The sequence below is a fragment of the Chenopodium album genome, chromosome 2 (assembly GCF_948465745.1).
Source record: "Chenopodium album chromosome 2, dcCheAlbu1.1, whole genome shotgun sequence".
In the NCBI taxonomy this organism is placed as follows: domain Eukaryota; kingdom Viridiplantae; phylum Streptophyta; class Magnoliopsida; order Caryophyllales; family Amaranthaceae; genus Chenopodium; species Chenopodium album.
Window position 1 is genome coordinate 34,085,288 of NC_137835.1, and position 72,089 is coordinate 34,157,376.

A 72,089-nucleotide genomic window follows, 5' to 3' on the forward strand; every position below is an offset into this window, starting at 1 on the left:
CTGCAAAGAACGTTTATCGGACAAGAATTTATCGAAGGTATCACAAAATGTTCAATAATGTAAAGAACCATACCAAGATGATCCAATCTCGGGCGTAAGCAGTGGACATCCCCACACGGCGGCTGCCCCAGGAAGCACTTACTGGAAACCTGCGCGCCAATGGTCTCGCCGGCGCAGCTGAGGAAAAGTACTCGTAGAATCAGACCTACAAGAAGCAAAAATTATCAGCGAGTGCTAACTAAAATTTAGAGCTAAACTTTACAGGAAATAAAGTATACCTCTACGACCCTCTAAAAACCGGATAGAGCAACGTTCCCCGTGAAGGACCGATGTCGACACGAGTCCCGCAACGCTTGGATGAAGTCAGCGTCGGCTAAGCTGGCCCAGTCGTAAGTCCCGATCCGGTGAAGATCACAGACAGCAGGAAGGTAGTGAAGCAGCGCCCTACTACCCTTTTCAGGAGAAAACGTCCCTGACAGCAACATAAGTGCAAAGAAGCGCACCCGCTGCTCTCGGGTAGTCGCACCATCATCAAAAGCCGCTGCTAGAGTCGAGCGGCGAATCCCCTTTGTGCTGAACTGAGTGGACTCCACCTCAGCTCGAGCTCGAATAGCAATCGGACCCAACAACTCCTCGACCTCAGGAGAAAAGACGCTGATCTTGCTGTCGAACGGCAGCGCCACAAAGCTAAACTCTAGTCCCGTAATGAGACTGAAGTTGGTCGGGGTGACCATCATCTCACCCCAAGGGAAGTGGAAAGTGTTAGTGGTGTCCCAAAAGAACTCCACCAGAGCACGGACTACATGGTGACCCCCGCTAGAGGCAATCATGGCCTCCGAGGTCTCAAGCAGTGCAGTCAGTCCGCAAGACTCCCATAGAAGTCTCGTCTCGTCGTCTTTGGCGATGTACATCTTGTACAGGTCGCCCAAACCGTCGCAACCGGAACCGTGACAACGTGTCCTCTGAACTGTGATGCCCCGTCTCACCCTCTCAGAGATGTGGTCAACGGGAAAGAAGTACAAAGTCCGCTCATCCCACTCAGGGAGTCGGCCGAGCGAAGTGGACGGATCAGCGTCATCCTCTACAGGCTCATGCTCCCGTCGAACGTCTCGGGACCGTGAACCAGAGCCTCGTTGTCTAGCCGTGCTACATTGTGCAGAATCATCATAAATTAAGGTCCTATGGTATCTAAGGTTCGCCTAGCCGCATGATACTATGTTCGCAATAAACAGAGTACGTAGTATTAAAATTGAGCACAAATTCAAATTGAGCATACACGGCATTTTTCAAGCATTCAAACAATTTCTTGCAATACTATAGTAATTATTGTGACAAATTGGACAAGAATTGCTAGCAAAAACATCAAGAACAAGCCACATTGTCTTCCCGACCTTAAGAGGTTCAACAATGGTGATTTGTTCGTTTCTTCACCAAGTTGAGTCAAACAAGTCTCAAATTACTCCCAAGGAAATATATAAACATAATCAAGCAATTTCGTGGCATAAAATTTGATAAACAAAGAGAATTTAGCAATCTAAATTTCGAATTTTCAAGGAATTCGTGGATAAATGCATGAAAAATTCATTAAAACCGGTGTGAGTTTGGAGGAAACTTACATAGATTGGGAAAATGGATGGAATAAGCTTTGATTTGCAACAAATTTGAGCGAATTTGGTTGAGAAACGAGCAAGAACGAATCAAATGAAGTTCTGAGAATTTCTCGAGCAAGAACGCGAGCAGCAGCAGCGGAAATGAAGAAGAGAAAGGTATTTAAGGAAAACTCGACTCTAGCGCCAAGCGTCAGACCTTGGCATCAGTCAATAAGGCTTAGAGCCTAGCGCTAGTACCAGCGTCTGGCGCTACACCCAAATAAGCGGCGCCAACGTTATTTCAGCGGCGTCAGACTTCTCAGCCACTTCATTCGGTTGTTCCAACCTTGTGCAATATATTTTGGGATCCTTGGTATTCCAGTTAGCCCCTCTAAGCAATTTTATATGATTTTAGTAATCGGCTTGATTACAATTACATAAAGTGATCGACCTGATGAAAGATCGTCTCACTTAGCTTAAAGCACCTAAGCATTGGCTCATCGCAAAAGGCACCGACATACTGGTTCATTTAGCAAAAGGTACCAACATACTGGTTTATTTAGCAAAAGGCACCGACATACAGGTTCAAAAGCAGCAGAAGCGCCGACGTACAGGAATAGCAGAAACAAAGTTCAAGCGAGTTTTTAAAGATCGACAAGCGTAGGTCTTCTGTAGTTTTTTTTGGAAAATTATCGCAACAAATGAGGATATCTTCAAGCGAGGATATCTTTGGCAGTGTTTCCTATCTTGCGGAGAGTTGTCACAAACAACTAGAGGTCATTTCAAGCGAAGCAATCTTCGATGGGGTTCTAGCTTGCAGAAGTCTATCATGGCGGAATTGGAGGCACTTACAAGCGTAGCAGTCTTCAGGCGACATTCTCTAGCTTGTAGGAGGTCGTTCAAAAAAATTACAGAAATACAGAATACAGTAGCAAATCTGTTACCCTTCAAAGACGTGTGCTCGACGATGCAAGATACACGTTTCTTAACTTTTTTATCTGTTTAACTAATGCAAGTTTGCAGGTATCGGCGTTACAAGAATGATTTAGGATTGCAGAACGTTCTGAATCATTCTCCGTCACTATCGATACTTTGACTTTTGTTTTTGAAACTTTTTTTCTCCAAACTCAGCCAAAGTGGGGGCTTCTGTAGACACCCACTTGTGTCTCCCCAAAACCAAACCCGGTGATGAGTACCTTTCACGTGGAATCATAATCGAATGAAGTGAAAGTGTAGAAAGTCTAGAGTTGCGGATAGTTTTAATTTCTTTTCTCTTCTCTCTGTTTTTGAAAACCTATTTTAAGAAAATAGCCAATCCAGTTTGGTTGGTCAATGATATGGGTCCAATAGTAGTGTATTTTGATAGGGATTGAAAAGAGCTTTCCAACGATATATTATAAGCCCAATTCCGATGAATATTGAGGAAGTTATGGCCAAATTACTAAACTAGGCCCGGTTTGAGCCTTATATGCGGCCCAGTGATCTAGGGGAGGGCCTAATATGGATTTATCATTCCTAATGTAATTTGGAATAGTTTTATTCTTCTAGATTCTTCTAGAAGGTTCTTTTTCATTCCTAATTCAATTAGCATTGATAAATTAACTTTTGTTGACTTTTTAGAGTTTTAATCAGAATACAAGAATATTTTTGAGGAAAATACGATTTTATCCTCCTGTACGGTTAATTGCTATCTGATTTTATCCTCCTGGAGCTAAGCCTGGCGTTAGCGTTAGCGCCTGGCGCTAATGTCAGCGTATGGCGCTAACCTTGTTTTTGCGCATCAGAACTCTGTTTCGATTTTCTATCTTTTTGGCTTATTTTCTCTGTGAATAGCCTTCTAAAAACTCCGTTTTCATTCATCTACAACCTCTAATATACAATTATCAACTTTCTAAGCTAAAGCTTTTCTCTCTCACTTTTCTAAACCAACCCTTTTGAATACAAAATTCCGCATTCACAAGACCTAGATACACCTAGCCAAATTCGAAGTTTCCTTCGCCCTAGACGTGAAAGGTTTTAATTTCTGAGGGTTTGGTCCCGAATCTCTTTTTCAATTATTTAATTTGATTGTTTGTTTATTATTTTCCTTGAAGTTACTAACGCGTTTATTTTGTTATTAGAAAGAGGTACGAGGCATCCAAGTAAGTGCTTTAATGGTTTTTATTGATGTTATCATGTAGAAATCATGCTTAGGTTGTTGTTATGATTCCTAATGTTATGTTAGGGTGTTTTGATCTTCCTAGTATCATGTCTAGGGTAACTTTAATATCAAGTGTGATTAAAAGTATGATGCCTTTTATGTTCTTCCTAATATTTATGATTGTTAGTTTCATGTTAGGGTTGAAGATTTGATTTTTATTGCTTAGTGACATGCTAGGGTTTGTTATTAATCTTGTTAGTATCATGCCTAGGATCTTACTATTATTATGCTTTAGCGTTGATATGATTATTTTAATTATATTTTTTATAATGATGATTAACATCATGTTGCTTGATTATATTTATTGTTATTGCTTGATCACACCTTTTATGCATGATTAAAGGGAATTTGTACTTGTAATCACGCTTAATAAGATATTTAATAATCTTGTTTAGGGTTAATTTGATTATAATTCAAGTGATCTCCAATAATAGATTTATTTGTGCGTTAATATTCAACCAACATAGATAAACAGGTTTAGGGTAAACCTAAAGATTGTATATTAGTCAGAAAGCGCACATGAATACGATCAGAATAAAGTAGAGGCCTATTATTAGGGTAGGTTCAATCTCTTTTAGGTTGGATTTGTACCTTTATCCCCGAACTACCAGTCATTGTTCAAGACCTATTGGAGTTAACGATCTCCTGATCGTTTAGGGGTGTAACCTTCACCCTGTGACCGGTTTACAAGTTCCTAAAACTTGTTGGCGACTCTTTTGCTCTATCTTCTTTCCCTTTGGACGCCACCGTACTTTAGTGTATGATCACAGTGGGGTTCAAGCTAGGGGTAATGCTTGAAATATTCCCTACAAATATGGTTTTATTTAATATGAGATGCTAATTAATTTACTAATTTATTGCATGCATTTTATATTGATGACATATATGTGTATGTTATTATTTGTTTGCATTTATTTTGTGTGATTTGGTTAGAATTTATTTGTGACAATAAATTTATTCTTAATTTGTGCATGCATTTAGATTGGTTGATCAGTTATTAAGATAGAGGAACAGAAGAACAATATGCAGGTAATTTTGCAAGAATCCATTAATTTAGAAGTTGATTAGTGCATGATTCTTGCATTTTGTATGGTAATGAATCGGTGAAATTTAGTGTGATTAATAATTCTATATGATTTTAGTGTGTAAGTTCACTTGCACGTATTATTTTCTTGTTTGATTTTGATTTTGATGATAGTGTTTAATTGATTTTTTGCATGCAAGGAAATTTTTGAGCTTAAAATTTAAGAATTATGTTATGTGTTCAATTTTGATGTGTGAGTTTAGTTGCATATATTGTTTGTCTATCTGATTTTGATGTTTTAATATGGTTTAATTTAATTTGAGTTGCTAATTTTCTGATTTATTACATGCATTTAAGATTGATGACATATGTGTATGTTATTATTTGTTTGCATTTATTTTGTGTGATTTGGTTAGAATCTATTTGTGACACTAAGTTTGTTCTTAATTTGTGCATGCATTTAGATTGGTTGATCAATTATTATGATTGAGGAACAAAAGAACATTGTGCATGCATTTTTGGTTGTTTTTGTTTTTGAATGACTTGAGCCTATCTCTATTCTGAATATAATTTCTGAGGTTTAAAAGTTTGCATGCATGTATGTGGTTAAAAGTTTTAGTTTAATTTCTTTTTAAGATTGTAGTGTGATAGTGTTTTGAGTATAAGTTCTGTGTTCAGAGAGAAATATTTGTGAGAGTGACACGAGTTTTTGGTTTTTTTTTTTGTACTGGTTTATATTGACAAAGGCTTGAAATGGTTTACAAGTATATAATTGTTGCATGCAGTTTGTGTGAAGATCGTGGGATATTATTGGGATTAACATTGTGTATTAGAAAGTTAAGGTTAACATTGTTTATTGGTCTATTGGTAGTAGGTTTATATGGTTTGAGTGTCAAGTGTTTGATTTTTGGTGTCTGTAGTTGTATTTGTTTTGGGCGGAATTTAGTCTGAAGTGGTTTATTGTACGTGAATTACAAGTTATGGATGCTCCGCTCACACAAGTAGTGATATCATTTCATCCTTTGTTGAAGCAAATTACCGAATGCTTGGATTTCCCTGATCCGGAATACCAATATCTCAATTTCCGAATAAGCATTGCTTGTGTGGCAGTTAGGAGCGAGAGTAGTGCTGTTCCTACTGTTTATCTTGGTGGAGATACGGACAATGTAGATGAATCTTGTGAAATTGCGGCTAAAAAGGTTGTGTATGATCTTATAAAACGATATGACATAGTTGTTGAAGATGCAACTGCTTTACATAAGCAAATGTATGAACGTTGTGGTCGATTGTATGGATACAAGAAAGAGGAGTTGGAGGCAATTGAGAAAGGCAAATCAAAGGTTTATTTTCATGGAGATATTTCTACTGGAGTTGGACACAATCAGAGGCAAGTTGTTATTGATTTCCTTGAGGTGTTGAGGTCTATTTTGAGTTGTGTTGATGTAAAGTGCACTCCAATTGAAATTATTGAACAATTTCCGAATCAATATGTTTCTTGGTTTACCATCATTCACCATAGGAACATTTTAGGATTTAGGTGTTTGTTTAGTGATTACTGTTTGATTCAAGCTGCAGCTAAGCAAGATCTAGCTAGGAAAGCTATTGATTATCTCATTGATGTGTGTAATCTTGAAATAGTGGATGCTAATTATTGGGCAACGACGTGTAGGTTTGATGCTTTGCTATGTGTTTTGGAGAGGGAAAGTTATTTAAGTGTGAAGGAACGTGTGTTGGGAGTTAAAGAACAATTGGAACCTTCTTCAGGTCTTGTAGAACAAGACTGTGTAGTTCCTGTTGGTGGGGAATTTCAGGTTCCAATATCTAATCCACCTGTTATAGCTTTCAGTAAGATTGAACTAAAATCTTAAGTTCCAGAATCATTTGCTAATTCTGATTCTAGCATTGAAGAAATCCCAAAGGGGGAAGACTCAGAACATTTACATGGACGTTTTAAGCGTGTAAGGCTTTTAAAGGATTAGATGACTTGGGTTTAAGTTGGTATTGAAGAAGTTTTAACTGCTTGCTGTATGGTCTTTTGTTGCTTGTTGCATCAACTGGGTTAGTTTTTTGTTGGATCATGTATTTGAAGTTGCTTGGCTTATGTATGTTGCACAAGATAGTTTTTTGTGATGCTTGTGCATTGTACTCTTTTAAGTAAATACATAGATTAGAGTTCGAAGTAGATATTTTGGTTATGTAATGGTTGTAATGGATTATATGTAATTAATGATAATGAACACTTTTTGGTTGTTGCTATACTTTTCTTTTTTGAACTTTCTTGCAGTTTGTTATCTAATTTTGTGCATTTTTAAAGCTTATGGTATGTCTTGTTATGAAAATTCAGATTACTTAGAACACAAGTTACGTGTAGAAAAAAAAAGTTGCTTAATACAACGACACTTGCAAGGGAGACGTATTGTAGATTTGCAAAGAACAATAGAAAGTGGGTGAGTTTTTTCATGTATCTAACAATGAAGATCTAGGGAAGTTTTTTTTACAGTGAAGTGATTTTAGGACAATAGTTTGTAAAATTAATGTTAATCACTGATTATGTAGATCGATTATTACGAGCACCAATGACATCATATAAATACAGGACTAAACATCAAAGAGGGTTGGAAAGTGAAAGTAATGAAATAGAGGCTGTCAATGGGTCTAAAAAGAAAACAAGAAAAGGAATTCAAATGCCGAGTAATTTGAAAACTCTCATTTGTAGTAAACATATTTTATATTGAATTGAATTGAGATGGAGATAATTGCTTATGAATTTGTTATTTATGTTTAATAAGCACCTTCATCAACAAGGATAAACACTAATAGCCACCTTGTAGATTTGGAGAGAAGATGTACTGAACAAATGCAAGGTACTCAAAGGTTGAATACTTCGGTATTAGAGAAAAATTTATTATACTTTGTTGTGTTACTGTTATTAATTTTTGTTTAAAATTTAAACTCAACTTGTGATTTTGTAATTTTGTAAAAAGGTTACAGGAGCAGCTTAATGAAAATTTAGGAAAAGAAAAAGGCAGCGCAATTGAAGTTTTAATTAATTTTAGTGTCTTCTTAGAGAATTCCTACATATGTTTAAGAATAATAAAAGTATTAATGTCAACAAATCAGAATTAAAAATTTCATGGATCACATTTTTCATAGGGGTTCTTGATGTAGTAACTGGTGAAAGAGTTATTGTTCAGGTTTGTGCTCTACCTGCAATTCAAGTGACAAGTAATTTCAGTGACTTATTCTTGGTGTTGCATCTTTTATATACAGCTGATTTGAAGATTCTATTTTTTTATTTTGATGTTTACAATTATAAGCAGCTTCGACAGCAAAAGGTTACAAAAATAAACGTCGTACAAACGTGGAGGGTGAATGTAGTGATCAAATTCAAAGGTTATTTGAGACTTAATGGTATATTGTTGATATTTGATTTTAATAGGAAAAAATTACTGAATTTGTGTTTGAATCCTATTTAAAAGGTTACAGGATTAACCCAATGGAAATTTTCAGGAAAAGGAAAGCAGCAAAGTTCTAGCGACAAGTAATTTTAGAGTTTTCTTTTTTGGTATTATATTTTTTCAATAAATATTTGTATTATAAATACTTTGTAATGATCATTGTTCATATTTTTCACAGAGGGATATGATTCTCTAATTGGAAAAAAAATTCCTACTAAGTCTTATCTGCTTCCTGCACCTACCTACTGTCATAAGTGTATGGCCAAGAAATTTGCTTTTGAATCACTTCACTTCTGCTCTGGTGATGGAGAAATCAGGATTGCTGCTAATGATTACCCTCCACAGCTTGTGCGGTTATTAACTTCTAAAGATGAAGAAGCAAAACATTTCAGGAAGTATGTGCGATTGTATAATAATTTGTTCGCTTTCACTTCATTGGGTGGTGATCATAAAGCTGAAACAAAGAATGGAATCTATGTTTTTAAGTTACATGGACAGATTTATCATAATATTCCCAGTTTAGTTCCTGGAGAAAAAGGGCCACAATATATGCAATTGTACTTTTATGATGGACAACAAGAATTAGCTAATCTTTTAAAGTGTTTTTCTACGTTAAGAAAAAATATTTTGGCTATGTTGATGGAGATTACAAATCTAAATCCGTATGCCAGATTTTTTCAAAGTTTGAGGGAAGTTTCGATTAGTGATTCAACACAGATTTTACTGAATAAGACTACAGTTCCAGATCAGCGTATTTATAATGCTCCAACTACAGATGAGGTTGCTGTTATTTGGCCAGAGAATACTTCTTCCAGTGAGTCTGAAAGTCCACACATATTGGTTACTGGTGTAGATGATTCTTCTCATATGATCCAACACTATTATGGTTGTTATGATCCTTTATAGTATCCTTTGCTATTTCCATATGGTGATTGTGGGTGGACTCAAGGACTAAAGAGGATGTCTATGGGTGGAATACAACAGTTACAGTCTCATACAGATCTAGTTTCTTCATGTAGTACACATACTACTGAAGAGTTGTTAGATGAAGAAGCTAGGCGTATGAGTTCATATCTTTTATTTCTAATTAATAAAGTATATTTGATTTTATATATGTCATATACATGCTTTTATTGCTAATTTTATCCTTCTTTTTCCAAATATTGATTTGTAGGTGCAAATGGAGGTTCATCTAAGGCAGATAAACACATTTCAGCTCGAGAATATTATGCATATAGGCTTCAGTGTCGTCCGGGAAATTACTTGCTCAGAGCTGGAAGATATTTTCAACAATATATCGTAGACATGTATGTCAAGGTAGAGAATACAAGCTTGGATTTCTTTCGAAGGAACCAACAGCCAATAAGGGCTAATCTTTATCAGGGACTTCTTGATACTATAGATTGTGGAGAAGAATGTGCAGCAAATGTTGGAAGACGAGTTATATTTCCTGCAACGTTTATAGGTGGCCCTCGAGATTTGAAGAAGAGATATCTGAATGCGATGTCATTAGTTTAAAGGTTTGGCAAGCCTGATTTAATTATAACATTGACATGCAATCCTAATTAGCCTGAAATAAAATAAGAACTTGCTGCTGGAGAAGAAGCACAAAATAGGCCATATATCGTTTCAAGAGTTTTTAGAACAAAGGTATTTGCTTTAAAACATTTAATTAGGAAGAAGCAAATATTTGGAGAAGTGGCTGCAATGATTTATGTTATTGTATTCCAAATAAGAGGTTTACCTCATGCTCATTTTCTCATTATTTTGAAATCAGAATTCAAAATAAAGACTCCTGATGACTTTGATAAGTTTGTTAGTGCTGAAATTCCATCTTCTGAAAATGGATATTTAAGAGAGATTGTGATCAAGCATATGATGCATGGTCCATGTGGTTATCTTAATCCAGAATGCCCTTGTATGAAACATAAAGAACAACGTGGACATTGTAAGTATGGTTATCCAAAGAAAAATTGTGAAGAGACAAAAAGTAACAGTGATGGATATCCTTTGTATCGAAGGAGAGCTACGTGTGATACTGTCAAAGTTTAGGGTGTTGAAATGGATAATTCATGGGTGATTCCGTATAATCCATATCTTTTAGCTTATTTCAATTGTCACTTAAATGTTGAAGTTTGTTCAACTATTGAAGCAGTGAAGTATCTGTATAAGTATGTTTATAAAGGCCATGACAAGATATCTTTCAATATTGTCCAAACAAAAGATGGAGTTCCCATGCAAGATGAAATTAAACAGTATCAATCAGGTCGATGGGTTTCACCCTGTGAGGCTGCGTGGCGTCTTTTTGGTTTTGATTTATATGAAATGTATCCTTCAGTTTTACCTCTTCCTGTTCACTTGCCTAATTCCCAGCTGATACAGATGAGACCTCATGAACAATTGACATCAATTGTTTCAGATGCTAAGCGTACTAGAACCTGTTTAACAGAGTTTTTCGAAATAAATTGTAAATCATCTTTGGAAACAATATGGTTATATAGTGAATTTTCATAACACTATTGGTGGAATGCATCAGATAAACTGTGGAAGAAAAGAAAGAATAAAAAAATCCAGATTGGAAGGTTAGCATTTGTTGGACCTTTTGAAGGTGAAAGATACTATTTGCGGTTGCTGCTTCACAATGTCAGAAGTCCGAAGTCGTTTGAAGATCTACGTATAGTCAATGGACACATTTATGCCACCTTTTCAGCAGGCAGCACTGAAGTTAGGATTAATGGAAAAAGATGATGCAATTGAATTGTGCTTGAATGAAGGATGTGCCATCCAAATGCCTCATGTTATTCGAAGATTGTTTGCCACGGTACTTATATTCTGTCAGCCTAGCGATCCTCTGTCTTTGTGGACAAAATATTATGATTCTTTTTTAGAGGATTACCGATATAAATATCCTACAGATGCTGCAAGAGTGAAACATTTAACCGTAAGATCGATTGAGCAATTAGTTGAGTCAATGGGAAGTTCGTTGAAGGCTTTTGGGTTACATAATTTAGTAAAAGATGATGGTGATGCTATACATGTTACGAAAGATATAGAAGATGCATTGAATGCTCCAATACCAGAAGAGTGTTTAGAATGTAAAGAAAAGTTAAATCAGGCTCAACGAGTTGCATTCAATGTCATAATGGAGCATGTTACAAAGGGGAAGCCTGGTGCCTTTTTCATAGATGGTCCTGGTGGAACGGGGAAAACTTTTTTATATAATGCTCTTTATGCAGAAATCAGATCAATGAATAAGATTGTTTTACCAACAGCAACTTCGGGTATTGCTGCAGCCAATATTCCTTCTGGTAGAACTGCGCATTCACGGTTTAAAATCCCTTTAGACCCTTCGGGCTCACTTGCTTGTAATGTTCCTAAGCAGGGAAGTTTAGCTGCGATTTTAAGGGAAACAACGTTGATTATTTGGGATGAAGCTTCTATGGCTAAGAAGGAAAATATTGAATCCCTCGATTCACTACTCAGAGATATTTGCAATTCAAGTGTATTATTTGGAGGCAAATTAGTAGTTTTTGGTGGGGATTTTAGACAAGTTCTTCCAATTGTTTCACGTAAATCACAGAGAGAAGCAGTTGCTGCAAGTTTAGTTAGTTCTGCTCTGTGGCCACAATTGCTGAAGTTCAGGCTTACTGAAAACTTAAGGGCTAAAGATGATGCTGCATATGCAGCTTTTCTGTTGGCACTAGGAAATGGTGAATTGCAAAAAACGGAGGATGTGTTTGTTGAGCTTCCATCAGTTATTGTTAAGCCTTGTTGTACTGGAATAGCTGACGATGTACATCTAACAGCTGTAGCATTTCAAGAAATGGATATATTTCCGTTTAATTCAGACATTTTTACTACAAGAGCTATATTGACACCGATGAATGAGGATGTTGATCACTACTACAAAATTAGTGCCTTTTCAACGCTGGACCCTCGACGCTGGGCAAGGAGCGTCAACGAGTAAATATACCATGCGTGTTTTATCGACGCTTTTCAGGGTCAAAATTAATTTTCGACTCCAAAAAGCGTCGAGATCATCTAGCGCGTGCCCACACAACACGTGAATAAAAACCCCACGATTGTAGAATTTAGGGAAATATTAAACAGTTGAACATAACCCTAACTATTCTTTTCTCTTTCATTCAGAATACAAATCTACTCATAGAACCATGGATTTTTATCTCAGATATTCCTCCTCTCTGATTCAATTTCGAATGAGATACTACTCAATATCAGTTTCAAATTCAGATTTTCGACTTTAATTTCTTGAATCAATTTCGAATTGAGGTACATAAATTTTAAGTTTAGACCTTCATCCTCTCTAATTCAATTTCGAATTAAAATACATTCATTTACAATTCAGATCCTCGTCTCTCTCTGAATCAATTTCACATTGAGGTATACAATTTCAAATCCATATCTTCATCTACATATGAAATCAGTTTCGTCCCTCTACCGAAAATATTGAGGTACACCCTTTCTTTTTTGGATTCAATTTTTTTTTTACAGTTTTGTAGATTTGTTTATCAATTTGTTTTTTATTTTAAAAATGTTCCAAAATTAAGGTCATTTAATAGTTTGATTCATGAACAATAAAGAAAATACGATTTCCTTATATATTATTATGTTTTTTTTTTTTTGTGTTACTATTTTAATTTAATTTTTGAAAAATTAGCCTTTTGTTATTCTGCAGTTGACGCACAATTTTGATGAGTTTATTGCTATTTGAAGCACAATTTTGACAACCTTAGTGATTTTTGAAGTACAATTTTGTCAAGGTGTCTTCTTTTCTTCGATTTTTATATGTTTATTTGTTATCTTATATTTAATACTTCGTATTAATAGAATTCTATGATTTTGTTTCTGTGAGCTTACATTGCTAGAAATTAATGGTCTAATTTGAAATATTAGTTGTATAGAGATAAGTTGTGAGAAAAGGTGTATTAATTAGCTTATTTGATCTTGGTGGCAAAAGTTCATTGTAGATGATTTATATGTTCGATTAATTTGTGCTTATTAATTGAATCAATATTAATTTTGATTTAATCAGTCAAATATTTTGAAAATGTTGTAACTGACCTTAAAGAAGGGACTTTGATGGGTAATGTAGGATTCTAGAGTGTTGGGCTGCTTATATCAGCATTCAATGTGGCTATATATCATATGGTTGGTGATTTAGTGTGGATTGGTATAATAAAGGGTTGATGTAGTGTGGCTCTGTTTCATATGGTTGATGATTTAGTGTGTGAAACCGTCATTACTTCAATTGGTTATGGCTAGTATTGCTACTAGTGCCCATTCGATAGCTAGGCGTATTCCTTTTAATGGGGTAGAGCATGTATACTTTGACTTGTTTCCGTGATACGGATTAATTTAGCTAAATATTTGATTGTATATGATTGATATTCTAAATTCAATATGCTCACTGACCCTTCTTATATTCTTTATATATAGAGCTTTATCTGTAAGTTAATTAAATAAATGTAATGGTTTTACTTTTGCTACGTACGTAGCTTGTTGAACTTAATAGGTTATTAGGGAGTAGTAATATCTAGACAAAGAGTTCAATGGATGTCTACTAATCCATTATATGTATGTACGACATGTTTAAGTAAGAAGATTAGACAAATATTACTTTAGTATATGCCTTGAATTGGTTTTCCATGTAAGAGGGGTTTAAGTGCAACGTGTGCCCTCTATGGTTGCTCCAAAGCCATGATATCATGTTTTAATTACTGTTTTCTACTGATCAATTGTGTGGTTTTGGTGCAGTATTGGTGTAAAACAAGCTACACATTCTTTAGCTGTAAAAACATCTGTTACACTTTTGTTTTTAGTTAAATGACTTTTAGTTTTTAAAATTTTGTAGTACTCTAGTTCATTTGTATGCATAATCAACATGGTGCAGCCTCTTAATATTGGATCAGAGCAGGTATGAATTTGTCTTTGCCTACAATTTTTCCACCAATTGCCTTACTAATATTAAAGATTTCCGCCAAGTTTTATGTTTAAAGTCTATTTCATGCTCTGAATATAATATATATCTCAAGCCTAACCTTGTCTGTCTCATAATTTTATAGATCTTCGGGGGTCATAAGTTTATTCATTAGGTTTATTATAGATCAGGCTGACCTCTCCATTTGTAAAATCAGAGTTTTATGTCACTTTAGGTTTTTATTCTTTTAGCTTTCAATTTGCATGAATTTTTCCCCTTCTTGTTGCAGTTTTGATTTTATTTATTAGTTATGAATTAAATAGTATTAATTTTTAGTAATACTCCAACGAAAATGAGAGAGGGATCCTTCAAATCAAACTCCCTTTTAAGTTCTGTTTAGTTTGGATTTCGAACCAAAAAGAGATTAAGCATGAATTATACTATACTATTGGCTTGAGGTTGATCCTCTCTGTACCTCTTTTTTTTTTTAACATCTTAATTCCATCATTTTGATAGTTTTTTTTGACAAACTAACTCCAATTTTCCCCAAAAAAACTAAGCTAAACAGAGTGAAGCAAATACTGTAATTCTAATAAAGGGTTTGGTCTAGTTTCAACTACTAATGCTTCTGATGGTTAGTTTTATGTATCTTCCATAGTTTAACCCGATTTTTATCTGGGCAATTATATATTTCTTGATTAAAATGTGACAGCTTGATGATTAGTTTTGGTTTATATGATATGATATGATTTCTTCCTTTAATTTATATTGTTCTTAATTTTCTTGGAAATAGGTCATCAGGAGTTTTGTTGGTTTTGCCACTTGATTTTTACACTAACCTATGAGAGTTTTGCATGACCCTTTACTGGGTCCTCCATGTATTACCTTAGTTTCACCTCTTTGACATTATAATTGAGGAGCTACATTGAAGAAGAAGAGTTTACTAGCTCTTTGGCATGTTTATTCTAGAATTTCAGAGTCGCTATTGTGGTTTTAAATTCATTCATTAGTGGTTGAGTTTGGGTACTATTGGTAATTAATATGACATTTTCTTGTTTATAATTAATTCCTCTTCTAGCTCTATTCATCTAATATAGTGGTAAAATTGTTAGCAATTCTTTTGGTTTCTTGCTTTCTTCCATTCATTGATCATTAGTATCATACTGATATATATTGGCTTTCTTAGTGGGATGATCTTAATCTTATTGTTGATACTCTAGTAAAATGCTCTTGCAATTCTGATTGTTGATAGTTTTTGTCATTAATCATTAGTATCATTCTGATTGTTGATACTTTAATAAAATACTCTAATATAGTTTGCTTAATTTTTGTCATGCTTCAAGGAGGACTAGCGGCAAGCTAAAATAACCTAACGGTTTTATTAAGGGCTTAATCTTTATCTGACTGTTGATACTCTAATAAAATGCTCTTGCAATTCTTCCATTTTATTTTTAGCAAACTGAAATAGGATTATAAATAGCAGGGCCGGGATGATCTCTTACTCAGGAGTCAGGAGAGGACTTGAATATTTTCCTAACTTCTAAACCAGGTATCACTGCACATGTTTACTTGGTTTCATTAGTAGTAGTAGTAGTACTAGTACTCTCTCTCTCTCTCTCTCTCTCTCTCTCTCTATGTATATATAAATATATATATATATATATATATATATATATATATATATATATATATATATATATATATAAAAGTGAATTAAAAGTAAAAGTTGGTTAGATGATAACAAAAGAAGGGGGTGTGTGAAGGGATGGGTGAAGCAAATACTAAGAGTGCCACAAACTTGTCCTCCTTAATGTGCTCTTCACACTTTTGCCGTTCAGTTTTTAGTTTTTGAAATCAGAGCTGAAATCGAGATCTGAATCCAGAACTGAATTTCAGATCTGAATTCAGATATGAAGTTCAGAACTGAAAATCAGATTTGAAATCAGAGCTAAAATTCAAAATGCTTGTGTGTGTGTGTGTGAAATTCAGAGCTTGTGTGTGTGTGTATAAGCGTCGATTATCCTTTTTATTATTTTTGTCGTTGTTTATCTTTACTTATATACTTGTTGAACCTCATTTAAATTGTTTTATCTTATGTTTTGATATTTATCATGGTATAATTATGGTGCTTTATTATACTTGGTTGATACAAAGACTTTTATTAGTTTCTATTGTGGACTAGTTCTTAATAATTAAGCTCTGAAAGTTGTAGTTTTCGTTTAAATACATTGGTATTTTCATTGTTGTATAAATACAGCATGTTGAATCTTGAGCCTATATTGTGTAATGTACTAATTTATACTTTGTATTTTTTATTTTTTATTTTTATTATTTTTTTATTTTTTATTTTTTTTTGTTTTGAAGATTGGAAAAGGAAATGTAGGTGCAACAAGAGAATAGGCTGGGACACTTGAGCATCAAAACAAGCGACTATATCGTCTATAAGGCCATCATCTATCTATTTTGGTTTTAAGTCTTATATTAGTGATGTATTTATTTAGGGACAAGCTACTATAATATGCAACTTTTTTTTATTTATTTATTTTTTATTAATTGTGTTGATGTTTTCTTTTATGAATTTGGTAATTAACTACGTACTCTTAGTATTGTTGATTAATTATTTTTTAAATTTTTTTATCTAGTTATATAAAATATTTGTATATTTTAATTTTAATGTTATTAATTTAATATATTATGATAAATTTAAATAACTATAATGTATGTATGATGGTAATAATTAATTTAATAAAAGGAAAAAAAAAGCTTAAAAAAAATTCTAGACGCTTTTTAATGTCTACATATTTTGCACATTTTCATATTTTAAGAGTTTCCCGCCATACCATAGGCGGACATGAAAAAACACAAGACAAAAAAAAGCGTCGCTAAATTTGAGTATGTGGACATGTAAAAGCGTCGCTAAAAAAATACACCAATTTGGGATAATGCGGGACATAAGTATTTTCCGACACCTCGTATATTAGTTAGGACACATAAAAGCGTCGATATTCTCGACGCTTTTTTGTGTCTCTAAAAATTCTCGACTCACGTATTCTCGACGCTTTTTAGCAGCGTCGAGAAATATTTTTGTGACGCTTTTTAGCGTCGAAAAAAGGTCTAAAAAACGTCCAAAAAACACGCTTTTTGTAGTAGTGATTTGAGAGTGTGTATATTTTCTTAAAACCAATAATTTCTACACCATTACGATGAGTAAGCTTATTTTTATTTTTTAATAAATTTTATCTGTTTTCCTATGTGTTTGCAGTGATGGAACAACTAGGAATTTAATCTAAATAATTCATTTGTAAGTTATTTTTCATTTTAGTCATTTACATGAACATATTTGTAGTTCAAAATATAGATTTTAAAATCAGGAGAAATGCCACAAAAATGTAAATGTAAATAGTTGAAAATTAGATATATTAATCTTATTTTCATTATCAGAGGAAAAAAAAAGGAGAAAAAGGAGGAGACAAGAACAATATTACATGCTGAGATAGTTCGTGCATGCAATCTCTTTTGGAAGGGGGGTGGAAATTTCTGTCATCAACTTTTGCATGCATTCTTTTCCCATCTATTTTTTCACTATATAAGCAATGTTTAGCATCATTTGTATTCTCTAAAAAACCAACTAATTCTAAACTTATGCTATACATAAAAAAAAAATTCAAATACATAAACGATTGATTAAGCTGTACTAGGTTCAACACACAACAATCAGTCATCAACTACTTCATAGGTATGATCAATTCAAATTTTGTGTTAACATAAATTTTTTATCACTTCATAGATTTAGATAGATATTCATGTGTTGTTATTTCTTAGTTTATTCTTTTAAATTGTCTCTGTTATATAAATTGTGCATGCTAAAAATTACTAATTTAAGTCTGAGAATCATCTGTTTCAAGCATGCAGTATGAAACTTTCAACTTTAAAATCATAACAAGCTTAGATAATTTTAGGGAATTTGCATAATAAAAAGTGTATTTTGAGTATCTACAAATGCATGCACAATTGTCTTTCATTTATGTGTTTTGAACATCAATTTAAGGCATGAAAACTGATTTATAAATCATACACATTAGATGTTGTACAGTAGGAGCAGAAGACTGATGTTATTTTTCATTTCTAATATTCTGCATAGTCTGAGAATAATCTGTTTTAAGTATGCAGTATGAAACTTTTTACTTTAAAATCATAACAAGCTTAAATAATTTTAGGGAATTTGCATAATAAAAAGTGTATTTTAAGTATTTACAAATGCATGCACAATCATCTTTCATTTATGTATTTTGAACATCGGTTTAAGGCATGCAAACTGATTTATGAATCATACATATTAGATGTTGTACAGTAGGAGCATACGACTGATGTTATTTTTCATTTCTAACATTCTGCATGCATAGCAATTGCTAATTAAAATTTGCAGAACATCCATTTCATACATGCAATGTGTTACTTATACATTTAAAACAAAAAAAAAAAAAAACTTACAGGATTAGAAGTGTATTCTGAATTTGTACATGATGCATGCATAATTATCTCTGATTTTTTTTTAAAAAAAAATTCAGGTAAAAGCATGCAAAATGATTTTAAAATCATATAGATTAGATATTTTGTACAATTAAAACAACAAACTGGTACTATTTATATATCAAACATTTTGCATGCATAAACTTGAACAAAAACTCTTTTACTTAAGGCATGCAGTATGAGACAGGTTTGTAGCATTTAAACAGGTTTTCTTTGATCATAATATTTAGTTATTTCAAAATTATCAAACAGAGAACATCTTCATGACGCCACAACGGAAATTCCTAGATGAAATCGATACAACTACAAAAAATTTCAAGGTCAAAGTAAGGGTTGCAGAGAAGGGTCGTCCACAAACATCAGAAAAAAAAATACACAATATTAGTGTATGTTTTTCGAAGATGACAAGGTATATCGATTTAATTCTATATACATTTTGAAACTTGTAGGGAATAATTTCAAGCCTTTAAAATCCCACTAGCTTGAACCCCACTGTGATCATACACTAAAGTATGGTGGCGTCCAAAAGGGAAGAAGATAGAGCAAAAGAGTCGCCAACAAGTTTTTAAGGAACTTGTAAATCGTTCACGAGGTGAAGGTTACACCCCTTAACGATCCAAGAGATCGTCAACTCCATAAGGTCATGAACCAAATAAGGGTTCGGGGATGAAGGTACAAATCCAACCTACACTAGGTGAAAAAAGGCATTTGGCAGCGGTTCAAACCCGGTCTAAAAACCGGTGCCATAGGGTGGAATAGGCACCGGTTAACCGGTGCCAAAAAGGCCCACTAAATTTTTTTTAAAAGTTTTTGGCACCGGTTAACCGGTCCCAAAAAGCCCCCAAAAATCAATTTTTTTTTTGTTTTTTTTGCTTAAAAATTAAATAAACTAAATTAAATAAAAACACAAAATATAAATCAAACATCACAATCAATATAAACGATTCTATTTAATATACAATCAATAAAATTTTACAACATAGATCAATAAAAAAAATTACTTATAAGTAAAAAAAAATTACAACATATAAATAAAAAAAAAACTACAATATAAATCAAAAAAAAAAAAAAATATTACAACATCACAATCTAAAAATCCCCATATTCTTTATTCTTGATTCTTGGATTATGTATACCTGCGCCAATTAAAACATCAAAAATAAATTGATTAAAATGGACAAGCTGCCAAAAAAATAAAAAAAACCCAGAAAAAAAAATCGAATTAAAATCGATTAAATTAAAAACAAAATCGAAAAAAACCCAGAAATCAAAAAATCAAAACAAAATCGAAAAAATAAAAACAAAATCCCAGAAAAAAAATGAAAAAAACCCAGAAATCATAAAAATAAAAACAAAATCTAACAATTAAAAAACCCAGAAATTAATTAAAATAAAAACAAAAACAAAAAAAATTGAAATCGAAGATTACCCAGAAATCGAGAAAATCCAGAAAATTGAAAAAAAAATTAAAACCCAGAAAATCGAGAAAATCCAGACAATGAAGAAAAAATTAAATTAAAACCCAGAAAATCGAAGAAAATTAAAACCCAGAAAATTAAAAAAAAATAAAAAAAATTAAAATCGAAAATTACCTAGAAAAAAAAAATAAACGAAAAAATACCCAGAAAAAATTGAAATCGAAAACCAAATAATAATCCCAAAAATTGAAAAAAAATTCAAACCCAGAAAAACTTGAAATCGAAAAAACACAGAAAAAAAAATTGAAGTCGAAAAAAAAAATCAAAATCTAAAAACAAAACCCAGAAAACAACCCCAAAACGCATGCATGAAAATTAACCCAGAACTCGATTAATTAGCCCAAAAAACGATTATTTTAATCGAAAATTAGCCCAAGAAAAATCGAAATAAAATCTGAAAAAAGATTTAAATCGATTAATGAAACCCAGATCAATAGAATTAAAATCCAAAAATCGATTTAAATCGATTAATTAAACCCATAAAAATCCAATTAAACCCAAAACTCAAATAGCTAAACCCAGAAATCTCAAAATAAAGAAAAAAAAAACCCCCAAAAACCACATGCATGTACCTAGAATCGGTGTTCTTGGTGGTCTTGGGTGTTGGTCTTGGTGGTGGAAACGAGTGAGAAGGAGATGAGAGAAGGAGATGAAATCTCGAACAGAGAAGAGAGATAGAAGGAGGAGAGAGAAGGAGAAGGAGGAGGAGAGAGAAAGAGAAGGAGGAGCGGCTGAGGGAGTGAGGGAGAGTTAGGGTTATATATGGGGCGGATTTTTTTTTTAATTATGTAGGTGAACCGGTTTAGTGGCACCGGTTCAAACCGGTGCCCTTTGTATTTTTGGCACCGGTTTGAGTTGAACCGGTGCCATTTCTCTTGCTCTGAAATTCCGCCCATTTTTAGGCAGGTATTTGGCACCGGTTTGGCCTGAACCGCCAAACCGGTGCCTTTTGGGGGTTGCCTTTTTGTATTTCTCTACTAGTACTAAAAGAGATTGAATCTGCCCTAATAATAGGCCTCTACTTTATTCTGCTCGTATTCATGTGTGCTTTCCGATTAACATGCAATCAATAGGTTTAACCCTAAACCTGTTTAATCTATGTTGGTTGAATATTAATGCACAAATAAACCCATTATTGGCGATTACTTGAATTATCTTATTAAGCGTGATTACAAGTACAAATTCCCTTTAACATGCAATAAAGGTGATCAAGCAATAAAGAATAAGCATCAAGCAACATAATCAATAATAATGAATAATAAAATTATAATCATGTTCATGTTAATATTAAAGCATAATAAAAGTAAGATCCTAGGCATGATACTAACAAGATTAATAACAAACCCTAGCATGTCACTAAGCATTAAAAATCAAATCTTTAACCCTAACATGATACTAACAATCATAAATATTAGGAAGAGAATAAAAGGCATCATAGCAATCATATTTAATATTAAAATTACCCTAGAAATGATACTAGGAACATCATAACAACAATATAAACATGATATCTACATCATTAATCAATTAAAGTACTTACTTGGATGCCTCGTACCTCTTTCTAATTACAAAATACACACGTTAGTAACTTCAAGGAAAATAATAATCAAAACAATTAAATTAAATAATTGAAATAGAGATTTGGGACCAAACCCTCAGAAATTAAAACCTTTCACGTCTAGGACGAAGGCAACTTCGAATATGGCTAGGTGTTTCTAGATCTTGTGAATGCGGAATTTTGTATGAAAAAGCAAGAAAGAATTGAAAAGAATTCTAAAAGAAAGAATGTTTTTAATTAAGAATCAATGAAAGAAAACTTGTGAATGAAGAGAGTTGATGAAAGCTAATTTAAACTAATTGTTGATGAGAATTCGTTAATGAAAACGGAGTTTTTAATACGATATTTATAGAGAAAATCAACCAAAAAAGATAATTTAACAAAATAGAGTCTGAAGATCGCAAAACAACATTGGCGCCAGCCCTGACTAATTGGCGCCAGCACCAGTGGCTAGCGCCAGGCGCCAATGGCTAGCGCCTGGCGCCAATCCTGGTTCCAGGCGCCAAGGCCTGGGGTTGGACGCCAAACTTTTTTTCAACGCGTTTTCGAAAATCTGATAAATTTACCGTACTGGAAGATAAAATAATATAATTCCTTCGAAAATGCTATTTGATCTTGATTAAAACTCTGAAAAGTCCTAATTGAATTAGGAATGATAAGAACCTTCTAGAATGTTCTAGAAGACTAAAATCATTCCTAATTGCATTAGGAATTATAAATTATATTAGGCCCTCCCCTAGATCATTGGGCCGTACATAAAGCTCAAACTGGACCCAGTTTAGTAAATTGGCCATAATTTCCTCAATATTCACCGGAATTGGGCTTATAATATATCATTGGAAAGGTCTTTGCAAGCCCTATCCAACTACACCACTATTGGACCCATATCATGGACCAAACAAACTGGATTGGCTGTTTTCTTAAAATAAAGTTTTCAAAAACAGGGAGAAGAGAAAAGAAATAAAACCTTCCGCAACACTAGACCTTTCCACACTTTCGTTTCATTCGATTATGATTCGACGTGAAAGGCACTCATCACTGGGTTTGGTTTTGGGGAGACACAAATGGGTGTCTACAGAAGCCCCCACTTTGACTGAGTTTGGAGAAACGCAAGTTTCGAAAACGAAAGTCAAAGTATCGATAGGGACGGAGAATGATTCAGAACGTTCTGCGATCCTAAATCAATCTTGTAACGCCGATACCTGCAAAACTAGCATTAGTTAAACAGATAGAAGAGTTAAGAAACGCGTATCTTGCACCGTCGAGCACACGTCTCTGAAAGTAACCGATTGTTTCTTTACTGTTTTGATGACCTCCTGCAAGCTAGAGAATGCCATCCCGCTTGAAAACCGCTACGCCTTGTAACTGCTTCCAAATTAGAAGATTGCTTCGCCTGAAACTATCCTCCCCGCTGTGATAATATTCCACGTCCAAGGGAATACTATCAAAGATTATTTCTCTCGAAATAATTCTCATCCGCATTGATAATATTCCACGTCCAAGGGAATATCATCGAAAATTATTTCTCTCGAAATAATTCTCATTCGCATTATGATCATCTGCCATGCCTAAGGGACTATGATCGAAGACAACTTCGCCCGAAATTACCTTCAATTGTTCATGACAACTTTCCGCAAGCCAGGGAATGATGTCGAAGACATCTTCTCTTGAAGTCATCCTCATTTGATGCGATAATCTCCCAAGGAAATTACCGAAGATCCATGCCTGTCGATCTTTAAAAGTTCGCCTGAACTTTGCCCTTGCTATGCCTGTTCGTCGGCGCTCTTTTGCTTTGAACCTGTATGTCGGTGCCCCTTTGCTCTTGAACTTATATGTCGGTGCCTTTTGCTCTTGAACCTATATGTCGGTGCCTTTCGCTAATGAGCCAATGCTTAGGCGCTTTAAGCTAAGTGAGACGATCTTTTCATCAGGTCGATCACTTTATGTAATCAAGCCGATTACTTAATCATGCCAAATTGCTTAGAGGGGCTAACTGGCGTACCAAGGAACCCAAAAATATGTTGCAGAAAGCTAGCTCAACCTCACCAGGTGGCTGGCTGCTTTGGCGTCGCTGAAAATCCATCAGCACCAGAATAATGGCATTAGCGCCAGGCGCTGGCGTTGGCGTCAGACGCCAAGCCCAGAAAGTGACGCCAATTCCTAGGGACTGGCGCCAACACGGGAATCTCTTTAAATTCCCGTTTTCGTTCATTTCTTGCTCTGTTCGTCGCAAAACTGCTCGAGAGAAGTCCGAAAACTTCAATTGATCGTTGCTCACTTGTTTCTCAACCGAATTCGCTCAAATTTGTTGCAAATCAAAGCTCTTTTCATCTATATTCCCGATCTATGTAAGTTTTCCTCTAACCTACACCGATTTTTATGAATTCATGGCATATTTATTCACAAATTTCATGAAAATTCAAAATTTATGATGCTCAATTTGCTTCGTTTATCAAGTTTTATGCCATGAAATTGCTTGATTATGTTTGTATATTGCCTTGAGAGTAATTTGAGACTTGTTTGACTCAATTTGGTGAAGAAATGAACAATCTGCCATTGTTGGACCTCTCAAGGTCGTGAAGAACAATGTGGTTTGTTCTTGACATTTTTGCTAGCAATTCTTGTTCAATTTGTCACAATAATCACTATAGTGTTGCAAGAAATTGTTTGATTGCTTGAAAAAATGTTGTCACGCTCAATTTGATTTTGTGCTCTGTTTTAGTACTACGTACTTTGTTTTTGCGAACATAGTATCATGTGGCTAGGCGAACCTTAGATACTATAGAACCTTAATTTATGATGATTCTACACAATGTAGCATGGCTAGACAACGAGGCTCAGGTTCACGGTCCCGAAACACTAGACGGGAGCATGAGCCCGTGGAGGACGACACCACACCGTCCACTTCGCTTGGTCGGCTCCCAGAGTGGGATGAGAAGACTTTGTTCTTTGCCCCTGTCCACCACATTTCTGAGAGGGTGAGACGGGGAACCGAGCCCGGGAGGACACGGCATCACAGCTCTGGCTGCGATGGTCTAGGCGATTTGTATAGGATGCACATCGCTATAGATCGTGAAACGAGACTCCTATGGGAGTCCTGCGGACTAGTTGCTCTGTTCGAGACCTCCGAGGCTATGATCGCCTCCAGCGGGGGTCACCACGTAGTGCGCGCTTTGGTGGAGTTCTTCTGGGACACCACCAACACCTTTCATTTTCCCTGGGGCGAGATGATGGTCACCCCTACAGACTTCAGTCTCATCACAGGACTGGAGTTCACTTCTGTGCCGCTGCCGTTCGACGGCGGGATCGACATCTTTTCTCCAGAGGTCGAGGAGTTGTTGGGACCGATTGCTGTTCGGGCCCGAGCTGAGGTCGAGACGACTCAGTTCAGTGCTAGGGGGATTCGCCGCTCGACGCTGGCAGCGGCTCTCGATGATGATGCGACCACCTGAGAGCAGCGGGTGCGCATCTTCGTGCTGATGTTGTTGTCAGGGACATTCTCCCCTGACAGGGGTAGTAGGGCATTGCTTTACTACCTCTCTGCTGTCCGTGATCTTCAGCGGATCGGGACTTATGACTGGGCCAGCTTGGCCTACACTGATTTCGTTCGCGCGCTGAGGGACTCGTGTTGCCACCGGTCCTTTAGGACGAACGTCGCTTTGTCCGCTTTCTGGAAGGTCGTAGAGGTAAACATTATTCCCTATAAAGTTTAGCCCTACATGTTAGTTAGCATTTATTCACGCGTTTAACTTTTTTGTAGATCTGGTTCTACGAGTACTTTCCTTCCGTTGCGCCGGCGAGACCATCGCCGAGGGGATATCCGGTGAGCGCCTCTTGGGGCGGCCACCATGTGGACATGTCTACTGCACTTGTCCGGAGTCAGATCATCTCAGTACGCTTTAGTGCTTGTCTTGCTCTTCTGTGGTATTTTAGACATGTTCTTGCCTGATTGGTGCTTTTTATAGGGACCCGAGGTAGTATACCGACCGTGGGGCGGTTGGACAGTCCCTGGATTAGCCGCACAGTATTCTGCTGAGCGTCGCTATTTTCTGGGGACCTACGGAGCGGTTGCGTATTTAGGGGAGAGAGTTGCTAGACAGCACTCTTCCGATGTTTTCGTCGTTCCTGCCCCTCCGCCGCGTCATATGTTCGACGAGAGACAGTTGTCGAGCATGGCTGAGGGATCTGGCTCCCTCTGGCGGTCCCATGTGATCCTTGGGCGGTGTTACGCTGAGGAGCTACTTCCTTTGTTAGCTTCAGCCCCTGTACCGGCTGAGGATGTGAGGGTAAGATTCTTCGCTTTTTATTTTTCGCTAAGTAGCCCCCAAGTGATACCTTACTAATTTCTTTCTGTTTTATCAGGATGGCCCCACTGAGTTTGTGCCGCCCCATATGTCCATTCACTACCAGGGGATCTATGGGCCAATCGAGGAGATGATTTCTCCGGCTCCCGAGGGCGAGCGCTTCGTGGAGCGGTCGATTCCTCGCCACCAGACCAGGGTAAGCCTAGTTTCAATTAAGAATTTTATATTCAGTTATCATGTATTTCTACTGACTTATTTTTCTAACAGTTCTCACGCGAGGTGGTTTCAGCTATGGCACGATGCATAGATGCCTTTCGGAGCCAGATCGTCCGGATGAGGAACGCGGCTACCTGTCGTCGGGACGACGTTGTCCGAGAGGTAACTTTTCTTCACTTATTATTTTTGCATTATGGCCTCAGTTTTTCTTGTTTCTGATTTAATTCTTTTTGCAGGGTCAACCGATCGCTTCTCACACCCGTACGAGGCCTGAGGGGTGGAGAGATCCGGCGAGGTCTAGCTCTAGACGTCGTCGTACTTCGTCAGGAGGTAGAGGTGGTCGTTCCGAGGCTGCTCGAGCCGACGTTGCTGAGGGATCGGGATCTTCTTCTGAGGGTGTTCCTGCTGCACCGGTAGGAGAGGCTACCTCAGCTTTCAGAGGTGGTGGGATGTACGAGGTTGGCTCGTCATCGTAGCAGCCTCCGCGGTCTCAGCCTCAGGTTGACCTTGGCTGGAGCGGTCTTGTCTTGAGTTTTCCTCCTCCTACGGAGACCGGAGCTGGCGCTAAGGCCGGAGCTGGTGGAGAGGTGACTCCTCGTACGGCGCAGTTTTATGGCATGATGGGCCTACGTCCTCCGGCGCCGTAGTCTTTTCCTGTATATGTATTTTATTTTAACTTTTTATAGAACTTTTGCCTTTGACTCATTATTTAGACACTTTGTATTTATCTATGTTATTGTAAATTTATTATTATGTTAGTGCATGTTAGTGTGTGCAAAAGAAATGTGATAACAATTTTGCGCAAAAATTCCGTCATTTTATTATTGATGGAGGGTATTATCCGACTCTCTCCCCCAAAAAAAAAAAAAAATAAAACGGAGAAAAAGCTGGTTTCTTTTTTAAAATTAATATAAAATCCCAAAAAAAGAAATATAATTAATTAAAAATAATGGCTATATTTAATTAATTAATGAAAAAGGATAGGAAAGATATTTAGAAAAAATTGAAACGGGGCCATAAAGTCATTCACCGACTCAAGTTTAATATCAAAACGCAAACTAAGCACGCGCGGCTTCGCTGCTGACTTGGCGCCAGCTGGCGCCAGCCTGTGGCGCGTGGCGCCAGGCGCTACACCTAGCGTGTGGCGCCAAGCACTGATGGGTGGCGCCAATGTCGGGGCTGTGACGCCAATTGACGCTGACTCCGTATTTCAGTCAGATTGAAATTCCTCGCAATTTGTACATAAATAGCCCCCTGTTCAGCCGATTCTTCTCATAATTCCAGCGAAAAAATTATTCTCCTCCTTAGAGAGAAATAATAACCATGTCTTTAGTCACTAAAACCTTCACCCAATACTCTCATGAATGGTGTCGATCTCTGAATGCTAGAGAAAGAAAAGAATTGGATTTATTTCACTTGGGGGGAATTTATGGCATCAAAGGGGTAGATGTAGACATAGACTTCATACATACCGCTTTAGAATTTTGGAATACCGATACACATTGTTTCAGAATAGGGTATGATGAAGTTAGCCCTTTGCCAGAGGAATTTTGTGCTATCTTAGGCTTCCCTGCGATAGACCTGGTAGTAATCCTTAGAGTAGATGCATATTACTATAAGGATTTTGAGCGCTTCTTTAATTTGAAGGAAAGGGATTTATCAAAAATAGTAGATGGCAATGTAGTTAACTTGAAAGAATTCGCACGCTATTATTTTGATAAACCGCTTTCTGAATCTTTTCACATATATAGAAGAAGGGCGTTCTTATTCTGCATGCTTAATCAATATTGTCTTAGTAGTGGTACAAGTAACGAGGGTCAATCAATTATAACCACTGTGCTAGAACAAATTGAATCAGGGAGAAATCCAATGCCATTGATAGTTGGAGAGACTATGATTAGTCTAGATGAATTGAAAAGGGACCCAAAAGCACCTCTTCGCGGCTCTCCAATTTTATTACAGGTAGAAAAATAATATTTTTAATTAGAGAAATCAAAAAATATATTTTTGTATTGTAATAATAATTTATTTGCATTGCAATGTTTTTACAGATGTGGCTAATGGAGAGGCTAGGATTAATTAGTCCTCCGGACAACATTGAAAATTATACTCCCATGTGCTTCGTGAGGAGGAAGAAGCGCATCCCTAAAATTGGGCGCCATGGGTGGAGAAAAGTCTTTGAATCACGTGATTTTACTATCAAGTGGGTCATCCCATGGTGGAAAATAAAAAGGATGGCTGGTGTTAACAAGCAACCTTTCTGCCGTCTCCCAAGCTTGTCTCGTGTAACATATTATTATCCCTGCAGGGTAAAAAGACAATATGGCTTGCTTCAAAATATTCCTTCTGGAGATCTTCGTCCTCCCTATGAGTACCCCGTTTCTCAAGAAGTAGATAGATTTGACACTTACTGGAGCGCTAGACCTTTATGGGAAGTGATTACCCAAAAGGTTCCCCCTTCTTTACCTAATGATGTAAAGAAGTGGTTGTTGAGAAAGTCTTCAATTGATCAGGGTAGAACCGATGTGAAGAATCGTCTAGGTGACAGGGTGACACCGGCCAAAGAACGCTTAGGTGGAAGGATTGAATTCAAAACACCTACAATGCCTAAGAAGAAGAATTCTACTAAAGACAAGGGGAAAAGGAAAGCTACCACCACAGACAAAAAGGTTTGGGTGGAAAACAAGCATGGGGTGCTAGCTGAAGGGGAAACAATCTATTCTAAAATTGAATGTAGGTCCTCTAAAGGATGCCTACTAGCTAAAGTAATGGATGAAGAGGAGGAAACAGAAAAGAATTGGAAAAGAGTAAAGAAGGAAAAGAAAGATTAAAACATTGCTTAGCTTTAGATTTATTAGATTGTTTATTTAAAGTTAATTTATTTCAGCCTTATTTAAATTCCATTAACAATGTAATTTTATTTTATTAATGAAATTTCAGCTTTCAATTAAATTGTTACTTTAAATTTATTTTATTAAAGCAATGAAAATCGAAAAAAATTGATTTTCTAGAAATTTTTCGAGTACGGAAGTCGAAAATTTTCCGAAAAACACCGAAATTCGCCCAGATTTTATTACTGAATTGGCGCCAGTGATTGCAGTTTGGCGCCAGCTATTGAGGTCTGGCGCCAGGTGCCATTACCATCGTCTGGCGCTAATGGCTTGTGACTGGCGCCAGACTCTGTTCTGCGACGCCAATAGTTTTCTGACTTTTTGTTGACTTCTAGTTGATTCTGGAACGCGGAGATGTCGAAAAATAAAGTGGCCGCACCCGTAAAGTGTTGCCTACGTATCCTTTCCTAAGGAATCAGGCCGAACGTAGCTCTCTTGAGTGTCCTACTCGAGTAATTATGGGTAGTATTTTTTAAGTTGGTCAAGATTGGTCATGTTTGAGAATTCATTGCCATCCATATCAGTTAATTTTGCTGCACCACCTGACATGATTGTTTTGACAATGTAGGGGCCAGACCAATTAGGTCTAAACTTTCCCCTTGGATCTAAAACATTTTTCCTTAATGCTTTTAATACCAAATCTCCTACTTTGATATTTCTTGTCTTGACCTTCTTATTAAAATGTCTAGCCATACGAGTTTGATAGCACTGAGTGTGATGTAGAGCTTCTAGTCATTTTTCGTCGAGTAGGATCAATTCTTCGTATCGTGCCCTAGTCCATTCGACTTCATCAAGTTTATTCTCTAGCGCAATGCGTAGAGATGGTATTTCTAGCTCGACAGGTTGTACGACATCCATTCCATATACCAAAGAAAATGGTGTATTTCCTGTTGACGTACGGATTGACGTGCGATAACCCCACAGTGCAAAGTGGAGCTTGTCAGGCCAATCCTTATAATTTTCTGTCATTTTCTCGATGATAGTCTTTAAATTCTTATTGGCTGCCTCAACTGCTCCGTTTGCTTGAGGTCTATAAGGGGACGAATGATGATGTTGGATACCAATTCTTCACATTCGGCTTGAAAGTGAGTTCCATTGTCACTTATCATTTCATGTGGGACTCCATATCGACAAATGGTATTTCTCTCGATAAAGAGTGCTACATGTTTTGCAGTGAGTTTAGCGTATGATCGCGCTTCAACCCACTTTGTAAAGTAATCAATTGCTACTAGAATAAATTCGTGGCCTCCTGTCCCTGGAGGAGTGATCTTGCCGATTATGTGAATTCCCCATGTAGAGAATGGCCATGGTGATGTGCAGGTGTAGAGCAAAGATGGAGGAACATGTTGTAAATTGGCGTAAATTTGACACTTAGGGCATCTTTTCACATATTGATGGCAGTCCCTATTCATGGTAGTCCAATAATACCCTTCTCGCATTATTTTCTAGACTAACATTTTGCCATTTATATGAGTTCCACAGATTCCTTCGTGGACCATTCTCATTATTCTTTGTGCATCCACCTTTCCTACACATAGGAGAGCTCGACCTTTAGGTACCCTTTTATGTAGCTCGTTGTCTATGAGTACATATTGAGAAGCCAAAAGTCTCAATGCTCGTTTTGCTCTCTTGTCAGCATGAGGAGGGTATTCTCCATTGGTGACATAGTTGAGAATGTCTGTGTACCATGGTTCTTCTTCTTGTTCTTCTCCTTCGTCTTGGACTGAGTCGTCGTCTTCTATAGCCTGTATATACGCTGGTTTGTGCCTTTTTTCGATAGTTAGAGGCATTTGCTCGATTTCCGTGGGAATCCTAACCATTGAGGCTAATCTTGCCAAGGCATCAGCAAATTGGTTTTCTTCTCTAGGTAGATATGTATATTCTACCTTCTCTAACTGATCGGTAAGAGTTTCCAGATAGGTTTGGTAAGGGGCTAGGCTTTCGCTCCTTACTTTCCACCTTTTAGATATTTGATTGATAATCAGAGATGAATCTCCGAATATCCTTAACTTCTTTACTCCCAATGCCAGGGCTGTTTCAAGGCCTACCACACATGCTTCATATTCAGCAGCGTTGTTGGTAACGTCGAAATCAAGCTTTATTGAGATTGGGACATGTTCTTCTTTAGGTGACACTAGTAGCACTCCGACGCCACATCCCTTTTGGTTTGAGGCTTCGTCGAAATACAAGGTCCAAGTATCATCTTCGGTGACCATCAAATCTTCGTCTGGAAATTCATTGTCCTGTATTGGTGTCGAGTCTTCTATTGGAAAGTCTGCCAGAAATTCTGACACCACAGATCCTTTAATAGCTTTTTGTGGCATAAACCGCACATCAAACTGAGCTAGGTTGACTATCCACCTTGAAATACGTCCATTGAGTGTCGATTTCTCGAACAGATATTTGAGTGGATCCAAACGAGATACTACGAAAACGGTATGCACCAACATGTAATGTCTCAACTTCGTTGTGGCCCACACCAAAGCGAGGCACAATTTCTCGAGTGGTGTATAGCGTGTTTCGTATTCGAGCATCTTCTTGCTTAAGTAATAGATTGCATTCTCTTTGTCTTCTACCTCTTGTGCTAGCATGGCTCCCATTGTCTCTTTTGTAACCGTCAAATTTAACCTTAGAGGTATTCCGGGAAGTGCTGGTGCTAATACGGGAGGATTTGCGAGATAGGCTTTGATCCTGTTAAAGGCTTTTTGACACTCATCATCCCATATTACTGGTATATTCTTCTTGAGCTTCTTGAAGATTGGTTCACATATCGTTGTCAGTTTTGATATGAACCTACTTATGTCATGTAACCGGCCAATAAATCCTCGAATCTGTTTCTCGGTCTTGGGCGGTGGCATTGACATGATTGCTTTAATCTTGGTTGGATCTATCTCTATTCCTTTAGAGCTTATGACGTATCCCAAGAGCTTGCCTGAGGTGACTCCAAAAGCACATTTTGATGGATTCAACCTCATATTATATTTTCTTAGCCTTTCGAAAAATTTCCTTAAGGCTACTTGATGGCCTGGATGGTCCTTTGATTTCACAATCATGTCATCAACATATACTTCAACTTCTTTGTGCATCATGTCATGGAGTAAGGCAGTTGCTGCACGTTGGTAAGTAGCACCTGCGTTTTTCTACCCCAATGGCATTACCGTGTAACAGTAAGTGCCCCACGGTGTGATAAAGGTCGTTTTCTCCATGTCTTCTTCTACCATGAGAATCTGATTGTACCCTGCATATCCGTCCATGAACGAGAGAAGCGCGTGATTTGCCGTGTTGTCTACCAGAATATCGATGTGTGGCAAAGGGAAGTCGTCCTTTGGACTTGCCTTATTTAGATCTCGATAGTCGACACACATCCTTACCCTTCCTTCTTTCTTTGGAACTGGGACGACGTTGGCGACCCATTCGGGGTATTTGGATACCTTGATGAAACCTGCAGTTATTTGTTTTTGAACTTCTTCTTTTATTTTAAGTGCTACGTCAAGTTTCATTCGACGCAGCTTCTGTTTTACAGGTTTCATTCCTGGGATTAATGGTATAGTGTGTTGAGCTATCTCTCTGTTAATGCCTGGCATATCTTCATATGACCAAGCAAATACATCGATAAATTCTTTAAGTAAGTTAATTAAATCGGTTCTTTCTTGTTTATTCAACGTTAGTCCGATTTTAACTTCTCTTTTATGAGTTGAATCATTTGAGATGTCAACTGTTTTAGTCTCTTCAATTACTGGTGTTTTCTTTTCAAGTGTTTCCATTGCCTTAATAATTTCTTTATCTTTTTCATCGTTAGCTAAGCAATATTCGTCATCTTGGGTTAGGGAAGAACACGAGAAATAAGGAGAATAAGAAATATTATTATACTCTGAGATCATTACATCAAAGAGTGATATGTCCTCAGGGACTGGATCACTAACTACCCTAGGAGAAGAAATAGGAAGGGGAGGCATTATTGCTAGAGACTTAGAGGATTCTAAAGGGAAAGACTCTGACTCCGACGACTCTTCGAACATCGGCCCTTGCCCTGTCGTGATCGATATCTTCCTTCCACTCGGAGTAGTCACCTTGATAGTCTTACGCCACCCTTGCAGTGATCCTTCAGCTGGAGTAATTAGCTTCGAGGGGTCGAAGTTTTCGCTTTGTAGGACCGTTTGAATGAGTGAGGAGTTATCTTCCTCATAAGCTGGCTCATTATTTTCTCGCCCAAATAGTAATCCCATGACGTTAAAGTCAAAGCATGGGGGTGCTTTCTCCTTATGGACGGGAGTTGGGATTTCGTCAGCGAAGTAGCAATCCAAGAAAATCTCGAATCCTGGTTGTCGTATGCCATTTACAACAAATGGCTCGGGAAATTCATGGCATGGATAGTTCTCTCCTTCTTTTATAAACTGACCATTAAGCGTAAGAGGGTACTGATCCATCGGAATTGCTTTCTTTTGAATGCGAGCGTCCCTACGTGCTTTCAACTTGTCTTGGGCTCGCTTGAGATCTTCCTGAGTCGGTTCGAAACAAAGTCTGAAAGTATCTAGTTTAGGGAGGCCAGGTGACTCCATTGATTTTTCTATCCCCTTCTTCTTTCCTAAGGTCATCCCAGGGAAGTGTCCTTGTTTCTTCAGTATGGTGTTGATAATCATGTTGGAATGAGGGTCGTGGCAAAGAGATGTCCTTTCATCCTCTTGGATTAAGGAGACTTCTTCGTTAAAGCCCCATAGGTCTTCATCATCTTCGTCGTGTTCCACATTGATGATTGGGTTTTCTATTGATTTGATCCTCATCGGCGAAGCGTCAATAGTGATTGGAATTCCTCCAACCATGGCTTTCACTTGTTGGTGGAGAGATGAAGGGACGACCTTTAGATCATGGAGCCAAGGGCGTCCTAACAACAGATTGAACGAGGCTTTGATATCTACCACTTGAAAAGTAGTAGCATGTTCTATTGCTCCTGCCGTCACATTTAGGGTTATTTTGCCAAGAGCTTGACGTCGAGTATTGTCGTAGGCTCTTATTCCTTGTGTGGACGGAGTTAAATCCTCATCCCTTATGCCGAGCATCCTCGCAGTCCTAAGTGGACAGACATTGATAGCCGATCCATTATCTATAAGAGTCATGAGAACATTCATCCTTTTGCAGACTACCGTGAGGTTTAACGCCTTGTAGTGTTTGTCACCTTCTGGGGGTAGATCTTTATCAGAGAAGGTGATTAGATTAATCGGACTAGGGAGGTCACTTGTGAGGAAGTTAGCTAGTCCCTCAGGAGTGGTGTCAGAATCTATCCCGATTTTATCCAAGGCATTTATCACAGCCAACCTATGTTCTCGAGATGTTTCCAGGAGCTTCCATACATTCTTCTCAACTTTTGTCTTCTTGAATTGTTTAACGATGTCATTGTCTTCGATGATAGGTATGGGAACTTGTTGTAGAGTAGGCATATGTTGTGTCGAAACGGGAGGTTGCATTCTCCCGGATCTTGTGAGGACGTCTATTGATGAATCTTCCTCAACCCAAATGTCGTCTGTGGTGTATGATACAGAAGGCGAAGGTCCTACTATGTCCTTTAGGTAGACATCTTCTTCATCACTGTCCCATACTCCATTAACAGTTATGTCCTCTTCTTGTTGAACTTGAACTAATTCCTTTTTATCAATCATTTTCTGCACCAAATCCTTGAATTTGAAGCAGTTTTCTAGGGTGTGCCCTCCTGACTAATGGTACTGACAGTAATATCTATCTGTCCTTTTTAATGATTCAAATGGTCTCGGTTCGAGAGGTTTGACCTTGCCACTCTCGGAGAGCATTTCAAACATTTGTGCATACGGGATCCCAATTGGAGTGTAGACTCTATTGCTCTTCTTGGGATTTTCGGTGACTTGTAAGGGAAAATACTTTGCCTCATAAGTCGTTTTTACTGGTGTGAATTCTCTTTTAGATTCTTCCTTTGGACATGGAAGTTCATCATATTTCTTGTGAAGTTCGTTCATGATTTTGAGAGTTTCACGTAACAGTTGCGATGTCTCCCTCATAAACAATGTGAGCAATTGTATGTCTTCCTCGTTTGCTGGTTCTGGAAGGTTATCTTTGACATCGAAAAAGATCTCTTCTTCTCCTTCTTCGACATTGGTTGCTTTGACAGGCTTAATGAGAGATGAGGGGTCAACTTCGCTTTCTTCATCGGAGATAGCCAAAGAATGAGCTAGAGGTGCATTGTCAATACTTGGCTTCTTACTGGCAGGGGGCAACGGCAGCTTGTTACTGTCAATTAGGTCTTGGATAGCTTCCTTGAGCTTCCAACAACTTTCAGTAGAATGGCCCCTACCTTGGTGATATTTTCAATGTGCGTTGGGGTTCCAGTTAGGCAACCTCTTCTATACTGGTGGATCTCCAAATGGTTCAATGGGAGTTATAAGACCTTTTGCATTCAATCGATCAAATGCGGTGTCATAACTCATGCCAATAGGAGTGAAGTTTCTCCTAAACGATTTCTTTTGTCCTTGGTTGTTCATGGCGAGGACTTCTCCTAGATTAAAGGTGCTAACATTATTTGAGTGGGCGGTTTTGGAAGAAGAAGGATTGCCGTTCTTCTTTCCTTTCCAGCCACTGTTGGAGCTATTGTTGGCAGCTTTAGATTTAGCCAAGTCATCTTCAATATTAATCCCAATATCATAAACAGCCTTAAAGGTATGAAGGTTATTTTGATATTTAAGATGTTTTGAATATTTTTCTTGGAGGTTTTTAATGAACAGTCTCACGGACTCTTTTTCATTTGGTACCTCGATCATTTTAGCTGAGGTTTCTCTCCACTTGTTAAAGAAAGCAGTGAAGCCTTCATTCTCCTTCTGTTTGAGGATTTCAAGTTCTCTATGGTCAGTTTCGACTTGAATGTTGCATTTGTACCTATCAACGAGAGCGTTTGCTATGGATTCCCAAGTAGAGGTCTTTTCTTTTTCAAGAGAAAAGAACCATTGTTGGCAAACGGTCTCGAGAGATAGTGAGAACAGAGAAGGGAAGACTTTCTTATCGATACCCTTGATACTCATTATTGTTTCAAATGCTCTTAAATGGAAGTAAGGGTTGTCGATTGCCCTGAATTTTGGGATGTCGTTGGCACTGAACTTCTGCGGAAGAAGATCTTTATCCACCGAGACCCCTTGGGATGTGAGTTCTTGAAACTTGTAGTCGCTGGACAACTTGCTTAGGCTCTCTTGCATGAGGTCCATTTGTTGTTGCTTCACGGGATCATCGATCTTTAGTGCGAGAAGCTTCAGTGTCTCAGTTACAGTAGCCAGTTGGTTTTTGAGATCATTGACTTCTTCTTGAGTTGCCATTATGACTCTTGCTTTCCTCTTTCGGGCTATAGGTTTGTCGAAAAGTTGGACTTGTACGAAGAGGTTATCTTTGATTAATCGTCCTTCCTCTCTTGACCACGCGCTGTAAATTAAGCCAATTTGCGTTTTAATTACTCGACTCGAATCAACTTGACTTTATGGTTTTTATTTAAAAAAAGATATATGCATATTTTTGGCAACAATAATGTACATATTTTTAGGGAACTAAGTATTATTATTTATTGAAGGATTAATATCCGACTTACCCCCCTAAAAAAAATGACGAAAAAGGGCGCGCACACAAGACTCTCTTAATCATGGTCAAAACATGTGTATAGGTGTGTATTGAGTGTAAGTGACATGTTTGGACTTCTTGTGTGAGACCATGGGACTTAGTGCCTAAACTCGAACATTAATTCAATTAAGCATCATTGTCGGCAAAATTAACCGAATTAAACAGGAAACTGATTAATTAGACATTAGGTGATGACTAGACAAATAATCCGAACTGTCGGCCAAGCGACAGGACTGGCGTCGCAATATGATGATTGGCGCCAGACAATTTAGTTAATGTCTGGCGCTACACACTATACAGTGGCGCTACAGCTCAGACTTTGGCGCCAATATTGGGGCTTCGGTCTGGGACTGTTTTCGGTATTATTAGTCAACTGGGGTATGCCTAAAGTCGTACTAGGTCAATTCCGATTAAAAAAAAAACTTTATTGACTCAAATTAATTAATTAATTAATAAAATAGGCAAAAGTTCTTTAAGTCATTAATTTTAGTCTCAACACAAATCAACAAACGGTTAAGAGAAACATAGAATATATATGCACAACAAATAATGCACAATTAGTCAAGTAGGCACAATATGATGCAATGAGTTCGCAACCTAACCATGGCTCTAGTTCTCTAAAGTTCGGGATATGGTTTAGTCAAATAGGGTCCATGGTTAATTGTCCGGATGCACCGCGCAGAAGCCTAACCGTGAAGGGTTAGCGCGTGTGGATGGGACACCGCGAGTTTTAGAAAAAACTCACTTCCATGGTTTGGTGAATTCAACATCTCAGATGTACCCTTTGTTGCCAGGAGCGTTCAATCGGGTAGATAGAGCATGAATTCCCAGAAGGTTATGTCCATATGTAGAACACATATGGGTTTCAGAAAAGTGAGAAAAATTCAATCAGGAAGCAAGATCGAGCAAACAATACGAAAAACCGGTCGAAATTAGAACGCATATTTCTAGCTCGGTATTGGGGGAAATTGGCGCCAGCAAACAGAGACTGGCGCCAACTTTTAACTGTAGCGCCTGGCGCCAATAATGGCGTCTGGCGCTACGGCTAAAAGTTTGGCGCCAAGCTCTGGCCCCTGACGCTACTTCCCACATGCCTCAGCAGCTTTCTGTGCTCAATAAAATCATCCAGTTTCGCGCGGTGTTATTTCAGTCCTAGTTGTGAAAGACATTTCTCAAATTTCCTACGTGTAAAATCCTATATTTTTGACTCATTACGGATGGTCTTTCCAATGAGAACCTTTTTATGCATATGACAATAATGTTAATCAAAATTACGCACATGAAATACTTAGAACTTTTCGAGTCTCATCCACTCATTCTAAATCATTGCCGAAACAAATTCAGGAATTAAAATAGAAATCCTCCCCAGTGGAGTCGCCAAAAACTGTAGGGAATAATTTCAAGCCTTTAAAATCCCACTAGCTTGAACCCCACTGTGATCATACACTAAAGTACGGTGGCGTCCAAAAGGGAAGAAGATAGAGCAAAAGAGTCGCCAATAAGTGTTTAAGGAACTTGTAAACCGTTCACGAGGTGAAGGTTACACCCCTTAACGATCCAAGAGATCGTCAACTCCATAAGGTCATGAACCAAATAAGGGTTCGGGGATGAAGGTACAAATCCAACCTAAAAGAGATTGAATCTGCCCTAATAATAGGCCTCTACTTTATTCTGCTCGTATTCATGTGCGCTTTCCGATTAACATGAAATCAATAGGTTTAACCCTAAACCTGTTTAATCTATGTTGGTTGAATATTAATGCACAAATAAACCCATTATTGGCGATCACTTGAATTATAATCACAATTAACCCTAACAAGATTATTAATTATCTTATTAAGCGTGATTACAAGTACAAATTCCCTTTAACATGCAATAAAGGTGATCAAGCAATAAAGAATAAGCATCAAGCAACATAATCAATAATAATGAATAATAAAATTATAATCATGTTCATGTTAATATTAAAGCATAATAAAAGTAAGATCCTAGGCATGATACTAACAAGATTAATAACAAACCCTAGCATGTCACTAAGCATTAAAAATCAAATCTTTAACCCTAACATGATACTAACAATCATAAATATTAGGAAGAGAATAAAAGGCATCATAGCAATCATATTTAACATTAAAATTACCCTAGACATGATACTAGGAACATCATAACAACAATATAAACATGATATCTACATCATTAATCAATTAAAGTACTTACTTGGATGCCTCGTACCTCTTTCTAATTACAAAATACACACGTTAGTAACTTCAAGGAAAATAATAATCAAAACAATTAAATTAAATAATTGAAATAGATATTTGGGACCAAAACCTCAGAAATTAAAACCTTTCACGTCTAGGACGAAGGCAACTTCGAATATGGCTAGGTGTTTCTAGATCTTGTGAATGCGGAATTTTGTATGAAAAAGCAAGAAAGAATTGAAAAGAATGCTAAAAGAAAGAATGTTTTTAATTAAGAATCAATGAAAGAAAACTTGTGAATGAAGAGAGTTGATGAAAGCTAATTAAAACTAATTGTTGATGAGAATTCGTGAATGAAAACGGAGTTTTTAATACGATATTTATAGAGAAAATCAGCCAAAAAAGATAATTTAACAAAACAGAGTATGAAGATCGCAAAACAACATTGGCGCCAGCCCTGGCTAATTGGCGCCAGCACCAGTGGCTAGCGCCAGGCGCCAATCCTGGTTCCAGGTGCCAAGGCCTGGGGTTGGACGCCAAACTGTTTTTCAACGCATTTTCGAAAATCTGATAAATTTACCGTACTGGAAGATAAAATAATATAATTCCTTCGAAAATGCTATTTGATCTTGATTAAAACTCTGAAAAGTCCTAATTGAATTAGGAATGATAAGAACCTTCTAGAATGTTCTAGAAGACTAAAACCATTCCTAATTGCATTAGGAATGATAAATTATATTAGGCTTCCCCTAGATCATTGGGCCGTACATAAAGCTCAAACCGGACCCAGTTTAGTAAATTGGCCATAATTTCCTCAATATTCACCGGAATTGGGCTTATAATATATCGTTGGAAAGGTCTTTGCAAGCCCTATCCAACTACACCACTATTGGACCCATATCATGGACCAACCAAACTGGATTGGCTGTTTTCTTAAAATAAAGTTTTCAAAAACAGGGAGAAGAGAAAAGAAATAAAACCTTCCGCAACACTAGACCTTTCCACACTTTCGTTTCATTCGATTATGATTCGACGTGAAAGGCACTCATCACTGGATTTGGTTTTGGGGAGACACAAATGGGTGTCTACAAAACTCAACATTCAATTTGCACAAATTGATGAAAGCACTTAAAAAATTAACAAATTCTTGCTTGTTACAGAATAACCGGATGAAGATGACACTTTTTGGTGACCAGATTCTGGCATACTGGGATGTTATTATTTTAAGAGGAAACTATGAGATTGCTGATGCTGTAGTAAGGAACTTGGATGCACAATGGAGGGCTAAAGAAGATGACATTCCATTTCATTTGTCATTAGGAAGCACGACTGTCATCCGATATTTGGATCCTAAAGGAGAATCAATTTACCCCAGATATCAAACACTTGCTTCTATTCCAAGCATCCCTATTGATGATGATAGACATGTTAAACATATTATATGAATTACATATACAACCATATAATTTGTCAAATACATCAAAGTGTCATAATATAAAATGTTAGTATTTAGTGTGATTTTTTTTGGTGTTTCAGATATACTTGTGTTAGTTCTTTATGTATCAGAAGAACCAAGGAGAATAGTGACATCATCTAACAAAGAGACATTAGTTCGAGATCTTATGGTGATAGATCACAGGTAATTGCTGTTAAAGACTGACTAATATATTTACATTCATTTCATTTCATATTATAGTAACACAAAGTGAATATTAAAAAACCTCTAATTTCAGTACTGATCAGCCAATGAAAGTATGCACTTGGAATGACCTTGTTGGAGAATAGTCTGAATCAATTGTCTCAAACAGTGACTCTTTCAAAGTAATTGATATCACAGCTCTACGACCTATTACTCGACAAGGTAAGAAAACAACTTAGATCTTATTAAAATTTTCAAATAATAAACACATGTAAAATATCTAAATCACAGTATGAGTATTGACATTTTCCAAATAACAGGATTTTCGCTTGAATCAACCATGCTAACTTTCATTCTGAAGGACCCTAAGGCGACAACGTAGAAGCTTTAGTCGAATGGTATAGTTTTGAAGAATTTTCTTTCCTAAATATTGAAAATGTTAGCATAGTAATGTTTTGAACACAGATTAAGAATTCTGAGAGAAACCCAAATTGTAATTTATGTTATGTGAGTAAAGCATAAATTGATATTCCATTTGTTTGTTTGATCTACTAATAATAGTTTGAATGTTGAAGTTTTTCACAATATTGTATATACTGTAATTTACGAAACCATAAATTTATGACAATTATTTGGTCTTGATAAAAAAGGGCAAAGAGACATCGATGTATGCTAATCAATGAACAACAAAGAATCAGGGAAGCCTTCAATCCAACAGTAGAAAGAACTGTAACAACTATTGGCTGCCTGAAAGCCAAGAAGGTATATTTTGGCAGCATATCTTTAAAATAATTAACAGAATCAATATGCATAGCAAGCACTATTTCAGAATATGTTAATATCTAACATTATAATAACCTTGGTTTATATATTTACAATGTAGTCAGCTAGTACACTTCCACAAGAAGTGTTTGGTTAAATGTTGTAACTACCGATATAGAGTTTGAAAGATTAAGAGCATATATAGGATGCTCCCACTATGGAAAGCGAACAGATCTTGCTCTTGGAACTGTCTACAGTTGCAAAGCATGCTCAAGGAAAGACATACATGCTGCTTACAGGTATAAAATTCATCAAAATAATAAATTCATTATACTTTTCAACGATAATGTTGTTATACATCAAATCACACTAAGACTATTTCTTATAATGAGCAGGACAACCATAACTTTCGATGTCTCTGATGGAACTGGATCATTGGAACTCACTGCATTCACTGATTTTTGTGATAAGCTTTTTCGAATGCCAATTCAGGAAATCTATGAAATGAAAACAATGGTATACAACATATTTTTCAATAATTATCATCTCATTATATAACACTGACCTCACTACATATTACAAATGTGAAACTCTATTTATTTTTCATTTCTATGTGATTAGGAACAACTTGAAAAGTTCCAGGAGATAGTTTTCAAGTTAGTAACAAAGAATTTCTTGATCAAAGTTGGACCCACAACTGCGCTGTCAAAGAACAAGGTCTTGCAATGGGGACTTAAGGGTGTATATATGGTTGTGGAACCAACAACAGCTACTACTGAACAAGACAACTCATCAAATGTTGTTTCTGGTTCTGAAAGCAAGAAAGTAGTTACAGACACCAGCACAAAAACTGTAGAGGGTGAAGTGATTCAGAAAACACTACTCAAGTCAGAAAAACATACAAACTTAGCTGACACGAAAGAAACACCACACAAGGATGATCTTATAGACTCCAGTCAAGAGGAAGAAGATGCTTGTGTTTTTGCTGAAAGTTTGATTGCAGCAAGTGACAACAATCAAGACAGTGCTGAAGATTTCAGCCAGAAGCGAAAGAGATCTGGAAATGAAGCAGAATTGGATTTCCACACACCAACGAAAGAAGTGATTGACATGGCGGCTCAAGACACAGCTGCTAAAATTGTCACTGACAGTGCAATGGAATCAGATCAAGCTTCTTTAGGTGCGAAGGAAGGCAAGGATATCGGGTCTGAGGAGCAGGTAAATTCTGAATTCAAGTTATGCAAAGTCAAGCAGGAGACGGTTACCAGGCTCCGAACACTCATATTGCAAGATGATGATGAGGAAGATTCTTAGAATCATGCAACCACTCTCGCAAAAAGTTCAAGTCAGCAGCAGCTTCAACAAGTATTAGCAATCTTAAAAATATATTTTATAAATATTTTGTAATGTGTGGCATTAACTAGGAACAAGTACACTAAAATTACTTGTTCCTAAATAACACCACTTATTAAAGGATTAGCCTAAACTAGGGACTTAAATATTTTGTAATCGGCTAGCAACTATAATGATTTTGGGTGTTTAAATTACTGTAAATGCTATATAGTAAGCCATATATGTAAATAGGTAGCAGTTTGCAGTATTAAGAAGTAGTTATATAAAAAACAGCAGCTATGTATGTACTATGCTTGAAGATGTAAACCATGTTTTCACTTATATAAAAATATATACTCGGATTATATTATATCATTTTCTACTTGAAATAGATATATATATTATATAACTATTCAAATTTGTGTTAGAGTGAAAATTCTGATCCACTAAAAAAAAGTTCATAAACATTATTATACCAAAAAAAGAAAAAAGAAAAAAGAAAAAAGAAAAAACATCCTAACAACAACAAGGGCATAATCAAGATGGTCATTCCATGGGTTTACATTGAAACTAAATCAACATCAAAAACAATAGGGACCCCTTTCCTATATTTAGAAATTGAGAAATTTCACACATTGGGTGTTAAGACCAATGTAATAACTATATAGTATGCTATATATGTAAATAGGTAGCAATCTATAATAATATCAAGTATTAGTTATATGAAAAATCAGCAGCAATGTATATATTATGCTTGAAAATGTAACCCATGTTTTCAGTTATATAAAAATATATAATCGGATTATAGTATATCATTTTCCACTTGAAATTGATATATGTATCATGTAGTTATTCAGATGTGTGGAACAGAAAAGAAAAGTAAGATCCACCAAAAACAATTTATAAACATTATTTTATATATATATATATATATATATATATATATATATATATATATATATATATATATATATATATATATATATATATATATACATAAAGGGAAACCTAATAACAACAAAACCTTAATTAAGACGGTCATTCCATAGGTTTACATTGAAACTAGATCAATGTCAAACACAATAGGGACTCCTTTTCTATATTTAACCAAGGCACCTACTTCTACTTGAACATTATAGAAATCAATGAACTGACTAACACCATTTCTAATGGAACATTTACTGATAGCTCTCTGTTTCTTCAAGACTTTCAGCTGCATATTGAAATGTGTATCGGCAAGCTGAAGAATGACATCAGTAGTCTTAGGGAAATCAATGAAATTTCGTTTAGCAAACTCGAATGGAATATTCTGTCATTGAAAATAAAACATAAAATCAAATAATTATGCCAAGAGAAAGAAGAATAGAATGAAAAAAAAAAAACAAACATGAAGATAGCTAACAAAAATCATACTATAATTCCTTGATCAACATAGGCTTTGGTAAAAGTGAATAAGAAATGATGTTCACAACAGGCAGCTGCAAGCTTGGCAAGGCAAGCATTGGTTTCGATCATTTTAGATGAGAGCTTTTCAATAGCAGGTTTTTTCCCACACCTTTTACCTGAAGTACCTAAACTTCCACCATATCCATTTTCCTCAGCCCTCTTACTTCCCCTGGATCTGCGGATTACAACATCAAATGAGCTATCCCCTAAATAAGTAAATATCAAAGCATCACCAGCATCTACACAATTATCCTCTACAAAATAAAACCACCCAGCATCAAGATATGTTCCCCATTCACTACCACACTCTTCATGCACTAAAGTAACGAACCATGACTTGTCATTACCATCCACTGACAACTCTATGTTAAAGAAACCATCATTCAGTACATCTATGAAGCCACCTGGAATATGCTATTTAGAGGCACACAAGAAACACACACCACAGTACAGGTACAAAATCAAAATCAAAAATCAAAATTCCAATAACTAATCATCAACAAAAATGAATTTAATAGTACACAAAAACAGAAACAAGAATGCATACCAATTTTTCATGTTGCTGAATATCATTTTCATACAGAATTGTAAACGAAAGATAGATTCTGTCCATGGAAATTTCTAATGTCAGAATACTTAGAACTCAAAACAATTGAATTAAAATGTAAGTCTATGTAATAACTTAACTCAAAATACTCCATACCCTTCACAAAATTATTCAATATATAAGCTAAGTCAAAACTTTAAAACTACAACACCATTTATTAAATTCAAGTCTGAACTAAAACTAACACTTCTACAAGCAACCTTTACAATACAAATGAAACTTCAGATTCCATTTCACCAATAATAACAACAATAAAAACATAAAGTCAAATAAATTCCATAATAGTCAACTGCATTTTCATTTATCTTACAATAATTAATATATGTTTTCTTCTAAATAATCTGTATTCATGGACAAATTGTGATGTGAGATAGAATCAAATAGCAATTACAACATTCATACAGAGAAGAGCAGAAAGACTCCTTGTCAGCACATTCACATAAAACAATCTAAACCAATATTATCTTCTAAAACTAAGAGTTCTGCACCAAAATTAGAAATCAAAGGCTACCGAAATCAGCTCCTTTAAATTATCTACACACTCAACAAACTACTGATGTGTAAAGCATATTGACTTTACAAATTTGGATCCTTTTTCAAACAGTCTTTTGATTAGGCCTCACACTCCAATTATCAAGCATTCATTTTTAGCATTACCTATCAACAAACTTTTCATTAAGCTTAACACTCTAACCTCCTTATCTAACTTATAGCTTCTGACTACTGCAATCAGACAACGAAAAAAGGAGCCTAACTTAAAGATATTGACACCTTTGACAAGTAATTTTAAAGACAACTAAACAGTAATGTTTTTAATGTCATTAAAACGACCTAAATGTTTGAAATGCTTTTAATATTTCACTAAGTTTTTTTCCTGATTTGTGCATGCATTTAGATTACTGTCCTATATGTGATTTTACTCATACTTTCTAGCCTTAAACTCTGAAAAATAGCAAACTAACAAGGCGCGCGATAGTAAAAAATGGTTAATATCGGGTGTTGATATTGTTGAACATTTTTATTAATTTAAATTTTTGTATATACTTTGAGAATTTAGTGATTTCTTTTAATTGTAGGAATAATTTGTATTGTACCATTCAGACATTAATTTTCTGATATTATACTCTCTAATCACCTTTATATATATTTAGCATTTACGAGTTATTTGTCACCACTAGCCAACTCTGCCTTCTTCTCCTAGCTATCTTAATGCAGTGAGTAATAGAAAATCCTCAATATCTTGATGTTTCATTATGAATTATCACTACAACCTTCCCTCTATCTATCTCAAAACCTCTTTTTTCTCCTAAATCATCACTACATCCATCCCTTTCTTTATCTCACGACATTTTTTTCTTCCTTTATAAATTTCTTTCTCCCTATATATCTAAATTATACATTTCTTTTTATGTGAATCTCAAAATAACTCCTGTTTATGGATAGAACAATAAATACAACAATATAGGTAGTTAGAATTTGGTACAAGATACATTTGATTAACGATATAGAAGCAAAAATCTATTGCTAATATTGAACTCATACTGATATAGAAAGTCTCAAACAAAACTATTTAATTAATGGTACTGAAGTCATGTAAAACTTAAGCTTTACAAAACTATATAAACAAAAATACCAAAATCATCAAAAATCTAAAAATTATTAAATCATCAAATATGACAAGTTCAACACTTCTGCCTACGATATTAATACATCAGGAATCAACACTCAGTTGTAAATGTATATATAAAACAATAGGATTTCGCTTCAAAAGCTCAATTACAGCACCTTCATCAACCTGAACTTGGTATTCATCGATCACTGCATCAACTCCATCCTTAATAAAACATTTTACAATTTTTTCATTATAAGTCTTTATTTTTAATTTGGCTTTGAACTCTGTATCATAAAGCTGCAGCACAACATCAGTCGTTTCCCCAAATCTACGAAAATGCTTTCTAGCAAAATCTAAGGGAATATTCTGCATCGCAAAAATAACGTGTTAATCCAAACTCAAAATATGATTGACTACAAAATAAGCAAACTACATTTTAAATATATTTGTGTTTAAACAACTCATACAATAATTCCATTTGAATGGTAGCACTCAGAAAATACAAAATGAAAATTTGCTTTTACACAGCTAGCTGACATTCTATTCGCCCAAGCATTCGCCTCGATCATTGAAGATGATGAACCTTGAATTAGAAGCTTTCGCCCACGCTTTTTTACCATCCTTACCAAAAAATAACACAACACCAAAAAAAATATACAGAAGTATTCAATTTATAACCAGGATTTCAAATAACAATCAAAGAGTTTAGATATCAGTCAAACATGCAATTAATTATAATAACATCTCCAACATAAATATTTGACTTAAGGGATTCATGCAACCTGATCACACTCATCTAAAGACATAAATGTAGGAGTTTTTGTTTCAAACTTTGTAAATTAACAAAAAAATTAACCAAAAGAACTTAAATTTAGGAAGAAACCAATATTTTTCAAAGCCTGACATTCTATATTAAGCATCAAGTTCCATGGAACCAACATAAAAAGTCAAACAATAACATGCTACAAATATTAACCTTTCAAAGCCTTTATAACTTAGTTTCACTAAAAGCATGCATAGCATTAGACAACCTTTGAATTGTGTCACTACCAACATTTCTGATCCAATACTTAACAGTGCTCAAATAGTCTAAAATTATTAAACCTTCTACCACTCCGCCGCAATAGTTAATTTAGACGACCTTTGACTTTTGTCACCACTAAAATTCCTGATCCAATACTTAAGAGTGCTCAAATAGTCTAAAATTATTAAAGCTTCTACCACTCCGACACAATAGTTGAGTTAGACCTCATTTTTTATTCCCTCGACACTCTCATCAGTATTTTCAGGATAGCTAATCACAACATAAACTTACTTGAAATGCAAAACGATCCTAATAAGCCATACAAGTTCAAAACAACAAATCTTTTGAAAGAAAAACAATAGCATTCCATGTCAAAACCAATAACACATCTCAATATACTACCACAACACATACATAATGTTACAAAAGATACATGTATTATTTTTAAAACAAAGAAACAGAACAAAACAGAACTCCAAAAACAATAATCTGAATATTAACCATATTTCATTTACTTAGAATTTTCAATTACAACCTACTACCTAATAAAGCTATATAGATTTACATCTAATAAACTAAAAAGATACGAACAACTTCAAACTAATACAAAAAACTATAATCTAAACTTCAAAAGCTTGCCCAAAAAAAAACCTAAACAAACTACTAAGGCGAGGGAAACTTGTATGCTTCCGAATCTATATCAGAATCCCCGGGAGAGTAGTGATATATGTTACCACCAATTCCATCCTCAGAGTTGATAGCCCACTCCCCGGGATCCACTTGTTGTCCCTCATCATCATCATCCCCTGCCTCTACTTCAAACACTTCACCTTGCACCTGCTCCTCTAGAGGTTCACCCTCCTCATTCACCTCATCTTCTTCTTCCTCATCACCTTCCTCATCTTCTTCATCATCTTCCTCCTCATATTCTTCATCATCTTCTTCCTGCTCCTATTCTACTTCAGGCTGAACTTGCTCGTGAACCACCGGTGGTTCCTGTGGTTCTTGATGAACCACAACAACAACCTGATCAGCACCTTCCACTTGCACTTCCTCAGCGACTCGACGAGGGACCTCTGCAATAAACTGAACATCCTCATCATCTGAGGAAATCTCCATATCAACAACTCCACCCTCGACATTAGCCACCACACCCGACGTTTCTCCTACAACACCCACAGACCTAGACGCCTTTAACTTCAAACCGACTTCAGCCTCACCATCGCTACCATTATCAACTTCTATAACACCAACATAATCACTATCAACCCTAACCCTCTTATGCCCTGTTATTTTTTTTTCAAGACCCTTAAATTGAGACATTTCAGCCTCCAACACATCCAACTCCCGCCGTAAAACTTTACATTTCCAATCAGCCTCTGTACGGACATGCAAATTCACGGCTCAAGAATCTTCAAGTTTAGATTTTCTCCTAGCCAACGACAAAAAAAATACAATTTCTGATGTTCGCTCGAAACAGGATGGAACTTTGACGAAGAACTGCCATTAAAATCAGCCATTTGAAGTAGCAAATGAAATTTCAGAGGAACTCAAAGTTTTTTTCTTTGAAATCGCTTTTGGGAAGTAGAATTTCACAAAGAAAACCACTTATGAAAATAAATAAATAGCAAATTGAAACCATTATGTCAATTTCGTGTCTCTTCATCTGCAATTTGCTACAGTGAAATAGTGCAATTGAAATTCGTAATGCATGTATCTTCATATTCTGTTTGTAATAACACTGCAAACGTACTACACAAGAATAAGAATAAGAACATTCTAAAACTAGCTAAAAAGCTGAAATATACTACTACCTCCGTTACACATTATTTGCAATGATTTGACATAAAGTAGAGAGGAAAAATGTCTAATCGTTGCAAATAATATGTAACAGAGGTAGTATATACAATCTGATTAATACCGAAAAATCACTCAGTAAAAAAAACTTTTTTCGTCTTAAAAAAAAGGTACGAAAGTTTCCACTTACAACTAGAAAAACATTTACACACACTTTAAAATCACTCGATTTTTTTTTGTTTTTTTGAATTTATTAAAGTAATAATATTGCGATGAGAATATATGTCGTTTACAATTGAATTAATAATCATTATCTTATAATATTATTCATCATTCTTTCCATTTTCACAATTTTCCTGTTTTTCATAAGGTTATAAATCAAAATATTTTACCTTAATTTCCTAATGTGTATGAAAGTAAGGTCTCCCATTCTTCATCCGTTGAGAAATAAATATAACATAGTACTAAATACAATACTAAATTTAAAATTAAAATTCTTAATTTTCCACAAATACAAAAAGAAATTAAATTTACTATCAACAATATCGACAACCGATATTTACCATTTTGGACTATCGCGCGCCTTGTGCGCGATAGGACAACTAGTTTACTAAAGTGTCCTTTCAAAAAAAAAAAAAAAACGTCACAGTGAAGCGTTTCCATTTTTTTCCCCTTTTACACCTATTTATTTCTTTTCCTCTTATCATTGTTCTTCATCTATTTTTAAATTTTTTTTTAATAGTCGGTTTCACATTCCCCTCTCTTATTTATATCACAATACACATGCAGTTGATCTCTCGAATCAATTTCGAGTTTTTGCTTACAAAATTGGATTTTCGTGATCGGTTTCGTCAGATATGTTACAACAAGGTTTGTATTTTTACCAGTTTTAATTTTGGGTTTCATATTTGAAATCAGGTTGTAGTGGTGAATTTATTTGTATAGATTTGTGATACTATGAATTATTTCTTTTTTTTTTTTTTTTCAAAATTTATAATTTTTCAATCTCATTGTCTTATATTGTTAATTGATGCTTCTTTTGTTTTTTACAGTGTTTTAAGAAATTCTGGGTCGTCAAGTTTTGTGGGAATGTTTTGACTTATTTAGTCTTATTTTAGTTTATTTGCATGACAAAAATTGGGTTTATGGTATCTTACAACTAATCTGTTTGTGGGACCTTGAGATTAAGTTAATTTATTTTCCATCTCCAATTGTCAAAATTTTGTATCCAACTGTGTCATAAATTTCGTCTAAAGTTGTGAGTATTAGGAAGAATTGCTGTAATCATTTAATTATCCTTTTTCTTTGCAACGTTTATTTGGCAAGAATGTACATCTTTTCTGTTTTTAAGAAATTCGCTTACATGTATTAATAATTTTGGGTGATTTAATGAAATTTGATTTCATGTATTAATATTTTGGGGGATAAATGTTTAAATTGTATTGTTGAATTTTTAAAAATCTATGAGAGTTTTTTTATCAATAAATTACTATATGTTCAAATACCCAAAAAAAAGAGTATTATACATTAGACAGTCATGCATCGCACGGGTTTAAGACTAGTTAGAATTAGTTTTGGGTCATGCCCCATCAATCAATAACTATATACTCTTTGTTAAAAAATAAATAAATAATTAAATAAAAAAATAAATAAAAACTATTTTAGTGTTTCCTGTCATCATATTAGTTTGTGGAGTTTGGTGGTATTTGTGCTTCCACTCATATCATTTTGTTTTGTGGTTCACTAGCTCGTGGTTTGGTTTGTTGTTTGAGCTAGTTCGGTGGTTTACTTTTCTTTTGTTGCGTGTGGTTGGTTGGTGCTCGGTTTGATGCATCTTTTTTATTGGCCTAGTGTTCTCTTTCAATGGGGGCTCAACCTAACCGTATATTTGAGCGTCTTACTAACGCAAATCATAGGAGTGTTCCTACAATCTCTGATGAGCAATGGAAAGAACTTTTATCTATCGTTTAGTGCTCGAGCTCTTCGTCTATTTGCACCTATAATTCTGTCGATTGGTTCATTGATACTAGAGCTTCAAATCACATATCTGGTAATATTGACTTATGATCGCGGGTAAGAGTAGGTCGTTGGTCTACTAACCCTAACCAAATTAGAAATTTATAATACCTAAACTTACACTAAACTAGTCGGTGGCAAGTAAAGGGTCGAAACACGAAGTCTAAGTGTATCAATTTGAGCAAATTAGACTAGTAGGAAAGGTTGTGAGATAGAGAGAGATTAAACCAAACACTACTAAGAGCAAATAACTAAAACTAGGGAAAGTGGAATCCAATCACATCAATGCATTAAACAACATCATACAAATAGATGAAAATGACCTCGATTAGGAACATCAACACATTTAACTCATTCTCGCACAATTAAGCATGTTAATTATCCTACTAAACTAATTCACTCTCGTGCAACTAGCCTAGAAAAGGTATGGAAGATTTAGGGCTCTCAACCAACTCACTCTCGCACAATTGATTGAAAGCACAATTAAGACCATACAATCGATTAGCTAGAAAGATTCTAATCCATAAAAGCATCACCCATACACAAAAATCAAGAAACAATTTCATACTAATCACAATCAATCATTCAATTCTTTAATATAACCTTCATCCAATTCCCTAGAACAAGACCTAAGCTATCATAATGAAGAAAGACATGGAAAACAAGGTAAAATAAGAATAAAAACAAGATTAAACATACAAACTAATTAATCTACTCAAATCAACAAACAAAAAGCAAAAACTAAGAATTAAGCAAAGAAATAAAGATGAGAGAAAGTTAGAAAATGCTCATTGAATGAGAAGAAGTTCCACAAAGTTGCTTCTTCAACCTCTTAAAAACTGCATGGAAATCCAAGCTTTCTCTCTCTACAATTACTCCTAAACTAGAGAGAGAAAATCCTAATCTAACCCTAGAGAGAGAAGCTCTCCTAAAACTAATTAGAGAGTTGAATAATTGGTAATTGAATAATCCCCTAATTACCCCAAAAAAATGGGTATATATACCAAGCTAAGAATACTAAGTAAGTAAAAGAAAAAAAAAGAAAGTAAATTAAAGGAAAAGTAAAATAGGAAACTAATTAAAAAAATAAAAGAAAGAAATAAGAAAAAGGGAAAAAAAAGAAAGAAATTAAAAATAAAAGAAAAAGAAAATAAAACCCCAAAATCCCACAAACACCTTAGACCCCTCTTCCTCCTTCTTCGATCATTTGGATGCTCTAAAAATGGGAGATGATCCCCTACTCGGCACCTAACCAAAATCCATCATCAAGCTTCCATATGAAATCACCACCATCCGATCATAATCAATCCTCCAAATCAATGGCTATCATCACCAATTGCATCATCATCATCATTATTAGACCGGTTGATCTTCATTAAAATCACGTGTGATGCTCGTGAAATGGTTCGATCAAACCTCGGGTAGGTTCGACTGAACTACGGGGTTGGTTCGGTCGAACCATGGGTGTGTTCGACCACACCTCTTCAATTTACAGGACTTTGAAAGTTTCTGACTGTTTTGGCACTTCGACCGAACTCCTCAATGGTTTTCCCGAACCCGATCAATTTGTGATTTACTCTAAATTAGGGCTGTTGCTTGGGCGATTTGGGGTTGCAATTGGTGGCTGAATTGTTGCTGTAAATTGGTGATGCGGCTGGTGACGGTTGGTGATTGTGAATTGTGGTGCGGCTGGTGGTGGATACGGAGGTGAGTTACTGCTGTTGGTGGAGGTATGTGTGAAAGGTCGAGGGAGCAGGGGAGTTTAGAATTCTGATTGGTGGTGTTGGTGTTGGTTGATGCGGTTAATTGGCGGGCTGATTTGGTTGGTGGTTGCGTGGTTGGTGAGAGTGGTTGATGTGAGGGATGTTGCGGGGTGTTGGTGGTTTAGGTGGTTTGGGTGGCTGCTGTGGCTGCGTGGTGGTTGATTGGAGGCAGCAACGATTGCGATGGTGGTCATGTGGTTGATTGGTGCGTGAGGGCAGGTGCTGTTGCTGCTTGGTGTATTGGAGGTGAGTGGTGGCTGATGTTATTGCTGGGGGCAGGGGAGTTGTTAGGTGGGTGAAATTGGTGGGTGATGGTGGTGGTGTGCGTGTGAGTAGAAGTGGCTGCGGTGGTGTTGGTTGCGCCGAGTTGAGTGAGGGAGCAGGGGAAATGGTGTGTGATATTGGTGGGTGATGGTGGTGGTGCGGCTGCTGGTTTGTGTGGTGAAGGGGGCAGCAGTGGTGAGCCCATGATGCTTGGCTTGGACACATTTGACTCAAACCCGGAATTTCGAACTTGATTTGAACATGGAAATCGAGCGTCAACCCGATCACACCTACAACCAAAAACCAAACACGAGGGGATTATCAAAAAGATAAAAAAAATAAAATAAAATTAGATAAATAAAGTAATATAAAATACTAAAACTTAAGAAATAATAAAATTAAATGAAATAACATAAAATAAAGAAAACAAACTAGAAACTAAAAGAAAATAAATAAAAAGAGAGAAACTAGGAATTATTAAAACTAAGTTAATCTAAATTAAACTAAAAACTACAAAATACTCAAATAAAAAGATAAAAGACGAGAATAAGCAAAGTAATAGAAATAAAGGATAAAAAGAGTTAAATTATTGGAAAATAAGCTGGAAAACTATTCAATAAACACCCCTATAAGTGACATAAAAGTCACTTATCAAACTCCCCCAAGCTAACCTTTTGCTCGTCCTCGAGCAAATTAACATGAAACACGGGAGTAGGAGAGTGATTTATTCAAGCAAATCTAAGACACTAAAGGAGACAATAATGTACACTAACTCACTTTCGTAGAAATCATGGTCAATTTTAGCAATTAAAGACAAGCCCTTTAAACCCCTAGATCGCCCTAGAGGACGAGTGTGCTCTCGTGAGGGTGTCCTAAGATTTTAACCCACAACTCTAAATAAAAACCAAGGCAAGGCAATAAAAAGAAAAGAAAAAGAAACATAAAAAGAGAAAGAAAACACAAAGTTCATATTTGGACAAGAGATAGGAACAAGCACCAATGAATGCAAACCTTTCTAAATAGACAAATGTATGCACGTTCCAAGATGTCAATGGTTGATTGAAACATAACATATGCTAAGCATAGATAACTAATGGGGACACAATCCACCCTAGCCCCAACCAATCGGGCCGCGTTCTCTCCACTAGGTTCAAATCAAACCTTAAGCTAGCTTCTCATGATTCCAAGAAGGAACCGGAAAAAGATAAAGAAATGAAAAACTTTGAGAAGGTAATCCCGACATCTCAACTATGCATACTCTTTGTAGGCGTCGTTCGAAGTGCGCCTACGTAAAAGCATGTGTGAATATGCTTGGCACTCATAGGAAGTGGGAATTGACATATACGATTAGGGAAAAGGAAAGTAAGGAGCCGCCAACAAGTTTTTAAGGAACTTGTAAACCGTTCACGGATCATAAAAAGCAACCACGAATAAAGGGACAACGATAGGCAACAACAATTGACCCGTAAAGGTTACACCCCATTCATAATCCATGAGATTACTAACTTCATATGGTTCGAAACCACGAAAGGAGGATCGGGGATGATGGTATGACGTGAGTCATGGAGTCACATTTGCCCGTATTGGCCTCTACTTGATTCTTATAGTGAAAAGTCATTCCTGCAATCTCAAAGGCATACAAACAAAAATTCAATTTGCTCCAACCTATTATTAAGCTAAATTGGTTTAATATTAATGCGACATATAATTCTAAAATATTGTGATCACTTGAATTAATAACAAGATTAAAAAGGAACCTAAACCGGTTGTACAAATTATCTAATTAGGCGTGTTTTTCAATTACATATTCCCTTTAAACATGCAATATGGTGATCATAATAATAATAGAATAAACATTAATATTGGAAGCAATTTAACAATAATAACGTTAGTCAAATCAAATATTAAAAAACCTAATCATGATATTAGCAACAAGAATAAAAATAAGAGTAATTAAGTGAATAATTACTAAATTACCGCATTTCCTTGAATTGCTACATCAGGAATAAACTGTTAGTAACTTCAATAAAAATAAATCAAATGAAAATTAAAATAAATAAATTAAAATTGCTACTTTGACTATCGTTTTCGAAACTGACGTTCTAATTCTATCAGAATTGAAAGTCTTAAATAAATCCCGAACGTGGGCTGTAGATGAGACCTGCAAAAATAAATTTGCCAATGGACTCGTATATATTGTGATTGACTTGACCACTGACTTGACCAAGTTTGACTTGATGTGACATTACATGTGTATGACTTGTGAGTGTGTGTGTGTGTGTGTGTATATGTGTGTGTGCAGACACAAGCAACAGAAAATGCAAAAGCAAAAATTTTCCGTCAATTTTTGTCATGAGTGGAGGGTACCGACTTTCTCCTAAAAAAGAAAGATGTGAAAACTAAAATTTTATTTTTGAACTTCCCTCGATGAGAAAATTTTGAAAATGTTTTTTTAAACTTCCTCAAAAGAAAAGACGCGAAAAAAGGAAAGAAGTTTTGAACTTCCTTGTTGAGCAAGACAAAATGAACCGCATGGATTGTATTGCTTTTCTTGAAAGTAATGTATGCATGATGCATGTCCTTAGGCTAGGAGGCTAAGGACAATTACATCATGTGACACGATAAATGAACTTAGGTCATGGAGCTAAGCATCATATATGGTGTAAAGAAATTAAACGATCTTGAACGTCACTTAGGTATGGAAGCTAAGCACGCATATAGATGAAATGATTATTGCATAATGAACATTGCTTAGGTCAAGGAGCTAAGCACGATATGCTTTGTATGATTAAAAATCAATGATATATAAATGTTTCTCAGCACATTATGCGATGTGTGAAACAATGAACATTGCTCAGGTCAGGAAGCTAAGCAAGTATACAATGTTTCTTTTAATTCATGTTGTCCTGAAATATGATGAAACATGCACAGTGTTGAAACAATATTTCATGATAAAGGGCTCTTTAAAGGGAAGGATGATTGATATGGATATGGATGTGTGAGTGGAGTGTGTGAATGTGATACTAAGGTTGGCTGCAAGGGTTATGGCGATGGAAAGAGATGTGAGAAGAGTCAAAGATGATGACTCTTTAGGCTAGGTAGGCTAAATAATGTGGGTTCAAGCCCCCAAGTCTAGCTCTAAATGGGTAGGGGTAAGCATTGGATATTCTTTGACTCGATCATGCATGGATATGAATATGAATGTGGCCGCACCTCAATATGAGGTTGCCTACGTATCCGTTAGGAATCAGGCCGAACGTAGCTCTAACTGAACTTTGCACAAGTGTGTGTACACCTCAAAGAGGTCTTTCAAGGGTTGTAATGTGGTTAAGCTGAAGGTTTAAGGAAGAAAGGGGTAAAAGGCTCAAGACCCGAGAGAAGCCCTCAAGATATGCAATTGTGTATTAGACTTTGCAAGTTTTTTTTTCCATATATTTTTTTGCTTTGAATATTTTTTTTTTTATTCTTTGAATCAATGTAGGCAATCTCAGATCATGCGGTCCATCACTCACTTAGCATTCACGTTTATTAGGCACGGTACCAAGCACTCGATGAGAGACGCAATTTGAGACGTGTTCATATCAAAGACATTGGAACACTTGCCTTTAGACATTGTTTTATTGTTGCTTTGCTGCTTTTTTTTACTTGCTTTTTGAATGTTATACAATTACACATCTTCCAATCCCAGGGTTAAGTGAATGTGGGTTTAATAAATGAAGGTCAAACGTTAGATGAGGCTCAAAGTGGTTGATGAAGAAATGGAATGTGATTGAACGGTTAACAGGGAATGACAGGGTTGTAAAGGTGCCTGAAATCATTGGTGTACCTTGTGTTTAGTTCGGCAATTTTTTTTTATTTTTGCTAATTACGTGATCGAATGTAAGAAAGAGATGCTCATTTATGAAGAAGGTAAGAAATGTGACACATAGACACATGGATAAGGAGAACCTATGTTAGACTTTTAGGCGGAAGGGTTTGAAACAAAAGAAGAAGAAAACATGAAATCTTGGTGAGAAGCTTGCATCAAGCTTTGTCTTCATGGTTGTATATGAGTTACTTCTAGCTGCCTGCTGAGGAAAATAGTTTCTTGTTGTTGATGCTTTGATTGGAAGGAAAGAAGGAAGGAGTGACGTTCCCCTTATTCTTCCAACTATTGCCTATTTATTTTAGACTCAAGTACTGTGTAAGGAAGAACTCACTTAATGCATTTACTCAATACTCGGATTGAAAAGGAAGAGTGTATGAAACGATTTTGAAAACTGATGGGAAATACTCCACTCATTTCTATTACGACGAAAAATAAACGATGCATGCATGGTCCTAGTATACGATCATAAACAATATAGTGCATTACTCGAAGACAAAGTGTGTGCAATGACTCAACATGTGAGATTAGGTGAGTTTATTAAGACTCGTGGTATGATCGCATGGCTAGACATGAGGACGTTGTGAAAAACAAAAGACCCAATGACCAAATAGCACGGAAGACTAAAAGACAAACTAACTTGATTAATTTTGTCAAATTTTAATGTTTAGGCTATTTACTAGGTGAAAACGGTCCATTGGCAATCATTAGTCATAAATAAGATCAACCACAATCAAAGACAAAGAAGACATGTTAAGGTTAGCACAAAAATTGATCACAAGAAACTAGGAAGAGGACTAGAATTCTAGAAGAGTTATAACTCATTGGTATAAAAAAATAAATAAATAAAAACAAAAATCTATAATCCTATGTTATATGAGTTGACACGGATTAAAGGAATTTGCTAATACTAACTTGACACGAAAAGATATATAAAAAAAAAAATTTAAAAAAATAAATCAAAAGAAAGTTGACGCTTAAAAGACACCTAAACCGGACCGACTGTAGTATATCGGTTATAAATTTTTATTTGTGACCCTGATTGACACGAAACCAACGCCAAATGAAAGATAAAACCTGGGGCTACAGATCCATAGGTTCTACAACACGTAACTCTTTCTAGATTTCCAGCTATGACCAAACCAAGTTGACTCTTGTGCAGTATACGGGAATTAAAATCCGGGTGACTCAAAAATTAAAAATAATAATAATAATAATAAATATATGGCTCGACTCTAATAATAAAAAAAAGGGTTTTATAAGAGAAAAAAAATAATTAAAAAAAGGTCAATAAAAAAAATGCACACAAAAGCATATTGTCACGCATGATGCAATGAAGTTCGTAACCTAAAGTCAAGTTCTATGTTCGACTATGGTCAAGCTTAAAAGGGTGTCAAAGGGTACCATGGTTAAGAGTTTGGACGCGTTATCAAGGCAGCCTCCCTTGAGGGTGTATTCCAACGGGCGGCTCCACGAGTTTGTGATGAATCGAACTCGACTCCATGGTTTGGGTGGATTTAAAAAACTCGGATGAACCCTTATTGCCATGAGCGTTTTCGGGTTGATAGAGTATAAATCCCCCGGGCTAGCCACATACGTAGAACACGTACTATTGTGGCAAATAGGTAAGCTAAAATGCATATGCATATGTGACAATGCCAATTAAATCACATGAATATTTTTCAAGAATCTTTCAAGTCTCATCCACTCATCTCAAAATACCGATCACTCAAATCGATAAATAACCAAGAATCCTCCCAAGTGGAGTCGCCAAATTGTATGCGTCGTTCGAAGTGCGCCTACGTAAAAGCATGTGTGAATATGCTTAGCACTCATAGGAAGTGGGAATTGACATATACGATTAGGGACAAGGAAAGTAGGGAGCCGCCAACAAGTTTTTAAGAAACTTGTAAACCGTTCACGGATCATAAAAAGCGATTACGAATAAAGGGACAACGATAGGCAACAACGATTGACCCGTGAAGGTTACACCCCATTCATAATCCATGAGATTACTAACTTTATATAGTTCGGAACCACGAAAGGAGGATCGGAGATGATAGTACGAAGTGAGTCATGGAGTCACATTCGCCCGTATTGGCCTCTACTCGATTCTTATAGTGAAAAGTGATTCCTGCGATCTCAAAGGCATACAAACAAAAATTCAATTTGCTTCAACCTATTATTAAGCTAAATTGGTTTAATATTAATGCGACATATAATTCTAAAATATTGTGATCACTTGAATTAATAACAAGATTAAAAAGGAATGTAAACCGGTTGTCCAAATTATCTTATTAGGCGTGATTTTCAATTACATATTCCCTTTAAACATGCAATATGGTGATCATAATAATAATAGAATAAACATTAATATTGGAAGCAATTTAACAATAATAACGTTAGTCAAATCAAATATAAAAAAACCTAATCATGATACTAGCAACAAGAATAAAAATAAGAGTAATTAAGTGAATAATTACTCACTTTCCGCGTTTCCTTGAATTGCTACATCATGAATAAACTGTTAGTAACTTCAATAAAAATAAATCAAATGAAAATTAAATTAAATAAATATTAGAGTTTATTTTTTCCAAACCCTCAGTTATTTATACCTTTCACGCCTTGGGTTAAGGACGGAACCTCGGGTTAAGTATGGACTCCTTGGAGTGCTTAAGGAAAGTATTTTGAGAGAATAGGATGGCTAGTGTTTAGGCTAAAGAGGGAGAAGAGAATTATTTGAATGATCAAGCTTGTTGATGATTGAAAAAGGGGAGATATGACCTCTATTTATAGAAAAAAAAAAGAAGGGTCGAAAAAACAAAATAAGATCCGAATTAAATCGGAATAAAACTCGATAGACAACAGTTTTTGCGGTTTTTGTTTTTATCATATCTTTTGATCCAGATATCAGAATAAGATGTATAAGATATCTTTGGAAATCTATTGAAGTCTACTTTCTAAACCAATTAGAATCAGATTAAAATATTTTGTATAATAAAAGATATGGCCGAAATAGTGAGACGGTGTCAGCTTTGGATAGAGTTTGACATTTTATTCATATCTTTTCCGTTATAGCTCGGAATTGATATTATATCATATCATTGGAAATATAATTTCAAGGGATATCCAACCATATAAAATTTAGATAAAAAATATGAGGAACGAAATTCATATCTGTCTATCTTTGAACGTCTTTCAATTGGGATAGAATTAAGACTTTAAAAAAAAGGAGTTTTATTCAATTTCAAATTCTTTGATCTTATCTTTTCAAAAATGAATAATTAAGATCTTTTAGGAACTTATAGAAGCTAATAATTAATCCTAATTGGTTTAGGAATTGGATCAAATAATTTGGACCCTCCACATGATCATTGGGTCGTAGGTAAGGTGGGCTTAGGTTCGGTTTGGGCTAGTTTAATATTTTGGCCATAACTTATTCGTTATAACTCGGATTTGGGCTTATAATATATCGTTGGAAATATCTTTTAAAGCCCCATCCAACTATTAAATCATTGGACCCAGATTATGGACCAAAATAAACTTTATTAAACGTTTTATAAAAAGGACACGAAATGAATGATTTTAAAGGATACGAAATGAATTATTTTGGGTTTAAAGGCACGAAAAGAGGAAAATAAGTGAAGGTTTGGGGAAATGGGCTAGTAATTGGGTTGGTTTATGAAATGAAAATATGGATTTGAATATGGATTTAAGCACTCCAAAGATTAAATACTAAACCCGAACAATAATGGCGCTGAAAGGTTGTTCATCATCGAGTTTGGTTTTGGGGAGACATTTTTAGGTGTCTACACTCTTTCCATAGGTTTGAAGTCTATCTCCCTCCACCGTTCTTTTACCTAACCCCACTAAAGTCTAAGGGTCTTTTATTGGGTTGTAACGTAAGGCTAAGGGTTAAGGCGGGGTAAAAATTTGAAAATTTTGGTGATATTTCCTAAGTGAAGCAAAAGAGTGGCCTACTCTCAAAAACAAATTCAAGAAGTCACAAAATATCAAACAAAAATACCAATAATGCCATCTCCCCCAAGCTTATTCAACACAAACACAATATATACCAAAACCGAAGTAATGCTCCCCCCCTAAGCTTAAACGAAGCATTGTCCTCAATGCTTAAACTAGGGAAGAAAACGAAACCAAACCAATATATTTTTGTGTTTTTTGTTTCTTTTTCAATTTTTGTTTTCAATTTTTTTTAGCTCTTATTTGATGTCCTTGCCTTTTTTTTAGCTCAATGTCTTGTTCAATTTCAACACTCTCAAAACTCAAACCTCACATGCCAATGCTTCACTAACTAATAGGGTTGGTAAACATAGGCCATTAGGTTTGTAACGCGTTTTAAACAAGAGCGGGAAACATTAGGCTCAAATTGGTTAATAAGAAGGTCGATGAAAAATAGAAAACCAAATTTGTAACAAAACAAAAAGAAGATAAAGAAAAATGAGAAAAGGTGCCCTTTTCCTCCCCTAGAGTGGCTCGGTCACGATCTTGGGAGCTAGAGGTCAAAACAAGGATTAAGACATGTATAGTCAAGGATCCCAAAATTGCCACTCAACAAGGTGATGAAGGCTAGAACAAATGAAGCTCACAAGGGATTATAACCAAACAAATACCAACCAAGGGTTTCAAATCCACTATAGAGAGCAACTTCATCTTACCACATTCCCGTGAACTAAGGCTTCATGGACCCCTAAAAGTTCTTAACCCGACTACCTTAGCATAAAGTATCCTACAGTCAACCAATGACACTCTCAAACCGTTCATACATTTACCACTTAGGAAGAAAAACATTAAAGGATTCAAGTCCCAAAACAAAATGTCCAAAATAAGAACAAACAAAACACATTTTGCCAAAATTACCTTGAAAGTAAACAAAAATCTTTTTGGATTTTTCAAAATGAAAGAAAAGACATGGAAATGCATATACTCAAGTGAATGGCATAAATAAATCAAGATCCCACCAAACATGATAGAATACCCTCCCCCAAAGCTTGAATAAGACAATATACTCAAATATAAACCAAATAATCCATGGGAGGGGAAAAAAAGAAATCAAACCAACACAAGTCCAATGAGTCACCAACCATTAGAGAAAGAGCTAGGAAAGATATTACCGGATATTGGTGGGTGTAATTACCCGCAAATGAACCAATTTAACCTTTCAAAGCCGATTTCCTCTGGAATTGAATCTCAATTTCCATATGCTAGCAAAAATAGGCATTAAAGTTCCTTAATTCTTTATCCAAACCAATGCATAAGTGTATATCAAGTTATGTACCTAGCAAGAGGCACACAAACATTTTCATGAGAGAAAATCTAATCTAAAAAGAAAAGAAAATGAAAGCAATAAAAACCTCGGGTTACTTTCCGTGAAAGGCTTGTTTAACGTCCAAGCGAGACCACTCTAGTAAATAATATTGCAATGAACGCAACAGCTTATCAAATACACTACTACACATTTCATATGATAACAAGTAGGCAAATGACGGGAGGAGGACATGCAACAAGATTATTGCACGTAAGTGAGGAGGAAGATGCCAAAATAAAGAAGAAAAATCAAAAGAAAAATCAAGAAAATAAGAAGAGAAAGAAGAAGAAAAATAAGGAAACGAATAAAATGGCAAAACCCATTTCCTCAATAATAGGAGGATGAAAAGGAAGAGTCTCATCAAACAGGAGAAGGTCCTCAATAGGCTCTTTGACAAAAGAAGGGAGGAACATGGGATAGTAGGAGATGTGGTCAAATTTCCTTGAGAAAGGGACATGAGGAAGGGGAGGAGAAACAATGGTCTTACAAAGCCTCACATCATCAATGAGGGCATGAAAATCAATCATAGAATCCTCAAAAGAACACTCATGACTCACATCTCCCTCAAACAAAAACTCTCCAATAGAAATAACCTCATCCTCCTCTCTATCACAACGATGAACAACAACTTACTCAAGATCCTCAAAGACTAGAGTCTCTAAACCATGCATGAAAGGATAAAGGTTTCTCTCAAACTCATCCCTTTCCCATGAAACATTGCCAATGAACTCTCTCAAAAGGATATAATGATTTGTTACACCTTCAATGAACATACTAGCCATAACCTCAAATGATTCCAAAGACTCATGGATAAAAGGGTCACCAACATGCAAGGTGGACTCATCAAGATGGGGAAGGGGGTTGGAATCCTCAAAATCGACATTTTCTTCATTCACAACTCTTCCACCATCACTCAAGGGACTCTCAATCTCTCTTGATTTATCAAACTCACCATTATCATCCTCATGAACTCCCTCATTCAAACATGAAGATGGCTCACTCACATCCTTACCAAGGGAAGCTCTCAAAGGGGGTGAATAAGGGGAAGGATGACATTCAAGCTCAAATGGGGAAGGAAAAGGATCAAAATCCTCTCATCACAAGAAAATCTCTCCTCACCTTCACACCCTTGCCTTACATCATCCTCAACAACACTCTCACACTCCAAGTGAGGTGCCTCACGTCCATCTAAATCAATAATAGCACTCATCACTTGGGCAAGCCTCACTTCTCTCAATTTTTGTTCCTCTTGAAGCTCTTGGAGTTGTTGGGTGAGATATTGCATTTGAGAGATAATTTGGGCATCAATGTTATTGGGTTGAGGTTCATGATTAAAATCAAATTGCATATCATTAAAATTAGCACAAACCTCATCACAATGAGCATAAGAGGGAAAGGGGTCAACTTGCATACTTGGATCATCACAAGGCACATAAGAAGTATCAAGAGAATTCATGCAAAAATTAAAAGAATCTTGACATTGAGAATCAAAACAAGAAACATGAGATTCTCTATCATAAGAATCCCTAGCAAGTCATGTGAAGAAATTCCAAGCATCATGCATAGACAAATGAAAAAATCTACCATTATTCATGTCCTCAACCATTCCCCTAGTATACTCATTCATGCCCCAATAAGCTATACAACAAGCATCACTAAGAGAACACCCATGGTAACTAAGGAAACCATCTAGTGTTTCAAAGTAAGCATAGAAGGGTTCACCATCAAATTGAGGAAAAGATAAGCATGCCATTTTTATACAAAGAACAAAGAAAAGCAAACAAAAAACAAATAATATAGAAGAACCTAGCTAATCTAATCAACATAAACTAATGAACTTCTTCGTCCCCGACAACGGCGCCAAAATTTGATCGCGGGTAAGAGTAGGTCGTTGGTCTACTAACCCTAACCAAATTAGAAATTTATAATACCTAAACTTACACTAAACTAGTTAGTGGCAAGTAAAGGGTCGAACCACAAAGACTAATTGTATCAATTTGTGCAAATTAGACTAGTAGGAAAGGTTGTGAGATAGAGAGAGATTAAACCAAACACTACTAAGAGCAAATAACTAAAACTAGGGAAAGTGGAATCCAATCACATCAATGCATTAATCAACATCATACAAATAGATGAAAATGACCTCGATTAGGAACATCAACACATTTAATTCACTCTCGCACAATTAAGCATGTTAATTATCCTACTAAACTAATTCACTCTCGTGCAACTAGCCTAGCAAAGGTATGGAAGAATTTAGGGCTCTCAACCAACTCACTCTCGCACAATTGATTGAAAGCACAATTAAGAGCATAGAATCGATTAGCTAGAAAGATTCTAATCCATAAAAGCATCACCCATACACAAAAATCAGGAAACAATTTCATACTAATCACAATCAATCATTCAATTTATTTATATAACCTTCATCCAATTCCCTAGAACAAGACCTAGGCTAACATAATGAAGAAAGACATAGAAAACAAGGTAAAATAAGAATAAAAACAAGATTAAACAAACAAACTAATTAATCTACTCAAATCAACAAACAAAAAGCAAAAACTAAGAATTAAGAAATGAACTAAAGATGAGAGAAAGTTAGAAAATGTTCATTGAATAGATGAGAAGAAGTTCCACAAAGTTGCTTCTTCAACCTCTCAAAAACTCCATGGAAATCCAAGCTTTCTCTCTCTACAATTACTCCTAAACTAGAGAGAGAAAATCCTAATCTAACCCTAGAGAGAGAAGCTCTCCTAAAACTAATTAGAGAGTTTAATAATTGGTAATTGAATCCCTAATTACCCCAAAAAAATGGGTATATATACCAAGCTACGAATACTAAGTAAGTAAAAGAAAAGAAAAGAAAGTAAATTAAAAAGGAAAAGTAAAATAGGAAACTAATTAAAAAAATAAAAGAAAGAAATAAGAAAAAGGGAAAAAAAAGAAAGAAATTAAAAATAAAAGAAAAAGAAAATAAAACCCCAAAATCCCACAAATACCTCAGACCCCTCTTCCTCCTTCTTCGATCATTTGGCTGCTCTAAAAATGGGAGATGATCTCCTACTTTGCGCCTAACCAAAATCCATCATCAAGCTTCCATATGAAATCACCACCATCCGATCATAATCAATGCTCCAAATCAATGGCTATCATCACCAATTGCATCATCATCATCATTATTAGACCGGTTGATCTTCATTAAAATCACGTGTGATGCTCGTGAAATGGTTCAATCAAACCTCAGGTAGGTTCGACCGAACTATGGGGTTGGTTCGGTCGAACCATGGGTGTGTTCGACCACACCTCTTCAATTTACAGAACTTTGAAAGTTTTTGACTGTTTTGGAACTTCGACCAAACTCCTCAATGGTTTTCCTGAACCCGATCAATTTGTGATTTACTCTAAATTGGGGCTGTTGCTTGGGCGATTTGGGGTTGCAATTGGTGGCTGATTTGTTGCTCTAAATTGGTGATCCGACTGTTGACGGTTGGTGATTGAGAATTGTGGTGCGGCTGGTGGTGGATACGGAGGTGAGTTACTGCCGTTGGTGGAGGTATGTGTGAAAGGTTGAGGGAGCAGGGGAGTTTTGAATTCTGATTGGTGGTGTTGTTGTTGGATGATGCGGTTAATTGGTGGGCTGATTTGGTTGGTGGTTGCGTGGCTTGTGAGAGTGGTTAATGTGAGGGATGTTGCGGGGTGTTGGTGGTTCAGGTGGTTTGGGTGGCTGCTGTGGCTGCGTGGTGGTTGATTGGAGGCAACAACGGTGACGATGGTGGTCAGGTGGTTGATTGGTGTGTGAGGGCAGGTGCTGCTGCTGCTTGGTGTATTGGAGGTGAGTGGTGATTGCTGTTATTGCTGGGGCAGGGGAGTTGTTAGATGGGTGAAATTGGTGGGTGATGGTGGTGGTGTGCGTGTGAGTGGAAGTGGCTGCGGTGGTGTTGGTTGAGCTGAGTTGAGTTAGGGAGCAGGGGAAATGGTGTGTGATATTGGTGGGTGATGGTGGTGGTGTGGCTGCTGGTTTGTGTGGTGAAAGGGGAAATAGTGGTGAGCCCATGATTCTTGGCTTGGACACATTTGACTCAAACCCGGAATTTCGAACTTGATTTGAACATGGAAATCGAGCGTCAACCCGAACACACCTACAACCAAAAACCAAACACGGGGGGATTATCAAAAAGATAAAATAAAATAAAATAAAATTAGATAAATAAAGTAAAATAAAATACTAAAACTAAAGAAATAATAAAATTAAATGAAATAACATAAAATAAAGAAAACAAACTAGAAACTAGAAAAAAATAAATAAAAAGAGAGAAACTAAAACTAAGTTAATCTAAATTAAACTAAAAACTACAAAATACTCAAATAAAAAGATAAAAGATGAGAATAAGCAAAATAATAGAAATAAAGGATAAAATGAGTTAAATTACTGGAAAATAAGCTAGAAAACTATTCGATAAACACCCCTAAAAGTGACATAAAAGTCACTTATCAACTTATTTACAGATTTATCTGATGTTTCGTCTCCTATTGGTTTGCCTAATGGGAAGAGCACTACTGCTACAAAAGAAGGGAGAGTTATTCTATCTGATAATTTAACTCTTCATAATGTTCTTTATGTTCCTTCTCTTAAATGCAACTTGTTCTCTGTGTCTCAGTTGTTAAAAAAACAATATTATTCTGTTATGTTCACTGACAAGCTATGCATTATTAGGACCTCAGTTTGAGTAACCTGATTGAAGCGGGGGAGCAGTGTGATGGGGTCTATATTTTTCGTCCGGTTCGTGCTTGGACTTCTCAAGAAAACAAAGTGGTGATTTCAGATGCGAGTTTGTTATGGCACAAACGTCTTGGTCATCCATCGATGCAAGTGGTTAGTTGATAAGTATTTTATTTGTCCACTTATCATGGCATTTTAAACACGATTTTGTACTCCTTCCCCTACTATAATCCCTTTTCCTAACTCCTTTTATGGTAATTTGCATCTTTTAGCTTCCCCGTTTCTTTTTATGTGTGTGCTCGTGTTTGTAGGTGCAATGAGAATGTGGCTAAGTAGCTCAAGCTTAAATACTTTCTTGAGGGAGCTTGCACTAAGGAGCAAGCGTGCACTTAGCAAGGAGCGGCTGCTCCTAATCCCAGCATCACATTCTTCCTCCCCTGCTCCAAGCAGGAGCAGGTGTGCATTCCAGAAGGAGCGGGCACTCCTCCCTGATCCCAACATTCTGCCATCTTCTACACCACTAGGAGCGGGCGCTCCTCCTGTTCTGAAGCCCGATTTTTGACGGATTTTATAATAGAATTTTGGGGCATATAAATAGTACGCTTGACATCAATTTTGAGGACCTTCTTCCTCCTTAACTCTTCTAGACCTATTCTCTTAATTAGTTCATAGTTTTCCTCTCCCTTAGTTTAGTTTCTTAAAAACTCTAACATTTGCAAGAATTATTGGAAGTTTGTTTCATCAATTTCAACAATTTCTCAACCTTGAAGTTTATTAAGTAATCTATTTCCTCTATCTCTTGCTCTTAATTTTCACTTTTTAATTGTTTTGAGTTGATAATTTCTCCCTTAATCTTGTTTATTTGTTCTTGCATGTTTAATCCATTCTTAATCTATCTCTTTCCTAACTTATTTCAATTCATGAAAACCCTAGATTTAATTGTTAGAGTAATTTTCACCATGTTTAGTGAGTAGTCTCTTAGTTAGGGGTTGGGTGAAAGCCCAACCAAACTATGGTTGATTAACTTGGAATTGTTCATGTTCTATCTTAGATTGATGGTTGTTTGTGCTTGAATTGATTATTGCATGTGTATTTTTATGGCCACTTCATGCTCATGTGTTCATCCCTCTTCTCACATCGAAAGATGGAGTTTTGGGGGTGAGTCCTTTCTTGTGGAATTGGATTATGCTACTTTCATGATTGTGGATGTTTTGTTTCATTGAGTAGGATGCTTTAGTGTGGTAATTAGGTGAGGAATCCCAATTATTTGTGCCTCATACTAGTTCGCAACGATCGAGTGACAAACTCGATCTAGAAACCCACTTCCTATCCTTGAGACTTAATCCTTGTCATGTTAGTGCTTAATCTAGGGAGTACTTATATTGTGACTTTGAAAGAAGACAATGTTAAGTTCCTATTCTATCTTCCATGTGTGCTCATGATTTATCCTTACTGTTGATTCCTTGGTTTTGGTTGGTGATGAAGCCCGTTTCCCCTAGCGTTCCTTTATATAGTAGTTAACCAATCAAAACCCAAATTTGTGACCGAATTAGCTTACAACAATTTCATATTCTTGGTGTTCTTTACCCATTCCCTATGGATACGATCCTTTGCTTACCCTAGACTTGTCTTAGGTTGGTTTAGGTAGAAATATTGTTTGGTTTTAGGGTTATTGTACAACGACCGATTATCCCTCTACCATTAGTTCCCTTCCGGGAGTTTCTCGTAGTACTCATGATCATAATAGTTCTTCAGGTTTTTCGTTTGATTTTGATATTTGTTTTATATGGAAACAACCCCGTAACTGTTTTCCTTTGACTACAAATAGAGCATCTGGCATATTTGATTTGATTCATTGTGACATTAAGGATCAAAATAAGATTTTGTCTAGTTGTGATGCTCGGTATTTTCTTACCATCGTTGATGATTTTTCGCGTTCTACTTGTGTGTTCTTAACGGTTGGTAATATGCACCTTCTCAGTTAGTTCGTGAGTTTTTTTCTATGGCTAAGACTCAGTTTGGCCGTAAGGTCAAGGTGGTTCTTAGTGATAATAGTCAGGAGTTTCTTAGTTTGGGTTCTTTCTTTGCTAAGAAAGGCATTTTGCATCAAGTGTCATGTGTTGACACAGCTCAACAAAATGGTAGAGTTGAGCGTAAACATCGTCACATTTTAAATGTGGCAAGAGCTCTTCGGTTTCAGGCAAAGTTGCCTAAGTATTTTTTGGGGTGAGTGTGTTATGACGGCGGTTAATTTGATCAATAGAACTCCAACTACGGTACTTGGAGGAAAAACACCCCATGAATGCTTGTTTGGTAAAAAACCTTCGTATGATAATCTTCGGGTCTTTGGTTGTTTATGTTATGCTGCAAATCGGCCATGTGTTAAGGACAAGTTTGATTCTCGTTCTCAAAAATGCATTTTTGTTGGTTACCCATACGGAAAGAAAGGTTGTCGTCTTTATGATTTAGAGACGAATGAATTTTTTGTGAGTTCGGATATGCTATTTTTTGAAGATAAGTTCCCATACCTCGAGTCTCTATCGGATTAGCGGAGAGCATTGTGGGAAAAGTATTTTGCAAAACCTCCTATATGGGATGATGAAAATGATGAATTTTGGCCGAATTGTGTACAAGAGGGGGTGCGAATACCGAGACAGCGCGCATCGCAACCCAACCGCGGCGGCAGGTGCCTGGCCGCGACCAGGATGCGGAACACTCTGCCCAGTAGAGTACGCAACCCCCCCCCCCCCAACAGAACACTCCGCAGCCAGGTTTTACAATATTTAGTTTATTTATCTCAACTAGTGGACCCAATATAAATTACATTTTATCAATTTCATATTCTCTCTTATCCTATTCTCTTAATTACTTTTGCTTTTTATGATTTTTTATTCTTCAACTGACCCCACTGCCTCCATATTTTATTACTTTCTCCAATTTATCTTAAAACTCCGCACATGGAAAAAAAGAGCAAGTATTTAAAAATGGAGGGAGTATCAACAAGCTTATTTCCCATTTTTCACAGAAATTAATAAACCAAGATATATTTCGAACACATGTTTGAGAATACAAAAGGGGTAAAAGGACACTTATTGATGTTGTGAATAAAAAAATAAAAGAATAAAAATAAATGAATAATGCACATGTCAGTAATCATTTTAGAATAAAAGGACCAATCATAATAATTAATGAAAAACAAAAAGAACCAACATTCATTTAATGTGGGTGCACACGGGAGGAAGTAGTAAGGGAGGTTAGTTATGCATTTGCAAATGCATAACAAACACTAAAATATTAAAAAGCACATGGGGATGAGAGAAAGGAGGAGAGAGATGGGTAAGTGGGGCCATTCTTTAAATGTACCGTTGAAAGCTTAGGTAGTACCATTGACTATGTAGTGATACTATTTTTACCGTAGTGATACTATTTCTACACGTAGTGAGTACCATTGAATGAATATATAATACCACTACATACATAAATAGTACCACTAAAATGTTTAATGATATCATTTAATCATCTAGTGATACAATTGATCACCCAGTGGCACTACTCTAAATTCAGAAATGCATTTACGTGAAATGACCCCCATGCCCCTCGTTATGCATTTACTCATACATAACAAACCTCCCTTTGGAAGGCCTCGTGCACACGGATTGCAACAGTACAAGGATTGGCTGAAAATTTCATAATCCCGCTATTTGGTACTGTATATATAAGGGCTTCATTCAAAAAAATTCAATTATTATAGGCAACTTCCCAAAACAAAATTGTTTTTTTTAGCATTAGTACCTAATTCTTCCACGGCTTCAGGAATTAATTTGAACTTGCTGCCAGGCAATGATGGACCAAGTGATGATGAAACTGTAGGAGGTAAAAATGGACTTTTCTTTGATTAAAAAATGCGGCATGAATGCAACATAATTCTAATGACCCATTTCAGCATTTGAATCACAACACGAGGATAATTATAATGACACACAACACTCGGTCCACATGAATGGATAACAAGGCTAAGCTCCACGAATGCAACGTAAACGGTAGAATAGGCTCATCACTGAAGGGAGGTTTAATGTCCTCATATTTCTGTTGATAAATTCTAAAGGGGACAATGCAAGTAGAGGAGCCATTAAAGCAGCAATGAAAAAGCTCAATTTTTTACAAAGAGTTGTAAGTAAATTACGGTATGATGTAACGAAACAAAAACAGGAAACCAACACTTACAATCCATGCAAAAAATACCATCTATTAGGAAGAAAAAGATTCATCAATTCCTACAAGAAGACATATCAAAGCTTTGCATGTTGGGTTTCACGATGTTCAACACCACGCGAAAGGAAACCCACCTAAAGATAAATCCATGCATCAATTAAAGCAACTAAATATGCATGTTAATAAACAAAAACAAGAGAAGAGAGAGAAGAAAGAGAAAGAATACTCGCCTTAGGAGCGTGCTTCACTCAATTGATGAGCTCGGACTTGAAAGCTTCAAGTTCCGCAAGTGCGAGAACCTCTGACGGCTCACACCCTCACTACTGAATAGAACTGGCCCCTACCCAGAATCTTAGTAAGGGCTAGACCAAAATAAATTATAGTTTACAAACAAAGGTTTTCTCTCTTTGGAGATCCCTTTAAGTATGTGCCAACTCAAGTGTCTTTTCCCAATGCCAATAATTGGTATTTATAGGGAATAGTGCTCAAGGATTCATATCATCTTTTAATGTGGGATAGTTGGTAAAGTGAGAAAAACATGAACTAATTTAATTCTTAATTAAATTAAGGCATGTACAATAGTCAAATGACAAGTGTAAATCCAAGGGAGGGGTTAGGTAAGGACCACAAACCCTCCCCTTAGAGAGCAAGCAATCCTCAACAAACCCATGTGAATGACGTTCCCCTAGCCTTA

General features: G+C 36.0%; 1 protein-coding gene and 1 long non-coding RNA gene across 2 annotated transcripts; both read left to right on the forward strand.

Moving 5' to 3' along the window:
* Positions 1-10,954: 10,954 nt before the first annotated feature.
* On the forward strand, positions 10,955-12,238 carry LOC145571357 (uncharacterized). Its single transcript, XM_081630407.1, has one exon. It carries the CDS (start codon positions 10,955-10,957, stop codon positions 12,236-12,238), a length of 1,284 nt encoding a protein of 427 aa, XP_081486533.1.
* A 2,566-nt stretch (positions 12,239-14,804) lies between these two features.
* On the forward strand, positions 14,805-16,743 carry LOC145585168 (uncharacterized). Its single transcript, XR_014100578.1, has 2 exons — positions 14,805-15,758; positions 16,574-16,743. It is a non-coding gene; the product is annotated as an uncharacterized LOC145585168 (long non-coding RNA).
* Positions 16,744-72,089: the final 55,346 nt, after the last annotated feature.

What these genes read in the sequence shown, in the direction of transcription:
- LOC145571357 (XM_081630407.1), top strand. Translation starts at nt 10,955, where the DNA reads ATGGACACATTTATGCCACCTTTTCAGCAGGCAGCACTGAAGTTAGGA.